The sequence below is a fragment of the Triticum aestivum genome, chromosome 5A, assembly GCF_018294505.1.
Source record: "Triticum aestivum cultivar Chinese Spring chromosome 5A, IWGSC CS RefSeq v2.1, whole genome shotgun sequence".
Classification (NCBI taxonomy): domain Eukaryota; kingdom Viridiplantae; phylum Streptophyta; class Magnoliopsida; order Poales; family Poaceae; genus Triticum; species Triticum aestivum.
The window spans coordinates 199,846,601-199,918,689 of NC_057806.1; positions in this window are offsets into that span (position 1 = coordinate 199,846,601).

A 72,089-nucleotide genomic window follows, 5' to 3' on the forward strand; every position below is an offset into this window, starting at 1 on the left:
CGTAACTTTCTGTATCCACGAGATCCCATCTTGGGGCCTTTTTCGGAGCTCCGTCGGAGGGGGTATCGATCACGGAGGGCTTCTACATCGACACCATAGCCTCTCCGATGAAGTGTGAGTAGTTTACTTCAGACCTACGGGTCCATAGTTATTAGCTAGATGGCTTCTTCTCTCTTTTTGGATCTCAATACAAAGTTCTCCCCCTCTCTTGTGGAGATCTATTCGATGTAATCTTCTTTTGCGGTGTGTTTGTTGAGACCGATGAATTGTGGGTTTATGATCAAGTTTATCTATGAACAATATTTGAATCTTCTCTGAATTCTTTTATGTATGATTGGTTATCTCTGCAAGTCTCTTCGAATTATCAGTTTGGTTTGGCCTACTAGACTGATCTTTCTTGCAATGGGAGAAGTTCTTAGCTTTGGGTTCAATCTTGCGGTGTCCTTTCCCAGTGACAGTAGGGGCAGCAAGGCACGTATTGTGTTGTTGCCATCGAGGATAACAAGATGGGGTTTATATCATATTGCATGAGTTTATCCCTCTACATCATGTCATCTTGCTTAAAACGTTACTCTGTCCTCTTGAACTTAATACTCTAGATGCATGTTGGATAGCTGTTGATGTGTGGAGTAATAGTAGTAGATGCAGGCAGGAGTCGGTCTACTTGTCTCGGACATGATGCCTATATACATGATCATACCTAGATATTCTTATAACTATGCTCAATTCTGTCAATTTCTCAACAGTAATTTGTTCACCCACCGTAATACTTATGGTCTCGAGAGAATCCTCTAGTGAAACCTATGGCCCCGGGTCTATTTTCCATCATATTATTCTTCCAATACTTAGTTATTGCCTTTGCCATTTATTTTACTTTCATCTTTATTTCTCTTTGTCATAAAAATACCAAAAATATTACCTTATCATATCTATCAGATCTCACTCTCGTAGGTGACCATGAAGGGATTGACAGCCCCTTTATCGCGTTGGTTGCGAGGATTTTATTTGTTTGTGTAGGTGCGATGGACTCGTGTGTGGCCTCCTACTGGATTGATACCTTGGTTCTCAAAAACTGAGGGAAATACTTACGTTGCTCTACTACATCACCCTTTCCTCTTCACGGGAAAACCAACACAGTGCTCAAGAGGTAGCAAGAAGGATTTCTGGCGCCGTTGCCGGGGAGTCTACGCAAAAGTCAACATACCAAGTACCATCACAAACCCTTATCTCCCGCATTACATTATTTGCCATTTGCCTCTCATTTTCCTCTCCCCCACTTCACCCTTGCGTTTTATTCACCCTCTCTCTCTCCATCCTCCCTCTCTTTCTCAATTCGCCACTTTTTGCCCGTTTCTTGTTTGCTTGTGTGTCGGATTGCTTGCTTGTCACGATGGCTCAAGATAATACCAAATTGTGTGACTTTACTAATACCAACAACAATGATTTTATTAGCACTCCGATCGCTCCTCTTACCGATGCTTAATCTTGTGAAATTAATGTTGCTTTGCTGAATCTTATCATGAAAGATCCGTTTTTCGGCCTTCCTAGTGAAGATGTCGCTACCCATCTAAACAACTTCGTTGATTTGTGTGATATGCAAAAGAAGAAAGATGTGGACAATGATATTGTTAAACTGAATCTATTTCCTTTTTCTCTTAGAGATCGTGCTAAAGCTTGGTTTTCGTCTTTGCCTAAAAATAGTATTGATTCATGGAATAAATGCAAAGATGCTTTTATCTCTAAGTATTTTCCTCCCGCTAAGATCACCTCTCTTAGAAACGATATTATGAATTTTAAGAAACTTGATCATGAACATGTTGCACAAGCTTGGGAGAGGATGAAATTAATGATACGTAATTGCTCTAGACATGGTTTGAATTTGTGGATGATTATACAAAAAATTTATGCCGGATTGAATTTTGCTTCTAGAAATCTTTTAGACTCGGCTGCGGGAGGCACTTTTATGGAAATCACTTTAGGAGAAGCTACTAAACTCCGATAATATTATGGTTAATTATTCTCAATGGCACACTAAAAGATCTACTAATAAGAAAGTGCATGCAATAGAAGAAATTAATGTTTTGAGTGGTAAGATGGATGAACTTATGAAATTATTTGCTAATAAAAGTGTTTATTCTGATACTAATGATATGCCTTTGTCTTCTTTGATTGAGAATAATAATGAATCTTTGGATGTGAATTTTGTTGGTGGGAATAATTTTGGTCACAACGCGTATAGAGGAAACTTTAATCCTAGGCTGTATCCTAGTAATTCCTCTAATAATTATGGTAAATCCTACAACAATTCTTATGGAAATTTTAATAAGATACTCTCTGATTTTGAATCTAGTAGTAAATAATTTATTACCTCGCAAAAGAATTTCAATGCTTTGATTGAAGAAAAATTGCTTAAGATTGATGAGTTGGCTAGGAACGTTGATAGAATTTCTCTTGATGTTGATTCTTTGAAACTTAGATCTATTCCTCCTAAGATGATATCAATGAGTCTCTCAAAGCCATGAGAATTTCCATTGATGAGTGCAAAGAAAGAACCGCTAGGATGCGTGCTAAGAAAGATTGCTTTATAAAAGCATGTTCTTCTAGTTTTCATGATAATAAATATGAAGATCTAAAAGTTATTGATGTGTCCCCTATTAAATCTTTGTTTTGTAATATGAATCTTGATAATGATGGGACTGAATATGATCCACCTTTACCTAGAAGGCGTTCCAAAAATTCGGAGTCTTTAGATCTTGATGCTAAAATTGTTAAAAGTGGGATTGAAGAAGTCAAAACTTTAAATATTAATGAACCCACTATTTTGGATTTCAAGGAATTTAATTATGATAATTTCTCTTTTATAGATTGTATTTCCTTGTTGCAATCCGTGCTAAATTCTCCTCATGCTTATAGTCAAAATAAAGCCTTTACCAAACATATCATTGATGCTTTGATGCAATCTTATGAAGAAAAACTTGAGTTGGAAGTTTCTATCCCTAGAAAACTTTATGATGAGTGGGAACCTACTATTAAAATTAATATTAAAGATCATGAATGCTATGCTTTGTGTGATTTGGGTACTAGTGTTTCCACAATTCCAAAGACTTTGTGTGATTTGCTAGGTTTCCGTGATTTTGATGATTGATCTTTAAACTTGCACCTTGCAGATTCGAGTATTAAGAAACCTATGGTAAGAATTAATGATGTTCTTATTGTTTAAAATAGGAATTATGTGCCGGTGGATTTTATTGTTCTTGACATAGATTGCAATCCTTCATGTCCTATTATTCTTGGTAGACCTATCCTTAGAACGATTGGTGCAATTATTGATATGAAGGAAGGGAATATTATATTCCAATTTCCATTAAGGGAAGGCGTGGAACACTTCCCTAGAAAGAAAATTAAATTACCTTATGTATCTATTATGAGAGCCACTTACGGATTGCCTTCCAAAGATGGCAATACCTAGATCTATCTTTGCTTTCATGCCTAGCTAGGGGCGTTAAACGATAGCGCTTGTTGGCAGGCAACCCAATTTTATTTTTATTCCTTGATTTTTGCTCCTGTTTAGTAATAAATAATTTATATATCCTCTGTTTTGGTTATGTTTTTTGTGTTTAATTAGTGTTTGTGCCAAGTAGAACTGTTGGGAAGACTTGGGGAAAGTCTTTTTAATCTTGCTGTAAAAACAGAAACTTTAGCGCTCACGAGAACTGCTGCCATTTTTATTTGGAAAGTGATATTTAGTTAATTATTTTTGAAGATGATTAATAGATAAATTCCTCACGTCCATCAATTTATTTTAGAATTTTTGGGGTTCCAGATCTTGCGTTAGCTACATATTACTACAGACCGTTCTGTTTTTGACAGATTCTGTTTTTCGTGTGTTGTTTGCTTATTTTGATGAATCTATGGCTAGTAAAATAGTTTATAAACCATAGAGAAGTTGGAATACAGTAGGTTTAACATCAATATAATAAATAATGAGTTCATTACAGTACCTCGAAGTGGTGTTTTGTTTTCTTTCGCTAACGGAGCTCACGAGATTTTCTACTTTAAGTTTTGTGTTGTGAAGTTTTCAAGTTTTGGATAAAGATTTGATGGATTATGGAACAAGGAGTGGCAAGAGCCTAAGCTTTGGGATTCCCATGGCACCCCCAAGATAATCTAAGGACACCTAAAATCCAAATCTTGGGGATGCCCCAGAAGGCATCCCCTCTTTCGTCTACTTCTATCGGTAACTTTACTTGGAGCTATATTTTTATTTACCACATGATATGTGTTTTTCTTGGAGCGTCTTGTATTATTTGAGTCTTTATTTGTTAGTTTTCCACAATCATCCTTTCTGCACACACCTTTTTGAGAGAGACACTCATGATTCGGAAATTGTTAGAATACTCTATGTTCTTCACTTATATCTTTTGAGTTATATAGTTTTTGCTCTAGTGCTTCACTTATATCTTTTAGAGCACGTTCGTGGATTTGTTTTATAGAAACCATTGTTCTCTCATGATTCACTTACATTATTTTGAGAGTCCTACAAAACAACATGGTAATTTTCTTTAATTATGTTAGGCATTCAAGATTAATAATAAAATTTTCTTATGAGTGTGTTGAATACTATGAGAAGTTTGAAACTTGATAATTGTTTTGAGATATGGAGATGGTGATATTAGAGTCATGCTAGTTGAGTAGTTGTGAATTTGAGAAATAATTGTGTTAAAGTTTGTGATTCCCGTAGCATACACGTATGGTGAGCCGTTATGTTAAGAAGTCGGAGCATGATGTATTTATTGATTGTCCTCCTCATGAGTGGCGGTCGGGATGAGCGATGGTCTTTTCCTACCAATCTATCCCCCTAGGAGCATGCACGTAATACTTTTCTTTGATAACTTGTAGATTTTTGCAATAAGTATATGAGTTCTTTATGACTAATGTTGAGTACATGGATTATACGCACACTCACCCTTCCACCATTGCTAGCCTCTCTAATACCGCGTGCCTTTCGCCGGTATCATACACCCACCATATACCTTCCTCAAAACAGCCACCATACCTACCTATCATGGCATTTCCATAGCCATTCCGAGATATAATGCCATGCAACTTTCCACCGTTTCATTTACTATGACACGCTCCATCATTGTCATATTGCTTCGCATGATCATGTAGTTGACATTGTATTCGTGGCAAAGCCACCGTTCATAATTCTTTCATACACGTCACTCTTGATTCATTGCATATCCCGGTACACCGCTGGAGGCATTCACATAGAGTCATATTTTAGTCTAAGTATCGACTTGTAATTGTTGAGTTGTCAGTAAATAAAAAAGTTTTATGATCATCATTTTTAGAGCATTGTCCCAAGTGAGGAAAGGATGATGGAGACTATGATTCTCCCACAAGTCGAGATGAGACTCCGGCTTAAAACAAGAGGCCATAAAAAAGAAGAGAAAAGGCCCAAATAAAAAATGAGAGAAAAAGAGAGAAGGGGCAATGCTACTATCCTTTTACCACACTTGTGCTTCAAAGTAGCACCAAGATCTTCATAGAAAGTCTCCTATGTTATCACTTTCATATACTAGTGGGAATTTTTCATTATAGAACTTGGCTTGTATATTCCAGTGATGGGCTTCCTCAAAATGCCCTAGGTCTTCCTGAGCAAGCAAGTTGGATGCACACCCACTTAGTTTCTTTTTGATTGAGCTTTCATATACTTATATCTCTAGTGCATCCATTGCATGGCAATCCCTACTCCCTCACATTGATATCTATTGATGGGCATCTCCATAGCCCGTTGATACGCCTAGTTGATGTGAGACTATCTTCTCCCTTTTTGTCTTCTCCACAACCACCATTCTATTCCACCTATAGTGTTATGTCCATGGCTCATGCTCATGTATTGCGTGAAGATTGAAAAAGTTTGAGAACACCAAAAGTATGAAACAATTGCTTGGCTTGTCATCGGGGTTGTGCATGATTTGAATACTTTGTGTGGTGAAGATGGAGCATAGCCAGACTATATGATTTTGTAGGGATAACTTTCTTTGGCCATGTTATTTTGAAGAGACATAATTGCTTAGTTAGTATGCTTGAAGTATTATTATTTCTATGTCAATATTAAACTTTTGTCTTGAATCTTTCGGATCTGAATATAAATAACACAATTAATAGAATTGCATTGAAATTATGCCAAGTAGCATTCCACGTCAAAAATTCTGTTTTTATCATTTACCTACTCGAGGACGAGCAGGAATTAAGCTTGGGGATGCTTGATACGTCTCCAACGTATCTATAATTTTTTATTGTTCCATGCTATATTATATCTTGTTTTGGACATTATTGGGCTTTATTATACACTTTTATATTATTTTTGGGACTAACCTATTAACCGGAGGCCCAACCCAGAATTGCTGTTTTTTGCCTATTTTAGGGTTTCACAGAAAAAGAATATCAAACGGAGTCCAAACGGAATGAAACCTTCGGGAACGTGATTTTCGGAACGAACATGATCCAGAGGACTTGGACCCTACGTCAAGCAATCAACGAGGAAGGCACGAGGTAGGGGCGCGCCTACGCCCCCCAGGCACTCCCTCCACCCTCGTGGGGCCCACGTTGCTCCACCGACGTACTCCTTCCTCCTATATATACCTATGTACCCCCAAAGTACAAGGTACAGAGCCAAAACCCTAATTCCACCGCCGTAACTTTCTGTATCCACGAGATCCCATCTTGGGGCCTTTTCCGGAGCTCCGCTGGAGGGGGTATTGAGGCTTCTACATCAACACCATAGCCTCTCTGATGAAGTGTGAGTAGTTTACTTCAGACCTACGGGTCCATAGTTATTAGCTAGATGGTTTCTTCTCTCTTTTTGGATCTCAATACAAAGTTCTCCCCCTCTCTTGTGGACATCTATTCGATGTAATCTTCTTTTGTGGTGTGTTTGTTGAGACCGATGAATTGTGGGTTCATGATCAAGTTTATCTATGAACAATATTTGAATCTTCTCTGAATTCTTTTATGTATGATTGGTTATCTCTGCAAGTCTCTTCGAATTATCAGTTTGGTTTGGCCTACTAGACTGATCTTTCTTGCAATGGGAGAAGTTCTTAGCTTTGGGTTCAATCTTGCGGTGTCCTTTCCCAGTGACAGTAGGGGCAGCAAGGCACGTATTGTGTTGTTGCCATCGAGGATAACAAGATGGGGTTTATATCATATTGCATGAGTTTATCCCTCTACATCATGTCATCTTGCTTAAAACGTTACTCTGTTCTCTTGAACTTAATACTCTAGATGCATGCTGGATAGCGGTTGATGTGTGGAGTAATAGTAGTAGATGCAGGCAGGAGTCGGTCTACTTGTCTCGGACGTGATGTCTACATACATGATCATACCTAGATATTCTCATAGCTATGCTCAATTCTGTCAATTGCTCAGCAGTAATTTGTTCACCCGCTGTAATACTTATGCTCTCGAGAGAAGCCTCTAGTGAAACCTATGGCCCTCGGGTCTATTTTCCATCATATTAATCTTCCAATAGTTAGTTATTTCCTTTGACATTTATTTTACTTGCATATTTATTTCTGTTTATCATAAAAATACCAAAAATATTATCTTATCATATCTATCAGATCTCACTCTCGTAGGTGACCGTGAAGGGATTGACAACCCCTTTATCGCGTTGGTTGCGAGGAGTTTATTTGTTTGTGTAGGTGCGAGGGACTCGTGCGTGGCCTCCTACTGGATTGATACCTTGGTTCTCAAAAACTGAGGGAAATACTTACGCTACTCTACTGCATCACCCTTTCCTCTTCAAGGGAAAACCAACGCAGTGCTCAAGAGGTAGAACCCCCTTTCCTTTCCCCTCTCCTCCCCTTCCTTCTCTCCTACTCCTACTACTTGGAAGGGGGAATCCTACTCTCGGTGGGTGTAGGACTCCCCTAGGGTGCGCCATAAAGGGTCGGCCCTCCCCCCTCCTCCACTCCTTTATATACGGGGGAGGGGAGCACCCCATAGACACACAAGTTGATCATTTATCCCTTAGCCGTGTGCAGTGCCCCCCTCCACCATAATCCACCTCGGTCATATCAGCGTAGTGCTTAGGCGAAGCCCTGCGACAGTAGCATCATCATCACCATCATCACGCTGTCGTGCTGACAAAGCTCTCCGTCGACACTCAGCTGGATCGAGAGTTCGTGGGACGTCACCGAGCTGAATGTGTGCAGATCACGGAGGTGCGGTACTTTCGGTACTAGGATCAGTCGATCGTGAAGACATATGACTACATCAACCGCATTGTCATAACGCTTCCGCTTATAGTCTACGAGGGTATGTGGACAACACTCTTCCCCTCTCATTGCTATGCATCACCATTATCTTGCATGTGCATAGGATTTTTTTTTGAAATTACTACGTTCCCCAACAATGATCAACATAGAGATGTTCACCATTGATGGCTACCCCATCTCACGTGCTGATCGGACATGGGTTAGTTGATTTGGATCGTGCATCGCTTAGATAACTTGAGGGATGTTAATTTAAGTGGGAGTTAATTAGTAATTTGATCAATTGAACTTAATTTATCATGAACTTAGTCTTGATAGTATTTGCATATCTATGTTGTAGATCAATGGCCCGCGTTACTGTTTCCTTGTATTTTTAATGCATTCCTAGAGAAAACTAAGTTGAAAGGCGATGGTACCAATAATGCGGACTGGGTCCATGATCTGAGGATTATCCTTATTGTTGCATAGAAGAATTATGTCCTTGATGCACCGCTAGCTGACATACCTACTGCATGAACTGATATATAGACGTTATGAACGTTTGACATGCTCGATCTGATGACTACTTGATAGTTTAGTGTGTCATGCTTTACGGCTTAGAACCGGGGCTCCAAAGACGTTTTGAATGCCATGGAACATATGAGATGTTCCAAGAGATGAAATTGGTATTTCAGGCTCATGCCCGTGTTGAGAGGTATGGGACCTCTTACAAGTACTATGCCTACAAGATGGAGGAGAATAGCTCAGCCAGTGAGCATGTGCTCAGAATGTCTGGGTACTACAGTCGCTTGAATCAAGTGTGAGTTAATCTTCCAGATAAGATAGTGATTGACATGATTCTCTAGTCACTATCACCAAGCTACTAGAGCTTTGTGCACTGGTACAACGAGGTGCTATAGACACGGTTTTTAACCCCTCTTCGGGACGGCATTTGGAACCGTCACCAAGTGAGTGTGGGCGATAGGGGGGTCCTTCCCACATGACCCAGAAACCGTCGGGGATAGGCCCTCCTGGCACACAGGCTGGGGCAAAATGAGCTCGTGTGCGATCAGGCGAGGCATCAAAACCCAATCGTTTCCATTTGTATGTACATCCCACACGGTGAATCCAAGAAAAACATTTCCGTTCGTATGTATATCACACACAGTCAATCCAAGGAATACGTTTATGTTCTTATGTACATCCCATACAGTCAATCCAGGGAAAACGTTTCCGTTCATATGTACATCCCACACAGTCAATCCAGGGAAAACGTTTTTGTTCGTATGTACATCCCACACAGGATTTTGTATAGGCTCATGTGTGACAGGTGTAACTATCACACACGCTCTGCCTTGGTTAACCGTTTGCTTTTATCAACTACATCACACACGATTCGATGAACAAAAATGTGTGGCATTGGGCTATCCATCACAAGCGCTTTTACCGCTAGAACTATTTGCAAAGTTCCATGACCCATTTAGCAGTTTTATTAGTATACAATTAATAATTCTAGTATTACGCAAATTCACATTTCATATCGAAAAACTGTTTGCCAATTTCATATCAGGCACATAAATATATTTTAACATCATATTACGATAGCTACGTGAAAACATCACAATACATCATATAGCTAGTTCAACTTCATAAGAATAATATTAGAACAATATATTCATTTCCCTAATCGAGATCATCCAGGCTCGTATTATCCACCTCTGCTTTCAGTTCAGTAAGAACCTGTTTTGCACTGGCCAACTGGGAAAGTGCCTCCTCCTTCGCCAACCCCATCTTTGCAAAGTCTGGTTTAAAAAAATTTGAGCTCATTCTCCACCTTCCTCTTTTTATCCTGCATCTTCAAATATTCTTCACCGTTGACAACACTTTCTCCAAGGCTACCTCTATTCTCTTCCCCATACATGCTCCAGAGCTTTGCTAGGCACATCTTCAAAGACTGTGGCCACTCTTGATCAACCCACTCCAAGTAAGAACACTTCCGTTCATCCTGTAATATTTAAAACTATATCAAGAACAATTGTAGGGGAAATGGGTTTATAGCAACATAGAAAATCACCAATACTTATTTTGAAAAACTGAAGAAACAAGTTAATTATGACATATCTTCTCAAAAAGATCAATGTGCAAATGAATTAATTGCTACTGAGACAACAACCAAATTCTAAAACATTAGAAGCTATAATTAACTGCAACAACGCTACAAGTTCTTACTCATGTACTATAAATAACAAATTGAACATTTTATGAGGAAGGTAAATATAAGTACAACAGCATAGCGACAATGTTTGGATGACAACAAATTGATACTAACAGGTGTGTACAAGCACAAATTTAGTAACATAGAATTAATAGCACTAAGGCCATCCACTATGTATGCCAAAACCGGTGTAAAGACAACTGTTGCTACATCTCACACCAGTGCCCTGCACTAGCGAGCCGATGCAGCGGAGAAAAATCAGGGACCCGGTCTCCGAAGCACCAAGTTGCTCTGATGCCTAGTTCCTTCGTGCCATAAAGATTTAGTATTTTACTGCTTGGCTGCTCGGATGTGTGAACCAAAGTTGGTTGCACAAACTACTAAAGTGGTGCCAAATAATTTTCTAATGGCACCACTGATGAGATGACAACATTTTTAGATACTAGGTACAAACTGTGACACTGTCTTAGGATGTGTTTGGTTGAAGGTGTGGTATGAATGGGTTGAGACCATGACAGTGTCTGAATCACATCTAACAAATGATTTGCAACAACAAAAGAGGGTCTAACCTTCTCTACACATGCCAGAAACTTCCTCCCACTGTCCACAGATTCGAACGCAACTAGCTTCATGCATGTAGATTGATGGTGACAACGAGCAGACAGATCTTCAGCCACCCCGCTCCATTCATTGCAACTGATGGTCCTAGGGAGCTACAGGAGGAAGAAATGACTCAAATCCACCGCAAGGTTAAAATCCTTCATTCCAAGTAATAGCCCGAGAGAGAGAAGAGAGGCATACCCAGGTGGTGAAGGAATCGTCGTCAGAGGAGGAACCACTCGAGAGGTCATTGAAGAATACCATGGCGACCCTGGCGGTAGGATGCGAGACGACGAGAGCGAGGAAGCGGCTATAGCTTAGGAAGGAGGAAGGAAGGAGGAAACGAGGGAAATGTGACTTGTGGTCGGGGAGAAAAGGGGGTGGTGAAGCGGGGTGGATATTTTGGTGGTAGGCCAAAATTTTGGAAATGTGGAGGGAAACTTTGCGTGTGGTGCCGCCGGACCATTCACTTTGAACGATTGTGTGCATCACAAACGATTCTTCTTCTTTACGCGCATGGGATGAGTTTGATAATTCAAATTTTGGTGGAAATTTCCCTGGGTACACCATTGCATAATTTAACATCGCTTGCTAATTTGCGCAAACAAAAGAGCATACAGCACACAGACCACACTTACTGAATCGTGCAATTTTAGTAATTAAATAGAGCCAGATGACCTAAACTTTGCCCTAACAAAAGACCAGCATTAAAAACAAAGCCTAAGTACACATAATTTTAACAAATCCGTCGCCGTGCCGGCCTATGCATGGCCAGTGTGAGATGAGACGTCGATGACTTGTCCTGGCGACATGCCGCCGTTGGTGGACTCCGCGCCCCCCTTCTGAACTCCACTGCGTACTCATCCTTGTCATCGGCGCCGCCCTCAAGGTTGTAGTACTCATAGTAGTGGTTGCCGCAAGAGCTCGCATTGGTACTCCACCACCGATTCCTTAACGGACAAACTCTTCTCTACCTCGACCTTGGCCATGCGCAACTCCTCCTCCCGGTGCTCCTTGATCTCTGCTGCCTCCTGCATCTCCAGCTCCAAATCGGCAATCTCATGAGGAAGAAAGTGCTCCATGGCCATCGCCGCCTTTTCATACATGGGTTGCATGCTGGATTCTGAGGTGGCCTGGAATATCTTGGCGTGTGCGTCCTCGATCTTGGCGTGGATGGCCTCGACTGGGGCCGGGGCGACATCGGCGGCACGGACGGTAGCTCGAGCACTCTCGACATGTGCAGCCGCCGTCACAGTAGCAGCTATAGCCATCTCAGCTGCTGCAGCTGCCCAGTCGACTTCCGCATACACCCTCTCGGCGGATGCGGCCGCGCTCAATGCAGATGCGGCGGCACTCTCGGCATAGGCGGCCACGCTCTCGGCATAGGCGGCCGCGCTCGGGGAGGACGCAGACATCGTACAGGCCTTCATGAAGCGTTTCTACAGTGTTATCTTTGCAAGAAGGGGGTGCAGGAATGGGGATCGGGATTCGGGGGTTGCCGGCACTGGAGTAGACAAGTCGACGAATCTTAAGGAGGAAGACTTAAATAGACCCAGAAATTTTTCATCACAAACGGTTCCTATAAAAAACTATGTGTGATGTTGTTGATATTTTTTATTAGCTGGGATAGACGAATTTGGAGTAAAGTGGCAACGGATAGTGTTTTAAATGTACGAGGAAATTTGTAGTACTAAGACAATTGTCATGTCAAATTTTGGAAAATTCCAGGGGTCATTTGACCTTTTAAGACATTTAAGTGATTTTCTAGCCATTTAGTGACCGTAATTCAAATTTGAACTACATGTACATGCAACAGCTAACCATAACGGTTTGAAAAGTCATATTTTGTGTACTTATGTGCGATTTAATTCCATGTGCAGTAAGTTGGAAGGAATTTTCAAACATATTGGTCTAACGACTATGACACAATTAAGCATGGAGTGCCATGGCATTTAAATTCCAAAAAATTAAAAAAAAAAGATAAGAAACACATGAAACCTTGCTTGATGTAATGTCATCCTGCCAAGATGATGTGAAAAAAACTTTGGCATATTTGATGAAAGTTTGGACACACACCCCTCACAAACCGAAGCAACTCACTAGAAGTCTTGTGGTTCCGAGAGGGAACAATGCATGTTTGACGATAAACGGGAGATAGCTTCCCCTTACGACCTTCAAATATTTTCAACATTTAACATGCACTAATACAACTGTCATGTGAAATTTTGGAAAATTTTAGGGGTCATTTGACCTTTTAAAGACATTTAAGAGATTTTCTAGCCATTTAATGACCGTAATTCAAATTTGAACTACATGTACATGCAACAGCTAACCATAACAGTTTGAAAAATCATATTTGTGTATTTGTGTGCGAGCTAATTCCATGTGCAGTAAATTAGAAGGAATTTTCAAACATATTGGTCTCAGGGCATGGACACATATGCATGAAGTGCCATGACATTTTAATTCCAAAAAATAAAAAAATGATTAGAAAAACATGAAACCTTGCTTGATGTAATGTCATGCCACCAAGATGACGTGGTAAAAAAATTGGCTTGTTTGAAGAAAGTATGGACACACACCCCTCACAAACCGGAGCAACTCACTAGAAGGCTCGTGGTTCCGAGAGGGAACAATGCATGTTTGATGACGAACCGGAGATAGCTTCCTCTTACGGGCTTGAAATTTTTTTCTATGTTTAACGTGCCCTAATACAACTGTCATGTGAAAAATTGGAGAATTCTAGGGGTCATTTGAACTTTTAAAGACATTTAAGTGATTTTCTAGCCATTTAATGACCGTAATTCAAATTTGAACTACATCTTCATGCAACAGCTAACCATAACGGTTTGAAAAATCATATTTGTGTACTTGTGTGGGAGTTAATTCCATGTGCAGTAAATTAGAAGGAATTTTCAAACATATTGGTCTCATGGCATGGACACATATGCATGGAGTGCCATGGCATTTTAATTCCAAAAAAATAATAAATGATCAGAAAAACATGAAACCTTGCTTGATGTAATATCATGCCACAAAGATGATGTGGTAAAAAATTGGCCTGTTTGACAAAAGTTTGGGCACACACCCCGCACAAACCGGAGCAACTCACTAGAAGGCTCATGGTTCCGAGAGGGAACAATGCATGTTAGATGACGAACAGGAGATAAATTCCTCTTACGGCCTTCAATTTCTTTTCTACGTTTAACGTGCACTAATACAACTAACATGTGAAAATTTGGAAAATTTCAGTGGTCATTTGACCTTTTAAATACCTTTAAGTGATTTTCTAGCCATTTAATGACCGTAATTCAAATTTGAACTACATATACATGCAACGGCTAACCATAACGGTTTCAAAAATCATGTTTGTGTACTTGTGTGTGAGTTAATTCTGTGTGCAGTAAATTAGAAGGAATTTTAAAACGTATTAGCCTCACGGAAGGGACACATGCATGGAGTTCCATGGCATTTTAATTCCGAAAAATTAAAAAATGATGAGAAAAACATGAAACCTTGCTTGATGTAATGTCATGCCACCAAGATGATGTGGTAAAAAAATTGGCATGTTTGACGAAAGTTTGGACACACACCCCTCACAAACCAGAGCAACTCACTAGAAGGCTCGTGGCTCCGAGAGGGAACAATGCATGTTTGATGAAGAACAGGAGATAACTTCCTCTTACGGCCTTCAAATTTTTTTCTACGTTTAACGTGCACTAATACAACTACCATGTGAAAAATGGAGAATTCTAGGGGTCATTTGAACTTTTAAAGACATTTAAGTGATTTTCTAGTCATTTAATGACCATAATTCAAATTTGAACTACATCTTCATGCAAAAGCTAACCATAACAGTTTGAAAAAAAATTATATTTGTATACTTGTGTGCGAGTTAATTCCATGTGTAGTAAATTAGAAGGAATTTTCAAACATATTGGTCTCACTGCATGGACACATATGCATGGAGTGCCATGGCATTTTAATTCCAAAAAATGAAAAAATGATCAGAAAAACATGAAACCTTGCTTGATGTAATGTCATGCCACCAAGATGATGTGTTAAAAGAATTGGCCTGTTTGACGAAAGTTTGGACACGCACCCTCACAAACCGGAGCAACTCACTAGAAGGCTCGTGGTTCCTAGAGAGAACAATGCATTGATACGTCTCCGTCGTATCTACATTTCCAAACACCGTTGCCCTTGTTTTGGACTCTAACTCTTACATGATTTGAATGGAACTAACCCGAAATGATGTTGTTTTCAGCAGAATTGCCATGGTGTTATTTTTGTGCAGAAATAAAAGTTCTTGGAATGACCTGAAAATCACCAAAGATTATTTTTGGAATATATAAAAAATATTGGCGAAAGAATCAAGGCCAGGGGGCCCACACCCTGTCCATGAGGTTGGGGGCGCGCCTCCCCCTGGGCGCGCCCCCTGCCTCGTGGGCCCCCTGGTGCCCCACCGACCTCAACTCGAACTCCATATATTCGTCTTCGGGGAGAAAAAAATCAGAGAGAAGGATTCATTGCGTTTTACGATACGGAGCCGCCGCCAAGCCCTAAACTCTCTCGAGAGGGCTGATCTGGAGTCTGTTCGGGGCTCCGGAGAGGGGATTCCGTCGCCATCGTCATCATCAACCTTCCTCCATCACCAATTTCATGATGCTCACCACTGTGCATGAGTAATTTCATCGTAGGCTTGCTGGACGGTGATGGGTTGGATGAGATTTATCTTGTAATCGAGTTAGTTTTGTTATGGTTTGATCCCTATTATCCATTGTGTTCTAAGATTGATGTTGCTATGAGTTTGCTATGCTTAATGCTTGTCACTGGGGCCCGAGTGCCATGATTTTAGATTTGAACCTATTATGTTTTCATGAATATATGTGAGTTCTTGATCCTACATTGCAAGTCTATAGTCACCTATTATGTGTTATGATCCGTTAACCCCGAAGTGACAATAATCAGGATACTTACCGGTGATGACCGTAGTTTGAGGAGTTCATGTATTCACTATGTGTTATTGCTTTGGTCCGGTACTCTATTAAAAGGAGGCCTAAATATCCCTTAGTTTCCGATAGGACCCCGCTGCCACGGGAGGGTAGGACAAAAGATGTCATGCAAGTTTTTTTCCATAAGCACGTATGACTATATTCGGAATACATGCCTACATTACATTGATGAAATGGAGCTAGTTCTGTGTCACCCTAGGTTATAACTATTGCACGAGGAATCGCATCCGACATAATTATCCATCATTGATCCATTGCCTACGAGCTTTTCATATGTTCTTCGCTTATTTACTTTTCCGTTGGTACTGTTACAATCACTATAAAACCAAAAATATTACTTTTGCTACCTTTACCACTACTATCATATTACTTTGCTACTAAATACTTTGTTGTAGATATTAAGTTTCCAGGTGTGGTTGAATTGACAACTCGGCTGCTAATACTTGAGAATATTCTTTGGCTCCCCTTGTGTCGAATCAATAAATTTGGGTTGAATACTTTACCCTCGAAAAATGTTATGGTCCCCTATACTTGCGGGTTATCAAGACTATTTTCTTGCGTCGTTGCCAGGGAGCATGGCTCTATTCTTTGAGTCACTTGGGATTTATATCTGCTGGTCACTATGAAGAACTTGAAATATCAAAGAACCAAGATTTTTCCCTCAACTACAAGGGGAGGTAAGGAACTGGCATCTAGCTCTGCACTTGATTCACCTTCTGCTTTGAGTGACACCTACACATGCTATTGATTCTGATAGGTCGCATGTTATTGATGATGCCACTTCTACTTTGCATGATATTTATGATGAAACTACTTCTATGCTTGATAATACTATGCCACTAGGTGAATTTCTTGATGAACAACTTGCTAGGGCTAGAGAGAATGAAATTATTGAAATTGATAATATTGATGAAAGTGATGATGAAGATTCTCCTCCTAGATATGAATTGCCTTTTGTGCCTGAGGGTTATGTTATGGATGAAGAAACTACTAGAGATTTTTAGCTTGGAATGATAGATCTTATCTTATGAAATTATAAGCTAAGCTTAAAGAAAAGTCTTTGAATGCTAGAATGAAATATGACCCTGCTTTTGCTACTTCACCTATCTTTATTACAGATAAGGATTATGATTTCTCTATCGATACTGAGTTAATTACCTTGGTTGAATCTGATCCTTTTTATGGCTATGAATCTGAAACTGTTGTGGCACATCTTACTAAATTAAATGATATAGCCACCCTGTTTCCTCATGATGAGAAAACTCGTTGTTACTTTATCCTTAAGTTGATTTCGTTCTCATTAAAGGGTGATGCTAAAACATGGTTTAATTCTCTTGATCCTGGTTGTGTGCGTAGTCCCCGGGATATGATCTATTACTTCTCTGCTAAATATTTCCCTGCTCATGAGAAACAAGCTGCCTTAAGGGAAATATATAAATTTGTGCAAATTGAAGAAGAGAGTCTCCCACAAGCTTGGGGGAGGCTTCTCCAATTACTTAATGCTTTGCATGATCATCCTCTCAAAAAATGAAATACTTGATATCTTTTATAATGGACTAACCGATGCTTCTAGAGACTACCTGGATAGTTGTGCTGGTTGTGTTTTCAGGGAAAGAACTGTTGATCAAGCTAAATTGCTATTGAATAATATGTTGAGTAATGAAAATGATTGGACACTTTCTGAACCAACTCCTAAGCCAACTCCAAAGAGAAGGGGTATTCTACTTCTCAGTCCTGAAGATATGTAGGCAAAGAAATCTATGAAAGAAAAAGGTATTAAAGCTGAAGAAGTTAAGAATTTACCACCTATGGAAGAAATACATGGTCTTGATAACCCGACACAGGTAGTAAAGGTAAATTCTCTCTATAAATTTGATGAAGGTGATATTCCTTGTTATAAGTCTACTAGCCAATGCTTAGATGAGTTTGATAATTTTATTGTTAAACAAGAAAACTTCAATGCTTATGTTGGTAGACAATTGAAACGCAATGCTGATATGCTTGAACACTTGAGTGATTATGTGGCCAGTGTTAAAGGTGAACTTAAACTTATTAGTAGACATGCTTCTATGGTTACCACTCAAGTATAACAAGTGCTTAAAGCTCAGAATGATTTGCTCAATGAATTAAATAATAAGAAGAATGATAATGTTCTTAGAGTTATGACTGGAGGAGGTAAAATGACTCAGGAACCTTTGTATCTTGAGGACCAACCTAAGAGAATTGAGCAAGATTCTCAGAGAACTAATGTTGATGCACCCAGTTCTTCTCAAAATAATAAGAAGACAAATGATAGGACTTTGCATGCTTCTAGTGAACCTGTTGTAGACACACCTGAGAATCCCAATGATATTTCTATTTCTGATGCTGAAACACAATCTGGTAATGAACATGAACCTAGTGATAATGTTAATAATGTTGTTCATGTTGATGCTCAACCTAGCAATGATAATGATGTAGAGATTGAACCTGTTGTTATCTTGATAACCCACAATCAAATAATCAACTTTATGATAAGAGATACTTTGTTGCTAGGAAGCATGGTAAAGAAAGAGAACCATGGGTTCAAAAACCCATGCCATTTTCCTCCTAAACCATCCAAGAGAAAGGATGATGAGGATTTTGAATGCTTTGCTGAAATGATTAGACCTATCTTTTTGCGTATGCGTTTGACTGATATGCTTAAAATGAACCCTTATGCTAAGTACATGAAGGATATTGTTACTAATAAAAGAAAGATACCGGAAGCTGAAATTTCCACCATGCTTGCTAATTATACTTTTAAGGGTGGAATACCAAAGAAACTTGGAGATCCAGGAGTACCAACTATACCATGCTCCATTAAAAGAAACTACGTTAAAACTGCTTTATGTGATCTTGGAGCCGGTGTTAGTGTTATGCCTCTCTCTTTATCGACTTGATTTGAATAAGTTGACACCTACTGAAATATCTTTGCAAATGGCTAATAAATCAACTGCTATATCTTTCGGTATTTGTGATGATGTGCCTGTTGTGGTTGCAAACGTTATTATTTTAACGGACTTTGTTATTCTTGATATTCCCGAAGACGATAGTATGTCGATTATCCTTAGTAGACCCTTTTTGAATACTACAGGGGCTGTTATTGATTGCAACAAAGGCAATGTCACTTTTCATGTTAATGGTAATGAGCATATGGTACACTTTCCGAGGAAACAACCTCAAGTCCATAGTATCAATTCTATTGTAAAATTTTCAACGATTATTATTGGAGGTTTTGAATTACTCTTCCTACCGTCAAGAAGAAATATGATATTCTTATTGTTGGGGACGTGCATATCCCCATTGAGGTAACCTAGTGTTATTCGAAATTTCTCCGGTTTTGTGCGATTCGGAATGAGTTTGTTAACAAGACTTGATCAACCTTGTTAGTGGATTCCTTTTGACGAGCATGAGATGGATGAAGTTAGAAAGCACAACTTTTTGTACCCTCTTTTTACTTTCTGTTATTTATATTAAATAAAGCAAAAATAGTATTTTCTGTCTGTTTTCTGAATTATCCATGCAATAGAAAAAATACCCCGAAAATAAAAGTTCTCCAAATGCCCTGAAAATTTAATATGATTTTTTCTAGAATATTTGAGAATATCTGGCACTGAGAACACAGCAGGGGGATCCACCACGTGCCCACGAGGGTGGAGGGCGCGGCCTACCCCCCTGGGCGCGCCCTCTGCCTCATGGACCCCACGTGGGTCCCCTCCACTTATTCTTGCACCCACACACTTCGTCTTGCTCCAGAAAAAATCATCCACCAGCTCAAACCCGAGTTCTTGCTCATCTTGCTGCCATTTTCGATCTCCTTGCTCAAACCTCCAATCACAAAACTGCTTTGGGGGATTGTTCTTTGGTATGTGACTCCTCCAATGGTCCAATTAGTTTTTGTTCTAGTGCTTTATTTATTGCAAATTTTTGCTGCTTAGGTGACCCTGTTCTCGAGCTTGCATGTCAAATTTATGTGGTCAAAAGTAGTTTTAATGCATGATATAGCCTGTAGGCACTTGTAGGAGTAGTTGCTATCAATCTTGTTGAGTTTGGTTCACTTTTATTTTGAGTTACTAAAAAATTTGGAAATTTTTCAAAGGAATAAATATGTTTAGGAAAATGTACCAAGGTGGTTCCTCAAGGAAGCAAGGACCCAGGCCCGCGATACGCGAGCCAGACCATGAACTACCAAGAGAAGCTCAAGTGCGGCCTTGTGAATGGCTCTCAGAAAATTTCATGGTTCATGTAGGAATTAAGGAGGAATTTGAAGCGTATGTGTGTAACGCTGAACTGGAGGGCTTCGTGGAAGATAAGTGCCCTCAGTACTACTACCTAACTGATTCCTTTGTGATAAGATTTAAATTTACATCATCATGCAATTCTCAAACTGTCCTGTTTGATCTTTATGATAAATGTTATACCATGGACTTAGAAGATTTTAATGCTGCTTGTAAACTCCCGCAGTGGGGTAGTGCTAGTGAACCTCGCAAATCTGAATATAAAGACTTTCTTGCTAGTATAACTGTGGGGGAATCTAGGGAAATCACGCAAGGTACCATAGGGAGCATTCATTTTCCTGCTATACATTATTTTGCTCTCTTTATAGGTAGATGCATAAATGGTAAGGATGAGGCATGTCACATGCGTGTTCCAGATCTTAGTGTTCTCAAGAGTGCTGTATTAGGAGATAGACAATATAACTTGGGGGCCATTGTTGCACGTAGGTTGCATAATAATAATATTAATGGAGATCTCTTTGGTGGAATTTATGCAACCCGTTTAGCTAATTTTCTTGAGATACCCATGCATGGAGATGATATTGAGTTGCCTCCTACTTATTTAGATTATAATGCTATGGTTCATCATCAGTTTGTTGAGAGGAATGATCAGTCCCTCCAGTACCGACAAATCTTTTACAGACGACGTACCTATCATGTCGCTCTCCCTACTGCTCCTTTCTTTGACTTTCAGGCAAAAGGGAGATATTTTACAACCAGGGAGGAGGCGAACGTGTATGAGAGGAGGACGGAGGCAGCCTGCCTCCAAGCTGCAGCCCTTCAGGCAGTAGTTGATGCATCTCAGTACGACCCCAGCTTCAACTTCGGATATCCACCAGGCCATCCATGGGCATAGACCAACTTGGGCCAAAAGCCTAAGCTTGGGGGAGTACGTATTTCTCACTGACATTACATTCATGTTCACACACTCATGCCAGTTGTCGGTGCTCATACTTTTTCATTATATCATCCATGCTGGTTTATTTTCTTTTTAAGCTTTCTTCTTGTGCGTTTGAAAAACCTTAAGAAAAACCCAAAAAATAGTTGTAGCTTTTAGCTAGTTTACTTTTCATGCATCTAGTAGTAGTAATTAAAAAGAAACCCAAAAATATTTCTCATTCTTCTTCTGCTTGTTGGGAGCTTTCCCATGTAAATAGTTTTGTTCCTTTCTTTTCTTTAGGGGGTTGAGAGGAGAAGACCACGATGAAAATGTTGAGTGGCTCTCATATGCATTATTGTTGATCTAACAAAGAGTCCATATTACCTGGTCTTGTCCCTTGTATTGAATGCTTGCAGATTCCAGCTTAGTCCAATGCACGTAAACTATTATTATTATCCACATTGTTCGGTCGTGCAAGTGAAAGGCAATAATGATGATATATGATGAACTGATTGAGATGAAAAAGCTGGTATGAACTCGACCTCTCTTGTTTTTGTAAATATGATTAGTTCATCATTCCTGATTCAGCCTATTATGAATAAAACATGTTTGCAATGATAGTTAGAGATTACAGTTGCTTATGCCATGCTTAATTAGCTAGGAGTTTATAATGGTTTACCTTGCGTGCCAACATGCTTTTAAAATGGTTGTGATGTGGTATGATGGGGTGGTATCCTCCTTTGAATGATTCGAGTGGCTTGACTTGGCACATGTTCACGCATGTAGTTGAAACAAAATCAAAATAGCCTCTACGATATTTATGTTCATGGTAAATTATATCCTACTCATGCTTGCATTCGGTGTTGATTAATTTTAATGCATGTTCATGATTGTTGTCGCTCTCTAGCTGGTCGCTTCCGAGTCTCTTTCTAGCTTTCAATTGTACTAAGCGGGAATACTGCTTGTGCATCCAATTCCATAAACCCCAAAGTTATTCCATATGAGTCCACCATACCTTCCTATATACGGTATCTACCTGCCGTTGCAAGTAAATTTGTATGTGCCAAACTCTAAACCTTCAAATAAACATTTTGTTTTGTATGCTCGAATAGCTCATGTATCAACTAGGGCTGTCTATATCCTCCATGCTAGGCGGGTTATTCTCAAGAGGAGTGGACTCCGTTCCTCACTCGCGAGAAAATGGCTGGTCACCGGGATGCCCAGTCCCATGCTCAAATCAAATCAAAATAATAGCAAACAAAACTCTCCCAGGATTGTTGTTAGTTGGAGGCACCCGTTGTTTCGGGCCAGCCATGGATTGATGCTTGTTGGTGGTAGGGGAGTATAAACTTTACCATTCTGCTTGGGAACTGCCTATAATGTGTGTAGCATGTAAGATATCGAGATCTCTCGGTTGTTATGTTGAAAATGAAAGTATGCCGCTCAAAATTTTATTCATCTCTATTTCAAAACCGAGCTCTGGCACCTCTACAAATCCCTGCTTCCCTCTATGAAGGGCCTATCCATTTACTTTTATGTTGAGTCATCACCCTCTTATTAAAAAGCACCAGTTGGTGAGCACCACTGTTATTTGCATGTATTATTGTTAGTTTAGATTGAGTATGACTTGACTGGATCTCTTTTACCATAAATTACAATTTCCAGTCAGCCCTTGATCTTCAGGGGTTCTCTGCATTTATGTTTTGTGGTCTCGGAACAGGCTAGTGAGATACCATCTTGTTATATCATATTATGATTGTTTTGAGAAAGTGTTTGTCCAGGGACTGATCCACGAACACCTATGGGACCGGCGGGCCGAGTCCCTTTCGATTCGGTGAGGGCAGAGGTTGTGCAAAGAGCGGATCGAGGCGAAGCACGCGAGCAGTTTACCCAGGTTCGGGCCGCACGGATGCGTAAAACCCTACTCCTGCTTTGTGGTTTGTATTGAATTCTTTCTCGGGAGCGCGGAGTGCTACAGTACACACCAGCGGCTAGCCAGACCGAGCATGAGTGTCTTCTGAACTGGCTAACTAGCTCACCCGCTAACAAGCCAACCTCCTCTACGTTGCGCATGGACCTCCTTTTATATGCTCAAGGGGTCACCGACAGGTGGCAACGTAGACAAGGGTAAAAATGTAAAGGTGCTGCGGTAGGTACAGCTACCTGCTACAGTGTATCATACCTAACCCTGACGGCAGGGGACAAGGGCATTAAATGCCCGTCTGTGTCGCCTAAACAGTGCAAAAGGGACCGCCAGGGACGCCACCGCTTGCCACGATGGCAATCTTGTCAGCGCCGCTTGCCACCGCGCACCCCTGGCTGCACAGCCTCCCGCCACGTACGCCTGGAAGGGTCCCAGAGCGACACGTTGGTGGATGTGCTGGAGCGCGAGCGCGGAGTGGTGGCTTGCCGCGGCAAGCGCCTTGCCGCGGTCGTTGTCTTGTCGCGTCCGGGAGCTTGTCGCTCACCGGGCCTTGCCGGGGCGCGAGGTGCGCCGCGGCAAGTTCCTTGAGATGCCTTGGGTGGCCTTCCCGGCAAGCTCCTCTTGCCGGGGTCTTGTCTCCTTAAGCGCCTTGCCTTGGTTGGCCTTCCCGGCAAGCTCCTCTTGCCGGGGTCTTGTCTCCTTGGCTTGGATACTTTGTTCTTGAATGGCTCCAAAGGAACCACGGAGGACCTTGGCGGTCACCCGGCAAGCCTTGCCGCGGGACGCTACGACTGCCCGTGCACAAGTTCGGGATACTAGGGTACCCCTACTCTAGTACACCGACAGGAGCCCCCGGGCCTGGGCCATACACGGTGCCGAGCGCTGTTGGGCCAGGCCCAAAACAGGGCACGGGCACGCGCGGCCTAGGTTACGCCGTATCTCTCTCCGTATCCACCGCGCCCTCCCCGAACGGCACGCGTTGAATGCGGCGTCGTGGGAGAGATCGTGGGTGGTTTCTTTATTCAGAAATGCGAAACGTCCGCCCCCTCCCTCTTTATAAGCAGAGGAAACAGGGGAAGTTCGCCCATTCGCCTGTTGCTGCTTCCAATCTCAGAAATCTCTGCCGCTCCCATGCCTTCCCAAAGCTGAGAGAGAGAGAGCAGCGCTCCGCCCCCATCGCCACCAGTACCACCAACGCCGTCGACCTCCTCCACCACTTCCGCCATGGCTCCAAAAGCCGACAAGGGGAAGGTCGTGAAGTCGACCGAGGCGCAGCGGCTTGCGGCGCTACGGAAGGAGCGGGCCGTCTTCCCCCCCAAGCTTGCCGCGAAGGAGCTGAGGGAGAACTACTACCTCTTCTGGTCGACAGAGACGCGTGCGCATCCGCGCATGAAGGTACTCCCCGCTGCCGCTTGGAAGAAGGCCCCAAACGGATACCCCTTCTTCGCATTGTTCTTCTACTGCGGGCTCTGCCCGCCCTTCTCTGAGTTCTTCTGCGACATCATGAATACCTACGGATTCCACCTCCTTGACTTCACCCCCAATGCCGTTCTGACCATGGCAGTTTTCGCACATCTCTGCGAAAACTTTGTCGGAGTCCATCCCAACGTAGCCCTCTTTCGCCACTTCTTCATACCCCGAGTAGAGAGAGGAGAGCCCCTATCCGGCGGAATCGCCTGGATCTCAAGGGCCGGCAAGAAGGAAACGTATCTGGAGGGAGAATTCCGCGGCAAGTGGGAGGAGTGGAGAGCAGACTGGTGCTGGATTGACGAGGAGAACCCGCAGCCATTCACCACCCGGCGCAAAACCCCAGTAGCACGCGGCAGCGATTGGAGTGACGTGGCCCCGGAAGACGACAGGCTGAAGATTGCTGTCACCCGGATCCTACGCCTCAGGCTTGCCGGGCTTACTGTAGGCGCTGTTGGCGCAGACTTTCTTCGCCGCCGCATCGCCCCCCTGCAGGAACGAGGGAGGCCCACTTGGGAGTTCAAGAATGCGGCAGATATCATGAGGCTGCGGCCGGGCCTCAACTACAACTTCACTGTCCTGGAGCTCCACGCGATGCTGCAGGAGCTGTTCAAGTATGACCCCCAACATCCCGAGGTCTTCAGGTTGCCGGGGGGCGTCGTTCCGCTGTGCAACAATTCCTCGCTCGACCGCATCCGTGCAATGATGCCGGAGTGCGACTCGCACGGAATTGTGCCAACTTGGCAGGAGCCCGCAGACGACGTCGTGCAGCAGTTCTTCGATGACTTGGTGGAAGTGCCGATCCGCTCCGACGAGAAGGATGGCCTCACCCGCGACACCACCGATGCGGAGTTTGCACTCATCGCCACTAGGGTGGAAGAGGCGGCGGCAGCCGCAGCCGCGGGTGTCTTTGGATTCACCGTGGAGGAGGCCGATGCAGCAGAGGCGGCAAGCCGTGCCGAGCGAGGGGAGCCCGCCGGCAAGAAGGAGCTTGCCGGGCGTGACGCCGAGCCAAGCGAGCCCGCCAAGGATACGAGCGGCTCGCTGGACATCAACTCTTCTTCCTCCTCATCTTCAGGCAGCTCGCCGCAAGCAGAGCCTCCATCCCCACCAAGAAGGCGTCTCCGCAAGGCCGGTGACGTGGCGGAGCGGCAAGCGGGTCAACAGTCGCCACGCCGCGTGACGCGCTCCACCGCGGCAACCACCGTTGCCGCGGGAGCGCCTCATGCGGCGACGGCAACTGGAGCGGAGTCTAGCCGGACCACCGCTTCAGTTCCTGCCGCTGCTCACGCCGCGCCGGCAGCCGGAGCGGGGTCGTCTCAGACCACCGCCACTGCTCCCGCCAAGCGGCCAAGGGAAGCTTCTCCTCCGCCTCCTCGCGCCGGGCGCGCGCCGGACTTCGACTTCTCCGCGTTCAGCTCCGACGAGGAAGAAGAAGAAGAGTAAGCTTCTCTTGCTGTACTTGCGTTTCTTCAATTCTTGTTGTTTGTCTTGTTTCTCACTTGCTTTTCTCTGAACTTGTTCCTCTTTAGGACTCTGGCCCAGAGAGCAGCAAAGAGGGCCAAGGTCCCGGTGATCGTCATCGAGGACGAACCCACCGCGACGGCGGGGGGCGCGCCCGAGACAACCTTGCCGGACCCGGCAACCCTTCTCCAGAGCAGCCCCCAGCGTAAGTATATGGTTTACTTTCCGCTGCGAGGCGCGCATGGGTACTTGTCTTTGCTGATATCTGCTTGTTGATTTGTGTAGGAGCAGAGCAGCCTCACCAGGAGCCAAGGGAGGATCCCCCGACAAGGGAGAACTCTCCGGCAAGGGAGGGCTTCTCGGTAAGGGAGAAGTCTCCGGCAAGGGAGGGTTCTCCGGCAAGGGATAGTACCAGCGGCCCCCCGACGGCGGAGACCACGACCGCAGAACCTGGTGCAGGTACTCCTCTTGCTTCAAAACTTCCCTTGGGTTCTTCTTCTCTTGATCTTCTTTTTATTGGATTTTTGCTTGACTCTTCTCCCCTTTCCGGCTGTCAGATCCATCTGCTACGGAGCCGATGGAGACCGAGGTTGCCGCCGAAGAAGCAGCCGGCGCTGGCGATCCCGCCGGCGCAGAGGCGGCCAAGGCTGCCGCCGCAGCAGCTGGCGAGGGGTCTGGCGATCGCACTGACGGCCCTGAGGCCGCAGGAGCGCCAGGCGCTACACCGACCGCCGACCCGTCCGCCGCTGCCGCAGCGCCCGGCTCCGAAGAGCCCCAGCCTGGCGTCTACTTGAAGGCCGGCGACGACGTCTTCATCAACCTCCCCTGGGCGTCAAGCTCCAGGGCGCCGGTTGAGGGAGAGATCTTCGACGGGGAAGTGCTCGCCTCCGCTGGGTTGACAGTGGTTGACGCGCCAAGCAGCAGAAGCAATGAGCCTGAGGAGGAGCGGCTGCTGCGGAAGCTGGTGTCGCTCTACCGCGCGCGGCAAGCCAAGCTGGAGTCCCGTGAGGCGCTTGTCGCGAAGGCGGGAGCAGACATTGAGAAGCGCGCGGAGGAGCTTCGGGGCTTCCATCAGCAAGCTCGTCGGTCCTTGGCGGAGGAGCGGGAGCAACTCGACGAGGCGCAGAAGGCCTTCCTCCTCGAGAAGGCTGAAGTCGAAGAGCAACAGCGGCTTGCCGCTGTGAAGCTATCCGCGGAGGAGGGCGAGCTGGCGCAGCGGAAGGTTAATCTTGACGCCCACGAGGAGGAGCTTGCCGCGCGCGGGGAAAGACTTGGCGGAGCCCTCAAGCAAGCGGAGGATGTTGCCGCCGCCGAGGCCGCCAAGAAGGAGTTGGAGACGAGGGTGGCGCAGCTGGAGGCCGCTCTCGCTGAGAAGAGCAAAGAGCTCAGCACCGCCAAGGACTCCAACACGGGTCTTGAGTTGAAGCTGACCGCTTTGACCAAGACGTTGGACAACGCAAAGAAGCAGGAGGCGGCCTTGAGGGAGGAGATCAAGGCCGACAAGGCGCTGCTAGAGTGTGTTGCCGCCACCCAAAACGCCTTCAGGGAAACTATGGAGCACTGGACGGAGAGTCTGGTGAATGTTGCCACGGATATCGACAGGGAGCTGGCGCAGCTGGGGATGGCGGATCTCGGGTATCCCTCCGACGAGAGCCTCCAGCCCAGCGCCAAGCTCACCCTGTTCTTCAAAGGCGTGGCGACGGCCCTCCAACGACTCCGGGAGAGGATCCCAAAGCAGCTGGCCGACGAGTCGCGCAAGATCTGCGCGGGAGCCCTTCAGAAGGTGTTGATGAAGGTGGCCTTCCGCAACCCGGGCCTCCGCCTCACCAATGTCCTCAGGACCTTGCCGCCGGATGCCGATCTAGAGGAGCTCAAGGCCCTTGTCGCACCCATTGTGGACAAGGTGAGCGGGATCAAGAGGATTGAGGGCGATCGCGCAGACTAGGCCGCCCGTTTCCTCCTTTTTCTTGTCGCTGTTGATCAAGTTATGAAAACGATCTGTTAGAGCTGCGACAAGCTATTTTGTAATATAACTTTATTTTGGGTAGCCATTGCAATGTTATTCCCTTTACTTGACTCCTTGCTTTGTATGCTTTTACCCTACGCTTTTGGGGAACTTGCCGGCGCGGGCACCTTAGCCGTGAGCGCTGAGTGCGGGACGTCAGCAGCCTGCTGGCGGTGCCGCTGCTGACAAGAAACCTTGTCGCAACTAGTCGCAGCTCACTTAAGTTGTTGAGCGCACTCGAAACAAATTAAGGGCACGACAACTAGTCGCAGCTCACTTAAGTTGTTGAGCGGACTCGAAACAAAGTAAGGGCGCCACTAGCTACGAGCTGGTTCCTCCGCGCACAGGTTTTCCATACAAAGCACGGTCATTCAAGGAAGATAACTTAAAAATTTAAAAAATCTGACTGCTCAAACTTTGGAAACTTATCTTTTCTGTTGTTTGCTTCCCGGCAAGGCAAGACTTTCTTGGGCGACGCCTGGTCCATACCATTATCTTCTCCTTTCCCCCCGACAAACTTGTGGGCAGGGGAACCTTCCTTTCCTTGAGAAAAAAGAAAGAAGAGAAAATAAAGATACGGAGCCTTACGGCTCGTTATTGCTTACCGTGGAGTAAGTGCTGCACAAAGTGTCAGATAACACATGCAAAAAATAGAAAGCATGGAATTGACAAAATGTGCGGAGCACATGATCTTTACTCATGCACGGGGTCTGCGCCCGGCTTTGTACAAAGGATTACATGCAACAGCGGCAAGACTTGTACAAAAGGTGGTTGCCGGGACAGGTTCCGGCAACCGCGCCTTACGGGTAAAACTTACGAAGATGCTCAATGTTCCAGGAGTTGCTCACCGGAATGCCATCTTCGGTCTCAAGGCGGACAGCGCCAGGCCTAGTGACTCGTTTCACTCGGTAAGGGCCTTCCCACTTCGGCGTCAACTTGTTGGAATTCTTGGCGGACTGAACGCGCCGAAGAACAAGGTCGCCTTCCTCGAGACTTCTGGCATTAACTTTGCGGCTATGGTAGTGGCGCAAAGCTTGCTGGTAGCGAGCAGCTCGCCCAGCAGCCTGAAGACGGTCTTCCTCAAGGAGCAGCGCGTCATCTTGTCGCAGCTGCTCTTGCTCGAGCTCATCATAAGCGAGCACTCGAGGTGACCCGTATACGAGTTCCGTGGGGATAACTGCCTCTGCTCCATAGACTAGAGCGAAAGGTGTCTGGCCAGTGGCTCGATTTGGCGTCGTCCTGATCGACCAAAGAACCACCGGCAGCTCCTCGATCCAGTTTCTTCCGCACTTGTGCAGCCTGTCGAAAGTTCTGGTCTTGAGCCCGCGCAGCACTTCAGCATTTGCCCTCTCCGCTTGACCGTTGCTTCTCAGGTGAGCAACAGAAGCGAAGCAGACCTTGGCGCCAAGATCTTGGACGTACTGCATGAAGGTGCGGCTCGTGAATTGTGTACCGTTGTCGGTGATTATCCTGTTAGGGATCCCGAAGCGGCAAACAATTGACCTGAAGAACTTGACTGCTGACTGTGCTGTCACCTTCCTCACTGGTTCCACTTCCGGCCACTTTGTGAACTTGTCGATTGCAACGTACAAGTACTCAAAGCCCCCGACTGCTCGGGGAAAGGGGCCGAGGATGTCGAGCCCCCAGACCGAAAATGGCCAGGATAAAGGGATCGTCTGGAGAGCTTGAGCTGGTTGGTGTATCTGCTTGGAATGGAACTGGCACGCTTCACACTTGGTTACTTGTGCAGTTGCATCCTGGAGGGCTGTCGGCCAAAAGAAACCTTGCCGGAATGCTTTGCCGACAAGTGCTCTTGCGCCAATGTGGTGTCCACATATGCCTCCATGTATCTCTGCCAACAGCTTTTGTCCGTCTTCCCGGTGAATACACTTCAATTTCACACCGTTGAGTCTTCTTCTGTACAGTGCCTTGTCGACAAACTGGTACATACTTGACTGTCGGGCTACTCTTTCCGCTTCTTCTTGCTCTTTGGGAAGTTCTCCTGTCTGAAGGAAACAGACAATTTGCTGTGCCCATGCTGGAGCTTGTGGCTCGACAACAAGGACTAAAGGCAAATCTGCTGCTGCGGGAACATCCGCTTCTACGGCGAGAATCTGCGGCTCTGCCGGAGCTTGACGTTCCCCGGCAAGCTTGCTGGAGCAAAACTTGTCGGGAGCTTCTTCTTCAACGGAACAAACCCTAGGGCTTGCCGGAGCAGATTGCTCCTTAGCGCAAGGCAAATCTGTTGCTGCGGGAAAGTCTGCTTCTGCGGCAAGAATCTGCGGTACTGCCGAAGCTTGACGTTCCCCGGCAAGTTTGCCGGAGCAAAACTTGTCGGGAGCTTCTGCTTCAATGGAACAAACCGTAGGGCTTGCCGGAGCAGACTGCTCCTCAGCGCTCTTGGCGTTGATCTTGGGGACCTTCTTGGCAGCGGCTTCGGGGAGCTCTGCCGGCAAATAGTCACCAGAAATCAACTTCCTCTTCTTGCTCTGTCCAGTTGATGGCGTTACAGACGGTTGTGTCAACTTGAGCACAAAAATCCCTGGTTCCATAGGTAACTTAAGTGCGGCGCACTTTGACAGGCCATCAGCAATGGCGTTCTGAGCTCTTGGAACATGCTCCATCTGTAGGCCGTCAAAGTGCTCTTCTAGCTTTCTCACTTCGTCGATGTAGGCTTCCATCAACGGACTCTGATAATTCTTGTTTACTTGACGGACGACAAGCTGTGAGTCACCCCTGACAATGAGCTTCTTGATCCCAAGGTCTGCCGCGATCCTGAGACCGGCAAGCAAGCCTTCATACTCTGCAGTATTGTTTGTTGCTTGCTCCTTGGGAAAATGCATCTGGACTACGTACTTGAGGTGCTCTCCGGTGGGTGCGACAAGCAGCACGCCAGCGCCGGCGCCTTGCAGCGAAAAGGCACCATCAAAGTACATTAGCCACTCTTTGCTTGCTTCCTTGACGGGGATGCTCGTTTCTGGAATTTCTTCATCTGGTGTTGGCGTCCATTCTGCTATGAATTCTGCCAATGCTCTGCTTTGGATAGTTGAAGTACTTTCAAACTTCAGGCCAAAGCATGACAGTTCCAGTGCCCACTCAACAATCCTGCCTGTCGCTTTTGGATTCTGTAGTATCCTCTTCAGCGGAAAGCGAGTGACAACTGTGATATCATGTGCTTGGAAGTAATGACGCAGCTTTCTCGAGGCCATGAGAAGACCGAAAAGCAATTTCTGCACGCCAGAGTACCTTGACCTAGCCCCCTGCAGAAGGGAGCTGACAAAGTAAACTGGGCGCTGCACCATTTTCTTTTGTATTTCCTCGTGCATCTGCGCAGATCCATCCTTGTCGGGACCAGAACTTGTCTGGGAAGCCCCCTGCTTGTCGCTGGATGCGCCTGCCGTGGTTGCTGGCCGTCATCTGCCTCCCTCTCCGCTACTAACGCAGCACTAACCACTTGATTGGTTGCCGCTATGTACAGCAGCAACTTCTCTTCTGGCTTAGGTGCGACAAGTATTGGAGGGGAGGACATGTATCTCTTCAAGTCTTGCAGCGCAGCCTCCGCTTCCGGAGTCCATTTCATTGGACCTGCCTTTTTCAATAATTTGAAAAATGGCAGGGCGCGCTCAGCAGACCTAGAGATAAACCTGTTGAGAGCAGCCACGCAACCGGCAAGTCTTTGTACATCCTTGACGCGCTTTGGTGCTTCAATCTGCTCAATGGCCTTGATCTTGTCGGGATTGGCTTCAATTCCCCGCTGAGACACGAAGAACCCGAGAAGCTTGCTGGAGGGGACTGCAAACACACACTTCTCTGGGTTGAGCTTGAGGCTGATCTTGCACAGATTTGCAAAGGTCTCGTCTAAATCTTGAATCAGGGTTGCTCTGTCCTTGCTCTTGACCACTATATCATCCATGTAGGCTTCCACATTTCTGTGTATTTGTGGCTCAAGAGCAACATGGACTACTCTTGCAAATGTTGAACCAGCATTTTTTAATCCGAAAGGCATGCGTACGAAACAGTACGTGCCACATGGAGTAATAAATGCGGTCTTCTCCTCATCCTCTTCTGCCATGAAGATCTGATGATATCCTGAGTATGCGTCATGAAATGAAAGCAAATCACATCCGGCTGTGGAGTCAACAATCTGGTCAATGCGTGGCAAAGGAAATGGGTCTTTGGGACAAGCTTTGTTAACATCGGTAAAGTCGATACAAAGTCTCCATTTCCCGTTTGCCTTGCGCACGACTACAGGATTGGCCAACCACGTAGGATGGAGCACTCCTCTGACAAGGCCAGCTGCTTCCAATTTCTTGATCTCTTCTGCGATGAATTCTTGGCGCTCCACTGCTTGCTTCCTGACCTTCTGCTTGACGGGCCGCGCATGAGGACAAACGGCGAGGTGGTGCTCAATTACTTTCCTGGGAACACCGGGGATGTCAGACGGTTGCCACACAAACACGTTGACATTCGCCCGCAGGAAAGCAATGAGCGCGCTTTCCTATTTAGGGTCGAGAGTGGAACTGATGGTGAAGGTACCACCAGTGCCGTCCTCCTTTGCGGACACCTTTTTCGTCTCTGGCGGAGCTGCCATCGTCTTCTTATAATTGCCGGTGGAGCTCGATGGTGCCTCCTCGACGGCAGCACAGCACTCCAAAGAGGTGCGCTTGCCAGAGTGGGCATCAGAACTCTTGCCGGACTTGGTCTTCTTCCCCCCGGGAGCTTCAGCGGCAAGTGACTTGCGGTCTGTTGCGGCTGCCGCTTCCCGGTAGATCTTGTCGGTGCAGATAAGGGCATCCTTCTTGTCGCCGGGGACAGAGATGACGCTTATCGGGCCTGGCATCTTCAGCATGTTGTATGCGTAGTGAGAGGCTGCCATGAATTTGGCGAGTGCTGGATGGTCAAGTATCCCATTGTAAGGTAATGGAATACCGGCAACGTCAAAAGTGACTCTCTCAGTCCTGAAGTTCAGCTCGCTGCCAAATGTTACTGGCAACGTGACCTTCCCCTTCGGCTTGCTCCTTCCCAGGTTGATTCCTTGGAATGTGCCGGTCTCTTCGAGCTCGCTGTCAGGGATTTGGAGTTTCTGGAGTACAGCAGAGGAGATCAGGTTCAAGCCGGCCCCGCCGTCAACTAACATCTTAGTGACCTTGAGGTTGCGGATAGTTGGTGAAACCAACATCGGCAAGCACCCGACCGCGGTTGTGCGATCAGGGTGGTCCTCAATATCAAAGATGATAGGCGTGCTGGACCATTTCAGAAGCTTGCGTGACTCGACAGGTGGTTCCGCCGCATTGACTTCCCGCACCCACTACTTGAGTTGATGGTGTGAAGTATGCAGAGATGCACCGCCATCAACGCACAAGACCTCTGTGGCTTTCTGCAACTCCTACTCACTGGTCTCGACATCCTCCATGTCTTCGTCGTCGTCGTCATCTTCATCCTTGTCGCGGCCGCGGGGAGGTCTGTCTCCTTGCCGCTGCTTGGCCTTGCCGCGGCGTCCTCCCCGGCCGGCGCGTTTCTTGCCGGATTCTCCATCGCCACCTTGGGCCCTCTCTTTGTCGCGTCGCTCATACTCAGCCTTTTGTTGCTGGACAAGCTGCTCGACCTTCTTGTAGCTCTGGAGGTCATGGCCCTTGGTGCGGTGGATCTTGCAGTACTGCTTGTCGGAGCCGTCCTGCTTGTCGGCGACCGCCATAGCCTGGCAGTTGGTGCATGCGGCAATCTCCTTGCCGGAGCTACCAACTTTGGCTTTATTGGCGCCACCTTCGTCGCCGGACTGCTCAACAACTAGCACATCTTTGCCTTTCTTCTTCCTGTTCCGCCGCCGGTTTTTCTTTGCCGGGGCAGCATCCTCACTGTCAGATCCTCCTGCCCCTATATTCTCTCCGGGCAGTCTCCTCCCTTCCTCAGCACGTGCACACTTGTCGGCCAGGGCATATAGCTCACTGACATCTCTGATCTTGCACATCGCCATCTCCTCCCGCATCCTGCGGTTACGCACATTCTGATGGAATGCGCTGATGACCGCGGCAGGGTGGACATCTAGGATGTTGTGCTGTACACGGATGAATCTCTGAATGTATTTGCGCAGAGGATCTCCTTCCTTCTGGGCGAGCAGATGAAGGTCGCTTTCTTGGCCATGAGGTTTGTGGCCGCCTGTAAAGGCGCCGATAAACTGATGGCAAAGGTCTGCCCAGGAGGATATGGAGTTGTCCGGCAAATGCATGAGCCAGGATCTGACGTTGGGCTTGAGCACCAGCGGGAAGTAGTTGGCAAGGATCTTGTCGTCCCGTCCCCCGGCAGCCTGCACCGAGATGGTGTAGATGCTGAGGAACTCCGACGGATGCGACTTGCCGTTGTACTTCTCTGGTACGTCTGTTTTGAAGTTCTTCATGCTGGGCCACTGGACTTGCCGCAGCTCACGAGTAAACACAGGGCAACCTACCGTGTACGGCAAGTCGCCTGGTTCCCCTGGCGCATGCATGTCGACAGAGGGCCCAGCGCGCTGGTCTAATTGACGTCGCGCTTCTCTTCGGCGCTCGATGCGAGTACGAGCGTCTTCTTGCTGTCGTTCGTGAAGAACTTGGCGCTGATCGCGACGAGCTCGTGGATCTGATGACGTGGTGGAGTCGCTGTCGAGGTAGATCCCACGAGTCGACGATCTTGGCCTTCGGGGCGGAGAGTGCACAGTGGTTGCACCCCCACTGGTCTTGTCGCCACCGGCTTATGCCTGGCTGACTTGCCGCGGCTGCGACATGCTTGGCTGCCGTTGGGCGTCGCCGTTGGCGAAGCCGATGAGACTCCGAATGGTGGCCCTCCAGTCGTCGATCTTGTCCGGTGCTGGAGGGTAGTCCAGGAGCAGTTGAGCTCGCGCCAAAGCTTCTGCGGCAGTGGCGGGTGGCGGTGGCGAACGGTGCGAGGAGCGAGATATGCTGGGACTTCTAACTATGTTAGAAGGAGCAGTATCTCGTCCAGGCGACCGTGCCTCGCTCGTGCCAGCATGCTGGCGTGCAAGCTGGTCTTGAGCACTCCAAGATCTGCCAGCTCGATCTTGGTCCAGCAAACGCACGGTACCATGAGTACCATGACGCTGCCGGTCCCGCGCCTCCTGAGTTGGGCGCGGTGCATGCACGGACGCCGAGGTCTTGCAGTGCGCCCGGTCATTGTGGGAGCCAGCCACGCCGCCGATGGGCAGCGCAGCCTTGTCCCTGGACCTGGCAGCACCGCAAGCTCCCTCGTCAACGCCCGTTCTTCCGCCGGCGTCCGCCCCTCAAGCCATTTGCTCCGGCGGTGGTGGGTTCGGCGCAGACAGAGCAGCTGCCTCCGAAACCTTCTTCTTTGGCGGCATGTTGATGGAGATGATGAAGATCTAGCTCGCGTGAACGCCGGATCTAGTTCACACAACCTCGATCCCCCTACCTGGCGCGCCAAAGATGTCGGGGGACTGATCCACGAACACCTATGGGACCGGCGGGCCGAGTCCCTTTCGATTCGGTGAGGGCGGAGGTTGCGTAAAGAGCGGATCGAGGCGAAGCACGCGAGCAGTTTACCCAGGTTTGGGCCGCACAGATGCGTCAAACCCTACTCCTGCTTTGTGGTTTGTATTGAGTTCTTGCTCGGGAGCGCGAAGTGCTACAGTACACACCAGCGGCTAGCCAGACCGAGCGTGAGTGTCTTCTGAACTGGCTAACTAGCTCACCCGCTAACCAGCAAACCTCCTCTACGTTGCGCATGGACCTCCTTTTATATGCTCAAGGGGTCACCGACAGGTGGCAACGTAGACAAGGGTAAAAATGTAAAGGTGTTGCGGTAGGTACAGCTACCTGCTACAGTGTATCATACCTAACCCTGACGGCAGGGGACAAGGGCATTAAATGCCCGTCTGTGTCGCCTAAACAGTGCAAAAGGGACCGCCAGGGACGCCACCGCTTGCCACGATGGCAATCTTGTCAGCGCCGCTTGCCACCGCGCACCCCTGGCTGCACAGCCTCCCGCCACGTACGCCTGGAAGGGTCCCAGAGTGACACGTTGGTGGATGTGCTGGAGCGCGAGCGTGGAGTGGTGGCTTGCCGCGGCAAGTGCCTTGCCGCGGTCGTTATCTTGTCGCGTCCGGGAGCTTGTCGCTCACCGGGCCTTGCCGGGGCGCGAGGTGCGCCGCGGCAAGTTCCCTGAGATGCCTTGGGTGGCCTTCCCGGCAAGCTCCTCTTGCCGGGGTCTTGTCTCCTTAAGCGCCTTGCCTTGGTTGGCCTTCCCGGCAAGCTCCTCTTGCCGGGGTCTTGTCTCCTTGGGTTGGATACTTTGTTCTTGAATGGCTCCAAAGGAACCACGGAGGACCTTGGCGGTCACCCGGCAAGCCTTGCCGCGGGACGCTGCGACTGCCCGTGCACAAGTTCGGGATACTAGGGTACCCCTACTCTAGTACACCGACAGTTTTGTCATCCAAGATTTATTATTATTGCTCGCCAGTTGACTATGTCATTGATATGAGTAAACTTGAGACCTAAATGTTATTGTGAATATGGTTAGTTCATAATCTTTGCTGAAAACTTGAATCCTGGCTTTACATATTTACAACAACAAGAGCAAATAGAGTTTGTAAAAGTTTTTCTTTATCACTTTCAGTTTATCAACAAAATTTCTTGAGGACAAGCAAAGGTTTAAACTTGGGGGAGTTGATACGTCTCCATCGTATCTACTTTTCCAAACACTTTTGCCCTTGTTTTGGACTCTAACTTGCATGATTTGAATGGAACTAACCCGGACTGACGTTGTTTTCAGCAGAATTGCCATGGTGTTATTTTTGTTCAAAAACAAAAGTTCTTGGAATGACCTGAAAATTAACGGAGATTATTTTTGGAATATATAAAAAATACTAGCGAAAGAATCAGAGACCCCCCTGGGCGCGCCACCTGCCTCGTGGGCCCCCTGGTGCTCCACCGACCTCAACTCCAACTCCATATATTCGTGTTCGGGGAGAAAAAAATCAGAGAGAATGATTCATCGCGTTTTACGATACAGAGCCGCAGCCAAGCCCTAAACTCTCTCGGGAGGGCTGATTTAGAGTCCGTTCGGGGCTTCGGAGAGGGGAATCCGTCGCCATCGTCATCATCAACCTTCCTCCATCACCAATTTCATGATGCTCACTGCCGTGCATGAGTAATTCCATCGTAGGCTTGTTGGACGGTGATGGGTTGGATGAGATTTATCATGTAATCGAGTTAGTTTTGTTAGGTTTTGATCCCTAGTATCCATTATGTTCTGAGATTGATGTTGCTATGACTTTGCTATGCTTAATGCTTGTCACTAGGGCCCGAGTGCCATGATTTCAGATCTGAACCTATTATGTTTTCATGAATATATGTAAGTTCTTGATCCTATATTGCAAGTCTATAGTCACCTATTATGTGTTATGATCCATTAACCCCGAAGTGACAATAATCGGGATACTTACCGGTGATGACCGTAGTTTGAGGAGTCATGTATTCACTATGTGTTAATGCTTTGGTCTGGTACTCTATTAAAAGGAGGCATTAATATCCCTTAGTTTTCGATAGGATCCCGCTGCCACGGGAGGGTAGGACAAAAGATGTCCTGCAAGTTCTTTTCCATAAGCATGTATGACTATATTCGGAATACATGCCTACATTACATTGATGAACTGGAGCTAGTTCTGTGTCACCCTAGGTTATAACTATTGCATGAGGTATCACATTTGACATAATTATCCATCACTGATCCATTGCCTACGAGCTTTTCATATATTGTTCTTCGCTTATTTACTTTTCCGTTGGTACTGTTACAATCACTATAAAACCAAAAATATTACTTTTGCTACTGTTACCACTACTATCATATTACTTTGCTACTAAATACTTTGCTGCAGATATTAAGTTTCCAGGTGTGGTTGAATTGACAACTCAGCTACTAATACTTGAGAATATTCTTTTCCTCCCCTTGTGTCGAATCAATAAATTTGGGTTGAATACTCTACCCTCGAAACTGTTGCGATCCCCTATACTTGCGGGTTATCAAGACTATTTTCTGGCGCCGTTGCCAGGGAGCATAGCTCTATTCTTTGAGTCACTTGGGATTTATATCTGCTGGTCACTATGAAGAACTTGAAAGATCAAAGAACCAAGATTTTTCCCTCAACTACGAGGGGAGGTAAGGAACTGCCATCTAGCTCTGCACTTGATTCACCTTCTGTTTTGAGTAAACTTGCGACACCTACACATGTTGTTAATTCTGATAGGTCGCATGTTATTGATGATGCTACTTCTGCTTTGCATGATCTTTATGATGAAACTACTTCTATGCTTGATAATACTATGCCACTAGGTGAATTTCTTGTTGAACAACTTGCTAGGGCTAGAGAGAATGAAATTATTGAAACTGATAATATTGATGAAAGTGGTGATGAAGATTCTCCGCCTAGATATGAATTGCCTATTGTGCCTGAGGGTTATGTTATGGATGAAGAAACTGCTAGATATTTCTTAGCTTGCAATGGATTAAGAAATTATTAGCTAAGCTTAAAGAAAAGTCTTTGAATGCTAGAATGAAATATGACCCTGCTTTTGCTACTTCACATATCTTTATTACTGATAAGGATTATGATTTCTCTATCGATCCTGAGTTAATTACCTTGGTTGAATCTGATCCTTTTTATGGCTATGAATATGAAACTGTTGTGGCACATCTTATTAAATTAAATGATATAGCCGCCCTGTTTACTCATGATGAGAAAACTCGCTATTACGTTATCCTTAAGTTGTTTTCATTCTCATTAAAGGGTGATGCTAAAACATGGTTTAATTCTCTTGATCCTGGTTGTGTGCGTATGATACGCCTCCATCGTATCTATAATTTTTGATTGTTCCATGCCAATATTCTACAACTTTCATATACTTTTGGCAACTTTTTATACTATTTTTGGGACTAACATATTGATCCAGTGCCCAGTGCTAGTTCCTGTTTGTTGCATGTTTTTCTTCGCAGTAAATCCATTTCAAACGGAGTCCAAACGGGATAAAAACTGACAGAGATTTTTTTGGAATATATGTGATTTTTTGGAAGAAAATCCACACGAGACGATGCCCGAGGGGGCCATGAGGCAGGGAGCGCGCACCAGGGGGGCAGGTGCGCCCCTGACCCTCGTGGCCACCCCGTAAGGTGGTTGGTGCCCTTCTATCACCGCAAGAAAGCTAATATGCGGATAGAGATCGTGTTAAAATTTCAGCCCAATCAGAGTTACGGATCTCCGGGAATATAAGAAACGGTGAAAGGGAAGAACCTGAGAACGCAGAAACAGAGAGAGACAGAGAGACAAATCCAATCTCCGAGAAACCCTTCTACCATCTAGGGAGGAGGTCAAGGAAGAAGAAGGAGGAGGGGGCTCTCTCCCCCTCTCTTCCAGTGGCGCCAGAGTGCCATCGGGGGCCATCATTATCACCACAATCTTCACCAACAACTTCACCGCCATCATCACCAACTCTTCCCCCACTATGCAGCGGTGTAAACCCTCTTTTACCCGCTGTACTCTCTACTTAAACATGGTGCTCAACGCTATATATTATTTCCCAATGATGTATGGCTATCCTATGATGTTTGAGTAGATCTGTTTTGTCCTATAGGTTAATTGATGATCGTGATTGGTTTGAGTTGCATGTTTTATTATTGGTGTTGTCCTATGGTGCTCTCCGTGCCAAGCAAGCGTGAGGGATCCCCGTTGTAGGGTTTGCAATATGTTAATGATTTGCTTATGGTGGGTGGCGTGAGTGACAGGAGCGTATACCCGAGTAAGTAGGTTGTTTGCGTATGGGATAAAGAGGACTTGATGCTTTAATGTTATGGTTGGGTTTTACCTTAATGATCTTTAGTAGTTGTGCATGCTTGCTAGAGTTCCAATCATAAGTGCATATGATCCAAGTAGAGAAATTATGTTATCTTATGCCTCTCCCTCAAAAAATTTGCAATAATGATTACCGGTCTAGTTATCGATTTCCTAGGGACAAATAACTTTCTCATGACAAAAAGCTATTTACTAAAACTAATTTAGTTGTGTCTTTATCTAAACAGCCCCTACTTTTCATTTACGCGCTCTTTATTATATTGCAAACCTATCCAACAACTCCTACAAAGTACTTCTAGTTTCATACTTGTTCTAGGTAAAGCGAACGTTAAGCGTGCGTAGAGTTGTATCGGTGGTCGATAGAACTTGAGGGAATATTTGTTCTACCTTTAGCTCCTCGTTGGGTTCGACACTCTTACTTATCGAAAGAGGCTACAATTGATCCCCTATACTTGTGGGTTATCAAGACCTTTTTCTGGCGCTGTTGCTGGGGAGCAATAGTGTGGGGTGAATATTCTTGTGTGTGCTTGTTTGCTTTATCACTAAGTAATTTTTTTTGTTGTTCTAAGTTGTTCTCTATCTTTAGTTATGGATATGGAACACGAAATACCAAAAAAATAGGTGTACTTGCTACTCATGGAGATGGGGAACCTCCTAAAACCCTCGATGATCATTATGTGAAAAATATTTTGTACCACTTTGATAATCCTGAGAAAACCTCATTCAATTATGTAATGGGTGTAACGCCCTCGATGCGGCTATATCTCCCACGTGTCGAAGCATGACTTAGAGGCATAACCGCATTGAAAGCAATGTCGCAAGTGAGGTAATCTTCACAACAACCCATGTAATACATTAAGGGAAAAGGATACATAGTTGGCTTACACTCGCCACGTCACACAAATAGCATAAATAACATTACAATCATCCAGTTACACTCAAGGTCCGACTACAGAACCAAAATAAAGATAAACCCCAAATGCAACATAGTCCCCGATCGCCCCAACTGGGCACCACTACTGATCATCTGGGAAAGACACATAGTAACATCCTGAGTCCTCATCGAGCTCCCACTTGAGCTTAGTTGAATCACCTAGAGCGAAATCATCGGTCTCTGCATCTGGTTTTGGAAGTAATCTGTGAGTCATGGGGACTCAGCAATCTCACACCCTCACGATCAAGACTATTTAAGCTTATATGAAGGGTAAAAGTATGAGGTGGAGCTGCAGCAAGCGACTAGCATATTTGGTGGCTAACATATGCAAATGAGAGCGAGAAGAGAAGGCAAAGGCACGGTCGAACAACTATGATCAAGAAGTGATCCTAGAACGACCTACGTACAAGCATAAAACGAGACCGTGTTCTCTTCCCGGACTCCGCCGAAAAGAGACCATCACGGCCACACACTCAATTGATTCATTTTAATTAAGTTAAGTTCAAGTCTTCTACAACCGGACATTAACAAATTCCCATCTGCCCATAACCGCGAGCACGGCTTTCGAAAGTTCAAAACCCTACAGGGGTGTCCCAACTTAGCCCATCACAAGCTCTCACGGTCAACGAAGGATATTCCTTCTCCCAAAACAACCCGATCAGACTCGGAATCCCAGTTACAAGACATCTTGACAATGGTAAAACTAAACCAGCAAAGCCACCCAAATGTTCCGACAAATCCCGATAGGAGCTGCACATATCTCGTTCTCATGGCACACCGGATGAGCCAGACATCGGGTAGGCCATCCCAGAGTTGCCCCTGGTAGCCCCGGACATCGCTCAGTTGGACCAACACTTAGAGAAGCACTGGCCCGAGGGGGTTAAAATAAAGATGACCCTCGGGCTCCGGAAACCCAAGGGAAAAAGAGGCTAGGTGGCAAATGGTAAAACCAAAGTTGGGCATTGCTGGAGGAGTTTTATTCAAGGCGAACTGTCAAGGGGTTCCCATTATAACCCAACCATGTAAGGAACGCAAAATCCGAGAACATAACACCGATATGACGGAAACTAGGGTGGCAAGAGTGGAACAAAACACCAGGCATAAGGCTGAGCCTTACACCCTTTACCAAGTATATAGATGCATTAAAATAGACAAGACATAATAATGATATCCCAATAATAAACATGTCCCAACAAGGAACAAATCCAATCTTCACCTGCAACTAGCAACGCTATAAGAGGGGCTGAGCAAAGCGGTAACATAGCCAAACAACGGTTTGCTAGGACAAGGTGGGTTAGAGGCTTGACATGGCAATATGGGATGCATGATAAGCAAGTGGTGGGTATCGTAGCATAGGCATAGCAAAAGAGCGAGCATCTAGCAAGCAAAGATAGAAGTGATTTCGAGGGTATGGTCATCTTGCCTGCAAAGTTCTCTGAGTTGACTTGATCCTCGTAAGCGTACTCAACGGGCTCCTCGATCACGTACTCGTCTCCCGGCTCTACCCAAAGCAAGAACAACAAGCAAAAGGAACACAATCAACCACGTGCAATGCACAGACTGCATGATGCAAACATGGTATGATATGCGGGATGTGATATGTGATGCATATGCATGATTTGGAAAGGAATGATTGAACCTGGCCTCAACTTGGAAGTCCAAGAGTGCCACTGGAAAGATGTGTTGATTTCGGTCGAAATCGATATAAAGATCACCGGAATCAGATGCACGGTTTGGAAATGACAAGCAAAACAAATATGGCACCGGTCTGGGATTAACAACACGAGACCATCTAAATGCATCAAGCACAACATGCTACAGCACTCCAACATGACAACAAAATACATGGCAGGGATCCACTCAAGATGCTTGACGAAAGATGAACACTGAGCTATGGCTAATTCACTCAATAACAGGTTCAAACAAGCATGGCAAAAGTGCAAATGATAACAGGTTTCAGACTTAGTAAAATTAACATCATGTCAGGAATTTAACATCAGGAAGCAATGTTTAGAGCACGATAACTACATGCTACAGGAACATATCATGGCAAGGCAAGGCATGGCATGAAGCTACTCAAAGCATACAACAAAAGTCCCTTACTGACCATGAGCCAAAAGGGATCATAAAATACAATTGCAACCACGTGAACATAGCAATTATAGTTAACAGATTCAGACTTAGAGAAAAACTGGAACGTGGCAAAACAGATATCAAGTAGGCATGTTAACGAGCTTGATGCACTCACTACGAGGCATGGCATCACAAACTAAGCATACACCCAGCAAGTAGAAATGGCATAGAAGCTAAACATGGCAAGAACAACAACATAGCATGCATGGATCAACTACAACAAGCTCGGCAAAATTGCTAATCATGTTAACAATCTGCCAGGAACATTTTATAGCAAAAGTAGAGCTCGATTGACTCAAGCTAGGTTGCTCCATAAATGCAAACAAAGACATGGATGGATAGAGCACCACAATATCTACAAAACATCCTTACTAATCGTGCTCAAAAGAGGCACGGATCACTAGGAAACAACATGAACATATGGCATAAAAATATCAACAGGGCAGAGACTTAGAATATTTCTAAGTCCCTGAAATCAGCAACATTAGGTAAGCTACTTTGCATGCTTGTGCTAGTAACCAAAAAGATCACAAAAATACATGGCATACACCCCTATAAAGATGGCATGGCATACTTCAAAACACATGTAGAGCTCAGGATCATAGCATGCACACATTAATCATGGCAAAAATGACAAATGAGAAAATGCTGATAATAATCTAAAACTAACATCACATATCCCTCTTCCAACAGCATTTCGGGCATCAAGATGAGCTCAAATGAAAATTATGCAATGAGATTAAATGGAGTACTCGTCGAGACGAACATTTTGATATGCTACACGCACGAATCGGAACCACGGATGCAGAGTTATGACATGTCAAAGATAGCAAAAAATACTGAGAGAGGGGGAGAAGTCAACCCAGATCTAGGGTTCGGGGCACTGTAGCAGCGACGCGCGAACCGAGGTCTCCGGCGAGGATCTTCTTCTCCGGTGAGGAAGAAGCGCCAATCCGGCGAGGGGGAAGCCGGATCCGGCGAGACGGGACGGCGGCGCAGCTCTTGGGCGCTGCGAGGCACCGCGGTGGCGCCGGCGAGGCAGGTGCAGCGAGGTGGTGAGGAGGGGCGCGGTGGCCGGCGAAGCACCGGCGAGGTGGCGGGGCGGAGCAGGCGATGGCATCGGGGAAGGAGGGCGGCGCGGACGGCATGAGGCAGATGGGCTTCGGGGGCCGGTTGCGGGCTGCCCGGGCCGGTGGCGGTGGGAGGAGGCACGGGCCACGTGGCGCCTCAGGATTGGCGGCGGCGATGTGTCCGGCCGGTGCTGGACATGTCCGGCGGCTGCGGGGGTAGTTAGTTAGGGTTTCAAGGGAGGAGACCCGGGATTTTCGGGGAGGGACCTATTTATAGAGGTAGAGGGAGCTAGGAAGCTCCAAATGAGATGCGGTTTGCGGCCACGCGATCATGATCGAACGACCGAGGTGATGGAGGAGGTTTAGGTGGGTTTTGGGCCACTTTGGAGGGGTGTTGGGCTGCAACACACACAAGGCCTTTTCGGTCCCTCGGTTAACCGTTGGAGTATCAAACAAAGTCCAAATGGCACGAAACTTGATAGGCGGTCTACAGGTAGTAAACCAAGGCCGCTTGGCAAGTCTCGGTACAATCCTAAAACTTTTAACACCCGCACATGAAAAGAGGTCGAAAGGGACACCGGAGGACATAGGAGCGCCGGAATGCAAAACGGACAACGGGGAAAATGCTCGGATGCATGAGACGAACACGTATGCAAATGCAATGCACATGATGACATGATATGAGATGCAAGACAAAGACAAAACAACATGAAGACAAAACCCGACAACGAGGAAATAACATAACTTAGTGCCGAAAATAGCAAGAGTTGGAATACAATTATGGCAAGTTACATCCGGGGTATTACAATGGGAGACACATTGGACCAACGTGAATACTTTAGGAATTATCGCTTGACTCAAAAAGGGAAACTATTATGGGATCAAATTTATATGTTGAAATAGTATGATCGGCAAGTGTGCTTGAGATATGATTATACTTGTTGGTCTAGGATGAAGGTTCCACACCTTCCCTTTTCATGCAAATTTTGTGATAATAAAACCTTAGCTTCTTATGTTAATGGTATATACGATTACTATGGTGTGGAACAAATAGAAGAATTCGTTGCTTTTATGGGTGCTTATGAAATTGAATCTATGTTCAAAGAGCTTGAAAATCTTTATGATGCTATTTATAGACCTGAAAATTTAGCTATCCTTAAATATTGCTATGCCAATTATGAATTCAATTCCGATATTGATGCATTTATTGAGAAAGTCTCCGCTGTCCAAGAAGACACTAATATTTTGCAGGAGTCTATGGAAGAAGAAATTGATGAAACTGTGAGCTCATTGGATGAAAAATATGATAAGGAGAGCGAACAACAAAAGGAGGAAGAGAGGATTAGCTACCCGTTCCCACCTTCTAATGAGAGTAACTCTTCAACTCATACATTGTTTAATTTCTCTTCGTGCTTACCGAAGGATGATTTCTATGATGATTGTTATGATCCCGTTGATTCTCTTGAAATATCTCTTTTTGATGATGCTTGTTATGCTTGTGGCCAAGATGCCAATATGAATTATGATTATGGAGATCAACTCGCTATAGTTCCTTATGTTAAACATGAAATTGTTGCTATTGCACACACGCATGATAGTCCTATTATCTTTTTGAATTCTCCCGACTACACTATATCGGAAGAGTTTGCTCTTGATAAGGATTATATTGATGGGTTGCGTTTTACTACTACACATGATGATTTTGATAGATATAATATGCATGTGCTTGCTGCTCCTAGTTGAAATTATTATGAGATATGAACTACATCTCCGCCTCTTTATGTTTCCAACACGAAAAAATTGCAAGAAACTGTTTATGCTATGTATTGGCCTTTACTTTGTGTGCATGAATTGTTCTTTTATGACATGCCGATGCATAGGAAGAGAGTTAGACTTCGTCATTACATGATATATGTTACTTTGTGCTCACTACTAAATTGCAAATCATTGTTAATTAAAATTGGCTTTGATATACCTTGGGATCCGGGTGGATTCATTGCTTGAGCACTATATGCCTAGCTTAATGGCTTTAAAGAAAGCGCTGCCAGGGAGACAACCCGAAAGTTTTAAAGAGTCACTTATTTCTGTTGAGTGCTTTTATGTTGTTTAAAAAAAATAAAGAGGGGAACCCAAAACTTTTCAAAAAGGAAAGTGAAAGTGAGAGAGACAAGCATGGTTGAAGTGGGGGAGCTCCTTGAACTTTGTTCGTGCTCACGGAAACTTTGCGAATCTTGATTACAGAAACTTTTCAACAAAAATAATTATCCCCTTGTACAATTCCATTGTATTATAAAAATAATGTGCCAACGTTTGCCTTTAGGATGTTTCAGATGCTTGTTGGTTTGTACGGTGCAGGACAAAAACTTTGGCTGTAGTGCGATTTTACATTTTTTACTGGAATGTCAAATGGTTCTGAAACTTTTTGCACTATCTTTATATACAATTTTTTCCTAATTTTGGTAGAATTTTTGGAGTACCAGAGGTATGGTGAATGTTCATATTATTACAGACTGTTCTGTTTTAGACAGATTCTGTTTTTGATGCATAGTTTGCTTGTTTTGATGAAACTATCGATTTATATCAGTGGATTAAGCCATGGAAAAGTTATATTACAGTAGCTACAATGCAAAAAAATATTAATTGGTTTGCAACAGTACTTAGAGTAGTGATTTGCTTTATTATACTAATGGATCTTACCGAGTTTTCTGTTGAGTTCTGTGTGGATGAAGTGTTCGAAGATCGAGGAGGTCTCAATGTGAGAAGAAGGAAGAGAGGCAAGAGATCAAGCTTGGGGATGCCCAAGGCACCCCAAGTAAATATTCAAGGAGACTCAAGCATCTAAGCTTGGGGATGCCCCGGAAGGCATCCCATCTTTCTTCAACAAGTATCTGTATGTTTTTAGATTCTTTTCGTTCATGCGATATGTGCAATCTTGGAGCGTCTTTTGCATTTAGTTTTCACTTTTCTTTTATGCACCATGCTAGTACGAGATAGTCCTTGGTTGATTTATAGAATGCTCATTGCACTTCACTTATATCTTTTGAGTATGGCTTATAGAATGCTTCATGTGCTTCGCTTATATCATTTGAAGTTTGGATTGCCTGTTTCTCTTCACATAGAAAACCACCATTTGTAGAATGCTCTTTTGCTTCACTTATATTTGTTAGAGCGCGGGCATATCTTTTGTAGAAAGAATTAAATTGTCTTGCTTCACTTATATCCATTTAGAGAGATGACAGGAATTGGTCATTCACATGGTTAGTCATAAATCCTACATAAACTTGTAGATCACTGAATATGATATGTTTGATTCCTTGCAATAGTTTTGCGATATAAAGATGGTGATATTAGAGTCATGATAGTGGGTAGTTGTGGATTGTAAAAATACTTGTGTTGAAGTTTGTGATTCCCGTAGCATGCACGTATGGTGAACCATTATGTGATGAAGTCGGAGCATGATTTATTTATTGATTGTCTTCCTTATGAGTGGCGGTCGGGGACGAGCGATGGTCTTTTCCTACCAATCTATGCCCCTAGGAGCATGCGCGTAGTACTTTTGTAACATCCCAAATTTTCAATTTCGAATGTTATACATTAGGTCATCATGCATATCATATTTTATTTTGCGTTTGGTTTTGATCCTAGAAAATCCTAAGCAACTCAAGGACCCACGGAGAGAGTTGGGGATTTCGTTATTTACATATTTGAGTTTCCTCAAATTTTGTAAACAGGATCATTTGATTTTATTTATTTTATCATCGATTATTTCTATTAAAAAATATGAGCGAGGATATAAAATGACTTTCCCAAAATATAGAAATATTGAGGATATAATAAAAAAATCAAATAAGATTTATTTCGGAGTTTTTCGGTATTTTTAATTGAATTTAGGAAAAATGCGCGTTTTTCAAAGTTGTAGTTTGGGCCCAGATAAATGTTCACTTTATCGGGCTTGATTTTGGAAACGGGGAAAATTTATTTCGTGATTTTTGGAGTCCGTTTAGTATTTCTTTTTAATTTTCTTCCGAGCGTAATTATTTTAAAAAAACGAAACCAACTATGGGCCGTACCCGAGCGGGACTCCGCCCGGGGGCACCTTTATATAGCGCCGCACCCGAGCCCGCAGCCCACACCAGCCCCGCGCCCGATCCGCCGCCGCCGCCGCCGGAGCAGCACGCCGCCCGAGGTTCGCCGCCGCCTCGACTTCCGTGCCGAATTTTTTTTTAAAAAAAAATTCTCGTCGGTTTTATTTTCGAATTTTTTTTATTTTACTATTTTAATATTTTTTTTGGATTAGGTTAATTATCGATTAATCTGTTCGTCGTTTTTCTTTTTCGTCGGATTTTCCGCGGTTATTTTCTGATCGTGATTTCTGATCCGATTTTCGTTTTAGTATAACTTTTCGCTCGTTTATCGGAATCAGGCGATTCAAGTGCCTGGAGTTTCGTCTCGAAAATCTCTTTCCGAATAATCAACTTAAACATGTTTTTGCTACTGTAAAATTGGACTTAGATCCAGATTACTAGAACGAAGTTGTTTTCTTTCGCCGTTTGACTTCTTTTGCTTCGTTCGATTTGATTCTTTTTGCAAACCAGGGTTCTTAAGTTGAACTTTCTGGTTAGATCTTCTATTTGAGTTTTACCTGTGCATTAGATGAGTACTTATTGTATGCTTGTTTGTTTGTCTGCGATAGAATACCCGGAGTGCGCCGCCTGTTACTTTGAATCTCTAGGTTTCGCGGATCATCAGCAAGGCAAGTAACACTTTGATCATACATTTTTCTACAACCCAGTTTTATTGCATTAGATCAATCCTCACACATTGCATGATTAGGATCTAATTAAATTGTGGGATGGGAAGTATATGAGGTAGTACCTATTACCTGTTTATTATCAAACCTTTGGGAGTTACTTCTACGTTTGCTTATTATGCCATGCTATGCTAGTAGACGTGGATTGGGTGAGTGATATCCATGACAGATGTGAGATTGATAATTAATGGTTTATCTAAGGTGGCAACCTAACACACATCTGGGTGGATTGAGGCACCTAGGTATTCCAGGACTTGCCTGTTTTTCTTTTGGACCGCCACCCAGGCTCAAAGGGATCATGAGATTATTCATACTAGAAACTTCCGTGTGCAGCCACAAGCCATTATGGGCTCTGGCATAGTTGAGTAAGTCATGCGAACTCTTACAGGGTAGACTAGAAGATGTAGGGGAAAGTAGGTGTACCGGTCTATCCATCGTAAGGTGCTAGCGCTTCTGAAAGACTGTGTCTCGGTCATCCGTTTCTCAAACACCATGTAGTGCGAGAAATCCAACGGAGGCGATCGAGTCTTGTGGGGAAAAGTGCGCAAACCTCTGCAGAGTGTATAAACTAATCATGATTAGCCGTGTCCCCGGTTATGGACATCTTGAGTATCTAGTACCTGGATTATCATGTGAATCTCAACATGTTACTCTAAAGTTAATTTTGTTGGGTTTCAATGATGTTACTTAATTGGGATTGAGAATGCTGTCAACCATTATCAATGTTTAACAACCACCATGATAGTAATTAATTTTATTCCTTTGAAGTAGGGAAAAATTGGCTTTACGCAAAAACTGTAACCATAGAGCTTTCCACCGGCCAAATATGCATATAGTATAGTTGTTTCATTCCATTACTCTCTATGTGTTACCTTGCCAGCATATTCCATGTGCTGACCCGTTTTCCGGCTGCAACGTTAATGTTGCAGACTTTTCAGACGATGATTAAGGAGTTTTTAGGTCGTGGTTCTATACTCAGTGATGCCATTGGAGTTGATGGACTCACTTACCTTCCAAGCCTTCCGCTGTTATCGTTATTAGATGGCCTTAAGCCATATTTATTGTAATAAGCTCTGTTTTGAGACACTCGATGTAATAAGTGTGTGATTGCTACTCTGCTATAAATCCTCCGAGTACTGTGTGGTGTCAGCATTACTGATCCAGGGATGACACCGGAGCACAGAGATCAGACTGTTTGAGGTCTGGTCGCTACAGAGATGGTATCAGAGCACATGTTGACTGTAGGACACGACCACTAAGCTAAAGACCTAGATCACTACTCACTCTCTTCTCTTCTGACCTCTCATCTTTTCTACTCTTTAGGATGGCGGATGCAAGGAACAAGTTCACACAACCAGATGAAGATACACCCTTTGGACGCCACTTGAAGGAAGTCACTAAATACCTGAACATAGGAGTACCAAGCTTCACGGGAACCTACAACGCCACTTTACCTGAAGAAGAGCGCTGGATGATACAAGTTCAAGTTCCAGGAAGGACGTTCATGCCAGTCACTGAGCCCATAGAGTTTTCTTTTGATGCACCAACTTGGAGTCTAGGAAAGAGTATGGCAGCTCACATCGCCATGGGACACATTGGAGAAGTCTACCGCAAGGATCTCAAGGATACTATCTACCAGATTTGTGGGCGCCGAGATGAACACTGGGAGATGATCAGCACCAGGAAAGATAGATCAATCACAGCTTTTATCCAGGAGTTAAACCAGCACATTCGACGATAGGAGAATCAGATGTGCGCCGACATGATAGATCTGAAGAAGGCTAAGACTAGAATCAAGGAACTTGAGGAAGAACTCAAGGCTACACACGAAGATTATGAAGAAGAAATTGAAGTATTGGTGGATAAGAATGCCGACCTAACTATGAAGCTAGCAGTATTTATGGGAGGCCCGACACCAGTAGATGAAGATGAAGAACCCAAAGAGATTAGCCCGGAAGACTATATCATCATCAACGGCACCGACTCGGAAGCAGATAGTAGCGATGATGACTATGTTGATGAAGCTGGAGCCGATATCATGGAGTCTACAATCGTAGAATATTTCTAGTAGACCACCTCATCAGTAGTAGTAGTCCACCATGTAAATATAGTAGTCCGAGCACTTTGCGATAGTTAGATCGATTGTATGCCTTTGTTTGTTTGAATGAAGTGAATTGTTTGCTTTTGCCTCATGTGCATATGGGTAGTGTTTTCTCTTTAGACCCCCTCTATTCTTATATCTCATCTTTTCTAAACCCTCAGATGCCTCCGAGACGTGACCTCGGATTTGCCTTTCCGCCGGAGCTCACCCAGTTGATCCAGCAGCAGAACACCTTGATGCAGTTGCTAGTTCAGAATCAGAATTAGGGGAACAACAACAACAACCCACCACCACCACCTGTTGACCACTTAGCCCATTTTCTTAGGCTGAATCCGCCGGTGTTTTCCAGTAGCACCGAGCCGATAGTAGCAGATGATTGGCTCCGCAAGATAGCTAGGGAGTTGGCCACAGCAGGATGCACAGATGCGGAGAAGGTGAAGTTTGCCGCACATCAGTTAGAAGGACCCGCAGCATCCTGGTGGGAGAATTTCACAGCCACCTTCCCAGTCGACACTGTCACATGGGACCAGTTTCAGCAGGCTTTTCGTACTGCCCATGTCTCAGCAGGAGCAATGGCCATGAAGAAGCGTGAGTTTCGTAACTTGCGCCAAGGAGGACGGACAGTTGGCCAGTATGTGGAGGAGTTTAGTAAGCTAGCACGTTATGCCCCAGATGACGTTGCTACGGATGCAGCTAAGCAAGAGAAATTCCTGGAAGGACTGAATGATGAGTTGAGTATGCAGTTGACGGTAGCCACCTTCAACAACTACCAGGAGTTGGTAGATCGTGCTCTTATGATTGAAGGGAAGCTGCAGCAAATTGAGAACCGCAAGAGGAAGTATGGACAAGGAAAGTATAATTCAGGAGCTCAGCAGAAGCCACGTTTTACCCCTAGACTGGGAGGACATTTTCAGCATACCCATGGAGTAGGTAGCTCGCACAATCACAAAGGCACCAAGAATGGTAATGGGAATGGAGGAAGCAATGGCCAGAACCGCAGCACCCCATCAACCCCAGCCAAGAGAGATCTGAGTCAAGTCACCTGTTTCAAGTGTTCCAAGACCGGACATTATGCCAATGAATGTCCTGAAGGCCAAAACGGCAATGGAAGCTCTGGAAAGAAGCCGAACCCTTTCAACAGGGGACAGGTGAACCACGTTAATGTGGAGGAGGTTGAAGCTCAGCCCGATGCAGTAATAGGTAAGTTTTTGGTTAAGTCATTTACTGCACTCGTTCTTTTTGATACTGGTGCATCGCATTCCTACATATCAAGGGGATTTGTGGAAAAGTATAGCCTGCCCACTAGGGTTCTTAAAACACCTATGCTATTAAGCTCGCCAGGAGCAGAGTACATGGCCGGACAAGCATGTTTTCAAGTGCCATTAAGTATAGGAAGGCATGTTTTCCCAGCGGATTTAATTATTCTGGAATCCCAAGGTCTGGATGTGATTCTTGGTATGGATTGGATGTCGATGTATGGAGGAAACATCGATTGCGCTAGTAAGACAATTTTGCTCACAACGCCAGAAGGAAGAAGGATCAAGTATGTATCCCGACATGCGCCAAACAGGACACAAGTAAATTCCTTATGAGGAGTTGTGCAGGAGGAAGTACCAGTGGTAAAGGATTTTCCTGATGTATTTCCCGAAGAGTTGCCAGGCATGCCACCGGATAGAGATATTGAGTTTTTGATTAAACTTTTGCCAGGCACTGGGCCGATATCGAAGCGACCATATAGGATGCCCGCAAAAGATTTGGTGGAAATTAAGAAGCAGATTAAGGAGTTACTGGATAAAGGTTACATTCGCCCAAGTTCTTCGCCTTGGGGATCACCAGTACTTCTAGTAGAGAAGAAGGATGGATCGTTAAGGATGGTTGTTGACTATCGAGGATTGAATGAAGTAACAATCAAGAACAAGTACCCGCTACCAATGATCAATGATCTGTTTGATCGATTGCAAGGAGCTAAAGTGTTTTCCAAGATCGATTTGCGATCAGGGTACCATCAGTTGAAGATTCGAGAGCAGGACATACCTAAGACAGCATTCACCACAAGATATGGACTGTATGAGTATACCGTTATGTCATTTGGACTGACTAACGCACCTGCCTATTTTATGAACATGATGAACAAAGTGTTTATGGAGGTTTTGGATAAGTTCGTCGTAGTGTTCATTGATGATATCCTGGTTTATTCAAAGAATGAAGAGGAACATAAGGAGCATTTGCGTTTGGCACTTGGAAAGCTCGGAGAACATCAATTATATGCCAAGTTCAGCAAATGTGAGTTTTGGTTGAAGGAAGTAGGATTCCTCAGACACGTTATATCTGGAGAAGGTATAGCTGTTGATCCCGCTAAAGTTGAAACCGTGACCAAGTGGGAAGCACCAACAACAGTTGGAGAGATCCGGAGTTTTCTTGGACTCGCAGGATACTACCGGAGGTTTATTGAATTTTTTTCAAAGATTGCGAAGCCTATGACGGAGTTGCTGAAGAAGGATACCAAGTTCAAATGGACTGAGGAGTGTGAGGCTAGTTTCCAGGAGTTGAAGAAACGCTTGGTTACCTCACCAGTGTTGATTTTGCCAGATCAAACCAAGGATTATGAGGTGTATTGCGACGCTTCACGTCGAGGACTTGGAGCAGTGCTTATGTAGGAAGGGAGAGTTGTTTCATATGCTTCAAGACAACTGAAGCCTCACGAATTGAATTACGCTACGCATGATTTGGAGTTAGCAGCCGTAGTGCATGCATTGAAGACATGGAGACATTTCCTCATTGGAAATCATTGTGAGGTGTACACGGATCACAAGAGTTTGAAGTACATTTTCACGCAGAAGGAGTTGAACCTCAGACAAAGGAGATGGTTGGAGCTCATCAAGGATTATGATATGAGATTGCATTATCATCCCGGGAAGGCTAATGTAGTAGCTGATGCATTAAGCCGCAAGAGCCATGTCAATACATTAATGACGGGAGAAATACCCAAGGAGTTAGCAGAAAGTCTTCGTGAACTATGTGTGGAAATAGTTCCGAGAGGCTATGTAGCAACGTTGGAAATTCAATCAACTTTGATGGATAGAATCAGAGAAGCTCAGAAAACTGACAAAGAGATTGCCGCTATAAAGGGGAAACTGAGCAAAGTAAAAGCTAAAGGATTTCGTGAGGATGAGCACGACACCCTATGGTTTGAAGATCGTGTTTATATACCCAATGACCCGGAGATCAGAAAGTTGATTCTGCAAGAGGCACATGATTCACCGTATTCGATTCACCCAGAAAATACCAAGATGTATTTGGATTTGAAGGATATTTTCTGGTGGACCGGAATGAAGAAGGATATTGTGGAGTATGTAGCAATTTGTGATGTATGTCAGAGAGTAAAGGCAGAGCATCAGAAGCCAGTAGGATTATTGCAACCATTGCCGATACCCAAATGGAAGTGGGATAAGCTAGGCATGGATTTTATCACGGGATTACCAAGGACTCGTTCAGGCTATGACTCGATTTGGGTTGTAGTTGATCGATTGACGAAGGTAGCTCATTTCATCCCAGTAAAGACCACTTACACCAGTGCTAAGTTGGCAAAGATATACATGACCAGGATCGTATGTTTGCATGGAGTTCCGAGGAGCATCGTATCAGATAGAGGAACCCAGTTTACCTCAAAGTTCTGGAAGCAGTTGCATGAGACTTTGGGTACTAGGCTAGAATTTAGTACAGCTTATCATCCGCAGACAGATGGACAGACCGAGAGAGTCAATCAGATTTTGGAGGATATGCTGAGAGCTTCTGCGCTAGATTACGGATCTAGTTGGGACGATAATTTGCCATATGCAGAGTTCTCTTACAATAATAGCTATCAGACCAGTTTGAAGATGGCCCCTTTCGAAGCTTTGTACGGAAGGAGGTGCAGGACACCGTTGTCATGGGACGAAGTTGGAGACCGCCAGTTGTTTGGACCAGATCTGATTAAAGAGTCTGAACAGAAGGTGAAGTTGATTCGTGATAGGCTCAAGGTAGCCCAGTCCAGGCAGAAGAGCTACGCAGATTCTAAACGCAAGGAGACAGTTTACGAAGTCGGAGACAGAGCTTATCTTCGAGTATCCCCACTTCGAGGGATTAAGCACTTTGGAGTTAAGGGGAAGTTAGCGCCACGATTTGTAGGACCATATCGAGTTTTGGAGCGTATGGGAGAAGTGGCCTACAAGTTGGAATTGCTAGAAGGATTGACAGGAGTTCATGATGTGTTCCACGTTTCTCAGTTGAAAAAGTGTCACGCGGAGATGGCTGACATACCTTTGAGAGACACAGTGCCATTGGAAGCAATTCAGTTGGATAACAATTTGACCTATGAGGAGAAACCAGTCAAGATTCTCGAGTTTGCCAGCCGAGTCACTCGCAGCAAAGTTATCAAGTTCTGCAAAGTTCAGTGGAGCCACCACACGGAGGATGAAGCCACCTGGGATCGAGAGGAAGATTTGCTCAAGGACCACCCTCACCTATTTTCTAGCCAACCCGAATCTCGAGGGCGAGATTCATCTTAAGGGGGGTAGGTTTGTAACATCCCAAATTTTCAATTTGGAATGTTATACATTAGGTCATCATGCATATCATATTTTATTTTGCTTTTGGTTTTGATCCTAGAAAATCCTAAGCAACTCAAGGACCCACGGAGAGAGTTGGGGATTTCGTTATTTACATATTTGAGTTTCCTCAAATTTTGTAAACAGGATCATTTGATTTTATTTATTTTATCATCGATTATTTCTATTACAAAAATATGAGAGAGGGAATAAAATGACTTTCCCAAAATATAGAAATATTGAGGATTTAATAAAACAATCAAATAAGATTTATTTCGGAGTTTTTTGGTATTTTTAATTGAATTTAGGAAAAATGCGCGTTTTTCAAAGTTGTAGTTTGGGCCCAGATAAATGTTCACTTTATCGGGCTTGATTTTGGAAACCGGGAAATTTTATTTCGTGATTTTTGGAGTCCGTTTAGTATTTCTTTTTATTTTTCTTCCGAGCGTAATTATTTAAAAAAACGAAACCGACTATGGGCCGTACCCGAGCGGGACTCCGCCCGGGGGCGCCTTTATATAGCACCGCACCCGAGCCCCCAGCCCACACCAGCCCCGCGCCCGATCCGCCGCCGCTGGAGCAGCGCGCCGCCCGAGGTTCGCCGCCGCCTCGACTTCCGTGCCGATTTTTTTTTTAAAAAAATTCTCGTCGGTTTTATTTTCGAATTTTTATTTATTTATTATTTTAATATTTTTTTTTTTGATTAGGTTAATTACGATTAATCTGTTCATCGTTTTTCTTTTTTGTCGGATTTTCCGCGGTTCTTTTCTGATCGCGATTTCTGATCCGATTTTCGTTTTAGTATGACTTTTCGCTCGTTTATCGGAATCAGGCGATTCAAGCGCCTGGAGTTTCGTCTCGAAACCCTCTTTCCAAATAATCAACTTAAACATGTTTTTGCTACTGTAAAATTTGACTTGGATCCAGATTACTAGAACGAAGTTGTTTTCTTTCGCCGTTTGACTTCTTTTGCTTCGTTCGATTTGATTCTTTTTGCAAACCAGGGTTCTTAAATTGAACTTTCTGGTTAGATCTTCTATTTGAGTTTTACCTGTGCATTAGATGAGTACTTATTGTATGCTTGTTTGTTTGTCTGCGATAGAATACCCGGAGTGCGCCGCCTGTTACTTTGAATCTCTAGGTTTCGCGGATCATCAGCAAGGCAAGTAACACTTTGATCATACCTTTTTCTACAACCCAGTTTTATTGCATTAGATCAATCCTCACACATTGCATGATTAGGATCTAATTAAATTGTGGGATGGGAAGTAGACGAGGTAGTACCTATTACCTGTTTATTATCAAACCTTTGGGAGTTACTTCTACGTTTGCTTATTATGCCATGCTATGCTAGTAGACGTGGATTGGGTGAGTGATATCCATGACAGATGTGAGATTGATAATTAATGGTTTATCTAAGGTGGCAACCTAACACACATCTGGGTGGATTGAGGCACCTGGGTATTCCAGGACTTGCCTGTTTTTCTTTTGGACCGCCACCCAGGCTCAAAGGGATCATGAGATTATTCATACTAGAAACTTCCGTGTGCAGCCACAAGCCATTATGGGCTCTGGCATAGTTGAGTAAGTCGTGCGAACTCTTACAGGGTAGACTAGAAGATGTAGGGGAAAGTAGGTGTACCGGTCTATCCATCGTAAGGTGCTAGCGCTTCTGAAAGACTGTGTCTCGGTCACCCGTTTCTCAAACACCATGTAGTGCGAGAAATCCAACGGAGGCGATCGAGTCTTGTGGGGAAAAGTGCGCAAACCTCTGCAGAGTGTACAAACTAATCATGATTAGCCGTGTCCCCGGTTATGGACATCTTGAGTATCTAGTACCTGGATTATCATGTGAATCTCAACATGTTACTCTAAAGTTAATTTTGTTGGGTTTTAATGATGTTACTTAATTGGGATTAAGAATGCTATCAACCATTCTCAATGTTTAACAACCACCATGATAGTAATTAATTTTGTTCCTTTGAAGTAGGGAAAAATTGGCTTTACGCAAAAACTGTAACCATAGAGCTTTCCACCAGCCAAATATGCATATAGTATAGTTGTTTCATTCCATTACTCTCTATGTGTTACCTTGCCAGCATATTCCATGTGCTGACCCGTTTTCGGGCTGCAACGTTAATGTTGCAGACTTTTCAGACGACGATTAAGGAGTTTTTAGGTCGTGGTTCTATACTCAGTGATGCCGTTGGAGTTGATGGACTCACTTACCTTCCAAGCCTTCCGCTGTTATCGTTATTAGATGGCCTTAAGCCATATTTATTGTAATAAGCTCTCTTTTGCGACACTCGATGTAATAAGTGTGTGATTGCTACTCTGCTATAAATCCTCCGAGTACTGTGTGGTGTCAGCATTACTGATCCAGGGATGACACCAGAGCACAGAGATCAGACTGTTTGAGGTCTGGTCGCTACAACTTTGTTTCGATAACTAATAAATTTTTGCAATAAGTATGTGAGTTCTTTATGAGTAATGTTGAGTCCATGGATTATACGCACCCTCACCCTTCCACCATTGCTAGCCTCTCTAGTACCGCGCAAATTTCGCCGGTACCATAAACCCACCATATACCTTCCTCAAAACAGCCACCATACCTACCTACCATGGCATTTCCATAGCCATTCCGAGATATATTGCCATGCAACATCCATCATCATCATATACATGACTTGAGCATTCGTTGTCATATTGATTTGCATGATCGTAAGATAGCTAGCATGATGTTTTCATGGCTTCTCCATTTTTTGATGTCATTGCTACCCTAGATCATTACACATCCCTGTACATCGTCGGAGGCATTCATATAGAGTCATATTTTGTTCTAGTATCAAGTTGAAATATTGAGTTGTAAGTAAATAAAAGTGTGATGATCATCATTATTAGAACATTGTCCCATGTGAGGTTATCAAAATAAAAGAGGCCAAAGAAGCCCACCAAAAAAAAGAAAACAAAGAAAAAAATGAGAGAAAAAGAGAGAAGGGACAATGTTACTATCCTTTTACCACACTTGTGCTTCAAAGTAGCACCATGTTCTTCATATAGAGAGTCTCATTGAGTTATCACTTTCATATACTAGTGGGAATTTTCATTATAGAACTTGGCTTGTATATTCCTATGATGGGCTTCCTCAAATTCCCGAGGTCTTCATGAGCAAGCAAGTTGGATGCACACCCACTTAGTTTCAGTTTGAGATTTCATATACTTATAGCTCTAGTGCATCCGTTGCATGGCAATCCCTACTCCTTGCATTGACAACAATTGATGGGCATCTCCATAGCCCGTTGATTAGCCGCGTCGATGTGAGACTTTCTCCCTTTTTGTCTTGTCCACACAATCTCCACCATCATATTATATTCCACCTATAGTTCTATATCCATGGCTCACGCTCATGTATTGTGTGAAAGTTGAAAGGGTTTGAGAACATTAAAAGTATTAAACAATTGCTCGGCTTGTCATCGGGGTTGTGCATGATTTGAATATTTTGTGTGGTGAAGATGGAGCATAGCCAGACTATATGATTTTGTAGGGTTAACTTTCTTTGGCCATGTTATTTTGAAAATACATGATTGCTTTACTAGTATGCTTGAAGTATTATTATCTTAATGTCAAATGATAGACTATTGATTTGAATCACTCGTGTCTTAATATTCATGCCATGATTAGATTACATGATCAAGATTATGCTAGGTAGCATTCCACATCAAAAATTATCTTTTTTATCATTTACCTACTCGAGGACGAGAAGGAATTAAGCTTGGCGATGCTGATACGTCTCTGTCGTATCTATAATTTTTTATTGTTCCATGCCAATATTCTACAACTTTCATATACTTTTGGAAACTTTTTATACTATTTTTGGGACTAACATATTGATCCAGTGCCCAGTGCCAGTTCCTGTCTGATGCATGCTTTTTGTTTCGCAATAAATCCATATCAAACAGAGTCCAGATGGGATAAAAACTGATAGAGATTTTTTTGGGGATATATGTGATTTTTGGGAAGAAAAATCCACGCGAGACAATGCCCGAGGGGGCCACGAGGCAGGGGGCGCACCCCTGACCCTTGTGGCCACCCTATAAGGCGGTTGGGGCCCTTCTTTCGCCGCAAGAAAGCTAATATCCAGATAGAGATTGTGTTAAAATTTCAGCCCAATCGGAGTTACGAAAGGGCAGAATCGGAGAACGCGGAAACAGAGAGAGACAGAGAGACAGATCCAATCTCGGAGGGGCTCTCGCCCCTCCCATGCCATGGAGACCAAGGACCAGAGGGGAAACCCTTCTACCATCTAGGGAGGAGGTCTAGGAAGAAGAAGGAGGAGGGGGGCTCTCTCCCCCTCGTTTCCGGTGGCGCCGGAGTGCCACTGGGGGCCATCATCATCACCAAAATCTTCACCAACAACTTAACCGCCATCATCACCAACTCTTCCCCCTCTATGCAGCAGTGTAACCCCTCTTTTACCCGCTGTACTCTCTACTTAAACATGGTGCTCAACGCTATATATTATTTCCCAATGATGTATGGCTATCCTATGATGTTTGAGTAGATCTGTTTTGTCCTATGGGTTAATTGATGATCGTGATTGGTTTGAGTGGCATGTTTTATTATTGGTGTTGTCCTATGGTGCTCTCTGTGTCACGCAAGCATGAGGGGTCCCCGCTGTAGGGTTTGCAATATGTTCATGATTTTCTTATGGTGGGTGGCGTGAGTGACAGAAGCATATACCCGAGTAAGTAGGTAGTTTGCGTATGGGATAAAGAGGACTTGATGCTTTAATGCTATGGTTGGGTTTTACCTTAATGATCTTTAGTAGTTGCGGATGCTTGCTAGAGTTCCAATCATAAGTGCATATGATCCAAATAGAGAAAGTATGTTAGCTTATGCGTCTCCCTCAAATAAAATTGCAATAATGATTACCGGTCTAGTTATCGATTGCCTATGGACAAATAACTTTCTCGTGACAAAAAGCTCTTTACTAAAACTAATTTAGTTGTGTCTTTATCTAAACAGCCCCTACTTTTTATTTGCATGCTCTTTATTATCTTGCAAACCTATCCAACAACTCCTACAAAGTACTTCTAGTTTCATACTTGTTCTAGGTAAAGCAAACGTTAAGCGTGCATAGAGTTGTATCGGTGGTCAATAGAACTTTCGGGAATACTTGTTCTACCTTTAGCTCCTCATTGGGTTTGACACTCTTACTTATCGAAAGAGGCTACAATTGATCCCTTATACCTGTGGGTTATCTCCGTAGTCCCCAGGATATGATCTATTACTTCTCTGCTAAATATTTCCCCGCTCATAAGAAACAAGCTGCCTTAAGGGAAATATATAATTTTGTGCAAATTGAAGAAGAGAGTCTCCCACAAGCTTGGGGGAGGCTTCTCCAATTACTTAATGCTTTGCCTGGTCATCCTCTCAAGAAAAATGAAATACTTGATATCTTTTATAATGGACTAACCGATGCTTCCAGAGACTACCTGGATAGTTGTGCTGGTTGTGTTTTCAGGGAAAGAACTATTGATCAAGCTGAATTGCTATTGAATAATATGTTGAGTAATGAAAATGACTGGACACTTCCTGAACCAACTCCTAAGCCAACTCTGAAGAAAAGGGGTATTCTATTTCTCAGTCCTGAAGATATGCAAGAGGCAAAGAAATCTATGAAAGAAAAAGGTATTAAAGTTGAAGATGTTAAGATTTTACCACCTATTGAAGAAATACATGGTCTTGATAACCCGACACATGTAGTAAAGGTAAATATCTCTATAAATTTGATGAAGGTGATATTCCTTGTTATAAGTCTGCTAGCCAATGGTTAGATGAGTTTGACAATTGAAACGCAATGCTGATATGCTTGAACACTTGAGTGATTATATGGCTAGTGTTAAAGGTGAACTTAAACTTATTAGTAGACATGCTTCTATGGTTACCACTCAAGTAGAACAAGTGCTTAAATCTTAGAATTATTTGCTCAATGAATTAAATAATAAGAAGAATGATAACGTTGTTAGAGTTATGACTAGAGGAGGTAAAATGACTCCGGAACCTTTGTATCCTCAGGGCCAACCTAAGAGAATTGAGCAAGATTCTCAGAGAAGTAATGTTGATGCACCTAGTTCTTCTAAAAATAATAAGAAGAAAAATGATAGGACTTTGCATGCTTCTAGTGAACCTGTTGTAGACACACCTGAGAATCCCAATGATATTTCTATTTCTGATGCTAAAAGACAATCTGGTAATGAACATGAACCTAGTGATAATGTTAATGATGATGTTCATGTTGATGCTCAACCTAGCAATGATAATGATGTAGAGATTGAACCTATTGTTGATCTTGATAACCCACAATCAAAGAATCAACGTTATGATAAGAGAGACTTTTTTGCTAGGAAGCATGGTAAAGAAAGAGAACCATGGGTTCAGAAACCCATGCCCTTTTCCTCCTAAACCATCCAAGAGAAAGGATGATGAGGATTTTGAACGCTTTGCTGAAATGATTAGAACTATCTTTTTGCGTATGTGTTTGACTGATATGCTTAAAATGAACCCTTATGCTAAGTACATGAAGGATATTGTTACTAATAAAAGAAAGATACCAGAAGCTGAAATTTCCACCATGCTTGGTAATTATAATTTTAAGGATGGAATACCAAAGAAACTTGGAGATCCAGGAGTACCAACTGATGAAAATGTTGAGTGGCTCTCATATGCATTATTGTTGATCTAACAAAGAGCCCATATTACCAGGTCTTCTCCGTTGTATTGAATGCTTGCAGATTCCAGCTTAGTCCAATGCACGTGCACTATTATTATTATCCACACCGTTCGGTCATGCAAGTGAAAGGCAATAATGACGATATATGATGAACTGATTGAGATGAGAAAAGCTGGTATGAACTCGACCTCTCTTGTTTTTGTAAATATGATTAGTTCATCGTTCCTGATTCACCCTATTATGAATAAAACATGTTTGCAATGACAGTTAGAGATTATAGTTGCTTATTCTAAGCCTAATTAGCTAGGAGTTTATAATGGTTTACCTTGCATGACAACATGCTATTAAAATGGTTGTGATGTGGTATGATGGGGTGGTATCCTCCTTTGAACGATTCGAGTGGCTTGACTTGACACATGTTCACGCATGTAGTTGAAACAAAATCAACATAACCTATACGATATTTATGTTCACGGTGAATTATATCCTACTCATGCTTGCATTTGGTGTTGATTAATTTTAGTGCATGTTCATGACTGTTGTCGCTCTCTAGCTGGCCGCTTGCGAGTCTCATTCTAGCTTTCACTTGTACTAAGCGGGAATACTGCTTGTGCATCCAATTCCATAAACCCCAAAGTTATTCCATATGAGTCCACAATACCTTCCTATATACGGTATCTACCTGCCGTTGCAAGTAAATTTGTATGTGCCAAACTCTAAACCTTCAAATAAAAATTTTGTTTTGTATGCTCGAATAGCTCATGTATCAACTAGGGTTGTCTGTATCCTCCATGCTAGGCGGGTTATTCTCAAGAGGAGTGGACTCCGCTCCTCACTCACGAGAAAATGGCTAGTCACCGGGATGCCCGGTCCCATGCTCAAATCAAATCAAAATAATTGCAAACAAAACTACCCCAGGATTGTTGTTAGTTGGAGGCACCCGTTGTTTCAGGCAAGCAATGGATTGATGCTTGTTGGTGGGGGGGGGTATAAACTTTACCATTCTGCTTGGGAACCGCCTATAATGTGTGTAGCATGGAAGATATCGAGATCTCTCGGTTGTTATGTTGACAATGAAAGTATACCGCTCAAAATTTTATTCATCTCCATTTCAAAACCGAGCTTTGGCACCTCTACAAATCCATGCTTCCCTCTGCGAAGGGTCTATCTATTACTTTTATGTTGAGTCATCACCCTCTTATTAAAAAGCACCAGTTGGAGAGCACCACTATCATTTGCATCTATCATTGTTAGTTTACATTGAGTATGACTTGACTGGATCTCTTTTACCATGAATTACAATTTCCAGTCAGCCCTTGATCTTCAGGGGTGCTCTGCATTTATGTTTTGCGGTCTCAGAAAGGGCTAGCGAGATACCATCTTGTTATATCATATTATGATTGTTTTGAGAAAGTGTTGTCATTCAAGATTTATTATTATTGCTCGCTAGTTGATTATGTCATTGATATGAGTAAACTTGATACCTAAATGTTATTGTGAATATGGTTAGTTCATAATCTTTGCTGAAAACTTGAATGCTGGCTTTACATATTTACAACAACAAGAGAAAACAGAGTTTGTAAAAGTTTTTCTTTATCACTTTCAGTTTATCAACAAAATTGCTTGAGGACACGCAAAGGTTTAAGCTTGGGGGAGTTGATACGTCTCCATCGTATCTACTTTTCCAAACACTTTTGCCCTTGTTTTGGACTCTAACTTGCATGATTTGAATGGAACTAAACCGGAATGACGCTGTTTTCAGCAGAAATGCCATGGTGTTATTGTTGTGTAGAAATAAAAGTTCTTAGAATGACCTGAAAATCAAAGGAGATTATTTTTGGAATATATAAAACATACTGGCGAAAGAGTCAAGGACAGGTGGTGCACACCCTCTCCACGAGGGTGGGGGCGCGCCTCCCCCCTGGGCGCGCCCCCTGCCTCGTGGGCCCCCTGGTGCTCCACCGACCTCAACTCCAACTCCATATATTCATGTTCGGGGAGAAAAAAAATCAGAGAGAAGGATTCATCGCGTTTTACGATACGGAGCCGCCGCCAAGCCCTAAACTCTCTCGGGCGGGCTGATCTAGAGTCCGTTCGGGGCTCCGGAGAGGGGAATCCATCGCCATCGTCATCATCAACCTTCCAACATCACTAATTTCATGATACTAACCGCCGTGCGTGAGTAATTCCATCGTGGGCTTGTTGGACGGTGATGGGTTGGATGAGATTTATCATGTAATCGAGTTAGTTTTGTTAGGGTTTGATCCCTAGTATCCATTATGTTCTGAGATTGATGTTGCTATGACTTTGATATGCTTAATGCTTGTCACTAGGGCCCGAGTGCCATGATTTCAGATCTAAACCTATTATTTTTTCATGAGTATATGTGAGTTCTTGATCCCATCTTGCAAGTCTATAGTCACCTATTATGTGTTATGATCCGTTAACCCCGAAGTGACAATAATCGGGATACTTACTGGTGATGACCGTAGTTTGAGGAGTTCATGTATTCACTATGTGTTAATGCTTTGGTCCGGTACTCTATTAAAAGGAGGCCTTAATATCCCTTAGTTTCCAATAGGACCCCGCTGCCACGGGAGGGTAGGACAAAAGATGTCATGCAAGTTCTTTTCCATAAGCATGTATGACTATATTCGGAATACATGCCTATATTACATTGATGAACTGGAGCTAGTTCTGTGTCACCCTAGGTTATAACTATTGCATGAGGAATCGCATCCGACATAATTATCCATCACTGATCCATTGCCTACGAGCTTTTTATATATTGTGCTTCGCTTATTTACTTTTCCGTTACTACTGTTACAATCACTACAAAACCAAAAATATTACTTTTGCTACCGTTACCACTACTATCATATTACTTTGCTACTAAATACTTTGTTGCAGATATTAAGTTTCCAGGTGTGGTTGAATTGACAACTCAGCTGCTAATACTTGAGAATATTCTTTGGATCCCCTTGTGTCGAAGCAATAAATTTGGGTTGAATACTCTACCCTCAAAAGCTGCTGCGATCCCCTATACTTGCATGTTTGATAACGAATGGGAGATATCTTCCTCTTACGGCCTTCAAAAACTTTTCTACATTTAACGTGCGCTAATACAATTGTCATGTGAAAATTTGGAAAATATCAGGGGTCATTTGAACTTTTAAAGACGTTAAGTGATTTTCTAGCCATTTAATGACCATAATTCAAATTTGAACTATATCTACATGCAACGGCTAACCACAACAGTTTGTAAAATCATGTTGTGTACTTGTGTGTGAGTTAGTTCCATGTACAGAAAAGTAGAAGGAATTTTCAAACATATTGGGCTCACAACATGGACACATGCATGGAGTGCCATGGCATTTTAATTCCAAAAAATTAAAATTGATCAGAAAAACATGAAACCTTCCTTGATGTAATGTCATGCCACCAAGATGATGTGGTAAAAAATTGGCATGTTTGACGAAAGTTTGGACACACACCCCTCACAAACAGGAGCAACTCACTAGCAGGCTCGTGGTTCCGAGAGGGAACAATGCATGTTTGATGATAAACGGGAGATAGCGTCCTCTTATGGCCTTCAATTTTTTTTCTACGTTTAACGTGCACTAATACAACTATCATGTGAAAAATTGGAGAATTATAGGGGTCATTGAACTTTTAAAGACATTTAAGTGATTTTCTAGCCATTTAATGACTGTAATTCAAATTTGAACTACATCTTCATGCAATAGCTAACGATAACGGTTTGAAAAATCATATTTGTGTACTTGTGTGCGAGTTAAAAAATCATCAGACGATTTAAATATTTGGTGTTCAAAAAGAAAATGTAAAGATCTGACAAGACAACCAGCCCCCACACGATTGGCACTCTATTTCGTGCCTCAAGGTTTGGAAGGTGAGTGGCGGGGGTTATTAATCAGACTTGGTTCTATATTGGAAACTGTCAACTATTAAGTTCACACACGTATTTTCACGCGGGAACCATGTGTAATTCAAACTACAGTACTCATAAATTCCGGCGACCGGCGTGTGTACTGTTCTCGTCGATCTAGATACCGGCCGCCAATAAATACTACCTTGCTCATGTTGTCCCGCCTGCATTCTCATCTACATCCTCCCCTAGCTCGCCCTCTCTCTCTCTCAAATCTCTGCCATGGCATCGCCGGTCTGCCCACGCGCTGACGAGGAGTCGCCGCCCCCCGGGGACGCTCAGTTGAAGAGCAGCGACAAGGCGGACCCCTACGCGCTGTCGGACGAGTGTAACACCCCGGTGTAATGATGCTACAGTAACCCCTGGAGTTAAGTTAATCATTTTTCTATACAAGTGCTTGATCATCATTGTCTCCTCTCTCTTTCAAATTCCAGTTGTATTCATTTTCAAATTATGATTGAAATTCAAAATGCTCAAACATGAAAACTAAAATGTTCATCATGTGCCAAATATTCCACAACTAATATTGGTGGTGAACCAACGTTTTTGCAAAGGGTTTGAGTGGCCTAAACTACTTAAAACAGTGACCTAAGCAATAAATTAAATGCCCTTTTTAATTTATAAAATTGGCAACTATTCCAAAAGCCTCCCAACCTTTTTTTGGCAGTGCACTTTAATTCTTTGAAATTGTTTTGACCAGTGGCATAATTTTGCAAAGTCATTTTTGACAAAAAGGAAAATGCAAAAGCTCCTGAAAAGGGCAAAAAAGAAAGGAAAAGTGCGAGAGGCCCTCTACCCCCCTCACTGGACTACACCCACCTGGGCCGACCCACTCCAACTGGCCAGCCCATCCCCCCTCCCTCCCCGGTTGTCTCCCCCATCGCACTATTCCACGACCCGAGTCGCTACACGCGCCGTCCCCGCCGGATCCGCCTCGCCGGCGATGCCCGGGCAAGGGGATAAGGCCTGCGCCTCCTCGCCTCCTCAAACCCCGCCTCCACTTGCACCACCCCACTTACCCCTGCCTCCCCACTCTTCCACTCCCCTCTCCCCCTCGCTCGTGCTCTCCTTTTCTCCCCACTGCCCGAGCGCGCCCATCGACGTCCTCCGCCGTCATCACAGCCACCACTATCCCCGTCCCTCTCCGACGAGTCCCCGAGCGCCGTCGTGCCCCACGGCGTCTCCCTCGACCACCGGACCAAGTAGAAGCCCCCACAACGAGTGCGGCGACCTCTTCTTCCTCCTCCGCTCCGACGAACGCCGGCGTCGAATTCGGCCACCTCGCGCCTTCCCCGAGCCCACCGATGCACATCTACTGTGAGCTATGCTCCTCCCCCTCTCTTTTGCTCCCGTACGCACCCGGAGCGGCTGGACCCGCCATGGCCGAGCCGAGCTCCGCCGTGGGGCTCATTGCCGTCGACCTGATGCCCCTCGCGCCGCGCTAACGCCACCACTAAGCTCCTGGAGCTCCTAGCTGCTCAACGCGCCTCTCTGCCACCCTTGGCGTGCCCTGGACACTCGAATCCATCGACGTCCGAACTCCGGCGCCGCTTCAGTCAGCGCTGCCGTGGCTCTAGGCCATCCCAGCACGCGGGACCGCTGGCGTTGGATGTGTGTGGCTCCCCTTGTTCGAACGCGCGTCACAACGCTCATTTTAACCGCCCGTAGGCTTTTCCCGACGCACTCCCGGACGGCACCACCGCGTCCACTCGTTGCCGGCGCCGTTTCTGGCAGCTCCAGCTCCGGCCGGCCTCACCACGCGACGTGGCGAGCTCTCCTCATTCGAATGCACCAAGTCCCGCGCCAAAAGACCCCCTGTGGCGCGATTCCGGCGAAGTCTGGCTAGCACCTCCGTTGTTTTGGTCGCCGGTGGCGAAACCCCGACGCCGCCGACGTGGCGCACCTGGGGCCCGCCTCTGGGTCACTACCCGTGGGCCCCATGGCCCCAGTTGACCATGTTGACCATGGTCAACTGTGCTGACTAGGCACACAGTGTCACTGACATGCGGGCCCCACCGTGTAATTAAACTAATCAAAACATTTTTATAATTAAAACTAATTAGTTAACCTAATCAGTCACTGACATGTGGGGCCCTACTGCTAATTAACTCTGTTTAATTAAAATAACCCACTGTTTTAGCCCTCTGTGTATGACATGTGGGACCCACTGGTCAGTTAGACCTGGCCAGTCATCCTGTTGACTGCTGATGTCACAGTGATGTCATGCTGATGTCATATTCTCTTTTCTGTTAATTTAATAATTCCATAATATTGTTTAAATCTTTAGAAAACCATAGAAAATAAACTGTAAATCCGATGAAAAAGTTCTATATATGAAAGTTTTTCAGAACGATGAGATGAATCCGAATACGCGGTCCATTCACGTGTCACATGCCCCTAGCATGTTGAACATGGAACTTCCCCGCTCTTTTCCTTTGTCCGGAATTTGTCTATCACGGGGAATTCAACCTTGAATGTTTATCCCCTCCGTCTGCAACGTGTAGTACTACGTTAGGACAACCCTAGCTCTGCATATTGTCATGTAATGCTTAGTGATGCATCTGTTTGCTCTGTATTTACTGTTTCTTCCCCCTCTTCTCTCCAGTAGACCCCGAGACCGATGCCGCCCCTGTGATCGACTATGTCGACGACGACACTTCTTCCTTTTCAGCAGAGCTTCCAGGCAAGCAATCCTCCTTGAGCATTTCGATATCGCCCATTTCTTTCCCTCTCATGCTTGCATTAGAACTGCTACTGTTTTCAGTATGATCCTACTCTGATGCATAGCCTGTTTTTGTTACCTGCTTATTGTTACCGTACCTTCTTATCCTAAACTGCTTAGTATAGGTTGGTTAGTGATCCATCAGTGACCCCACCATGTTCCAGTTGCCTCGCTTTATGTTCAATGACTCGATCAATGTGATCGACGTCCAGGCCCCGACACCGCACATCACCCCCCTAGTTGTATGACTCTACAGAGTTACCATCAAGTGCCGAGGGTGGAACCTCTTACATCACTCCTGATGAGATCTCTGTAGTGTAGCTATACGGTCGAGGTCATCAAGGGTGATTTCCTCCTTAACCACTTCCGTTACGGATCTGTCGTGCAAATCCTCAAGTGTGAACCTCGAGGGTGAATCCTCTTATGTTCACCTTGATGATAACATCGAGTGGAATTCACCAGGGGTGATTCCTTGGGTTTTCCCCTTGGTGTTAGACACACAGTTACTATGGTTACTATGACTTTGCACTGAGCCATGTTACTAAAGACGGGACGACCCTGAGGGGTACCCGCGCAAGCTTAATAGCGAGTGATGTGGAGTCGGGTTGACCTGGAAGGTGCCCGGGAGATACTTATGAGGCGTGGCCGGGCATTCTTAGCCATTGCCGCAAGTACTCGAGACAGGGCGACGGGGTCACATCGATCGTGAGTCTCTGCTCGTTACCGCGTGCTCCTAATCCACTACGGTTTGGATATTTGATCCGAGGGGCCTCTGGCCTGATAGCACTAACCATCACGTGGGCATTGTATGGGCGTTCTGCGTCGTATACATCAGCCAAAGGTTTATAGACGTCAGTGAGTGAGTGGCACGCGCCGGGTTGGACTGCGTAAGCTCCTGCCTTGTTAAAGGAGTTAGCTAGGTCTTCTCACCGGCCGCCCACGCAACGTGCAGGAGTTCCCGGGGCGATGGTCCATGACCCCTGGGGGCATAGGTTTAGTCCGGCGTGCTGGCCTCTCTATTAAGCCTAGGTCGGGTTGCGGTGTATTGTTTGGCCGAGGCCGGGCATGACCCAGGAAAGTGTGTCCGACCGGAGTTAATCGAGCGTGGTGGGTAAGTTGGTGCACCCCTGGAGGAAAGAAAACATCTATCGATAGCCTGTCCTACGGTAACGGACACTTGGAGTTGTATCCCGATCGATACAACTAGAACTGGATACTTGTGATGAGAAATGAATTGTGAATGAGAAATGGATAGTATGGCTCTAGGATTGCTTTCTCGCAGGGAGTCGAGAAAGGATCTCTGGCCGAGGTTAATAACACTACTACTACATTACATTATGCTGATTTGTACTCTTCTATATGCTGCAAGATGCTTGAAGATGCTAGTCTTCGATAGGCTAGGCTTTCCCCTTCTCTTCTGGCATTCTGCAGTTTAGTCCACAGATACAACCCATTCGTTTGATACAGATGCATACTTAGTTTAGATTTGATGTAAGTCTTGTGAGTACTTTGGATGAGTACTCACGGTTGCTTTGCTACCTCTTTTTTCCCCATACCCGATTGTTGCGACCAGATGACGGATCCCAGGAGCCAGACGACACCACTGATGATTACTACTACCTCGAGGGTGCCTACTACTACGTGGAGACCGCTGACAACCAGGAGTAGTTAGGAGGCTCCCAGGCGGGAGGCCTTGCCTTTTCGATCGATGTTGTTTTTGTGCTAGCCTTCTTAAGGCAAACTTTTTTAACTCATGTCTGTACTCAGATATTGTTGCTTCCGCTGACTCTTGTGTTTTCGAGCTTATGTATTCGAGCCCTCGAGGCCCCTGGCTTGTAATATAAAGCTTGTATTCTTTTAATTTGTGTCTAGAGTTGTGTTGTGATATCTTCCCGTGAGTCCTTGATCTTGATCGTACACATTTGCGTGTATGATTAGTGTACGATTGAATCGAGGGCGTCACAAGTTGGTATCAGAGCCGACTGCCTGTAGGTAGCCCCCTTTCCAACTCCTTGGCCGAAGTTGAGTCTAGTCACTACAAAATCTTTTACTAACATGGCCGTGTGTCTTACGGGCCCACGTCGCCATATGGGTGGTATTAGGATCTTTTACTCCTCGATCTTTACTCTGGGACTCTGATCTCTCTTCTATTCGGGTTAAAATGGTTTTACTAACTCTAACATTAGGATCCCGTGACCACATTCACCCCAAAGCTGGATAAGCCATAGTTTTCCTTAGAACAGTATTCTGGATAGTACACACACCGTCTTGATGACAACGAAGTGGTATCCATCGTACCTCTTTCATTATGCATGTTTCATCATGAATGATCCTTGTTTTTACAAATGCTCAATGCTGAACTACCCCCTGTTATATGTTAGCAGGATGGTTAGACCCGCTGGTCGTGGCCGTGGTGCCAACGATCCACCACCGCCCGAATTCTTTGCTGGAATGATGCAACAATTTGAGCTGAACCGCCAGTTCATGGAAGGAATGATGGCTCAATTTCCTCGTCCGAACATGAATCAACAGCCAACCCCAGTAACTCTGCAGGACTTCTTGCGCCTCAACCCAACTATTTACCGCAGCTCAACTCAATCCCTTGATGCTGATGACTGGCTCCACGACATCACATATGAAATGGAGTCTGCTAGTGTGGCCCCTGCTAGCTATGTCACCTTTGCATCTTTCTTTCTGAAGGGTCCCGCTGCTCAATGATGGGACAGCCACAGGCGTACCCTGCCTACTGGAACAGTCATCACTTGGCCGGATTTCCAAGCTGCTTTCCGTGCTTGCTTCATTCCTCAGGGAATCATGGACAGGAAGCGAGAGTTCCGCAACCTCACCCAAGGCAACAATACTATAGATGCTTATCAGCGGGAATTTCTGGACTTGTCTCGTTATGCTAAAGAAGACATTGCAACTGATGCTCGTAGGCAAGAAAAGTTCCATGATGGACTTCACCCTGATATTAAGCTAGCACTGCTCGCTCATGACTTTGCGGACTTCGCCACCTTGGTGAACAAGGCTATTCAGGTTGAGACTGGTCTTCAGGAACACCAGGGATCCCT